The sequence below is a fragment of the Polyodon spathula genome, chromosome 3 (assembly GCF_017654505.1).
Source record: "Polyodon spathula isolate WHYD16114869_AA chromosome 3, ASM1765450v1, whole genome shotgun sequence".
Lineage (NCBI taxonomy): Eukaryota > Metazoa > Chordata > Actinopteri > Acipenseriformes > Polyodontidae > Polyodon > Polyodon spathula.
In genome coordinates, this window is record NC_054536.1 from 13,967,308 (window position 1) to 14,039,396 (window position 72,089).

The following is a 72,089-nucleotide window of genomic DNA, read 5'->3' on the forward strand; positions in this document are numbered from 1 at the left end:
ACCGGGTGGTAGACATTAGGGGGTTGTTGGAGAAGTTAGACTGGACGGTGGAGAGACTGCCTCAGAGGTCTGCAGGGATGATGAAAGAAGTTTGAATGTAGAAGGAGGCTGAAGTGGAGGCTGCTTCAGGACACAAAGAGGTGCAATAGACAGTGGAAGCACATACACCACTAACATTGATGCAGAAGCTGCTGAAAAAGTGGTTGAAGAGGTCTTGTGGTCATAAACTGTGGTACTGCTGTATTTAACTGCCTATCTGCAAGGGCAAGTCTTTTGATGGCTGATCTCAGGCACTACAGTAGAGGGAGAATGGGTAAGACAGGATCAGCAACAATGAAGACAGTAAAGGAGAAATAATGAATTGCGATCACAATGAGATTTTAACATCTAATTTAAACAATGCTTTGAGTAGCCGAGCCAATCTTGAATATTAATCAAAATAAAGCTTTTATTTTGCTCTGCAGGAAGCTGAGAAACATTGCGGGCCAGAATGGCAGGTTTGGCGGTGGAGTTAGATGTAGGGGAGGGATAGTTTGACTGTTTTTAAGATTCTTTATTTATTTATTTATTTATTTATTTTTTTGCTGTTCTGCTGATTGGGAAGGATCTATAAATGTGTGGGCCTAAGCTTATAGAAGTTTGATAAAAACAACCTAAAAGGTTCAGGAAAATGTCCTCATCGGATTATTTTTTTTACTGCCTAGGGTATGCCTATTACCTCAATGTCAAATATATTGGACACTGAGCAGCAATGGGTTACATTTTATATAGGATTTGTGGGATTAATGTGAACAGATGTCTGCCCTAGGCAACATAGAATCCTGTGTGCTCTTGTTAAACCTCTGAAACTGGTTGTTATGTTAGATAAGGACATTCTCATCCCATAAAAGGTTTCGTTAGATGTGATCTGAGGCCAGTTCTATCAAGGTCGTAATACATAAGAATTTTAGGATGACTCCATCAAAAATTTTGTGAAACTTGCAGCACATTGTCACAGTAATAATTAATTGATGAGTTACTTTGCTTCCACAGCTTTCAGCTGAACTAGTCTACTACTTGAACTAGTCATAGTAATCAGTAATTTTTTAAAATATTAATGCTGTAGATAATTTTTTTTCCTAGGCAATTTGAAATAAGGAAATAATAACCAAAAATATAGTGGTTGTTAGTAGCTTATTGATCCCAGAATCTCATCAGGCAGCTTCTTGAAGGATCCCAGGGTGTCTGATTCAACAACGTTACTGGGGAGTTGATTCCAGACCCTCACGATTCTCTGTGTAATATATAATATATTCTATTAAGGGCTATTAATCTGGTAAATAGAGGTGGGGTGTGGCAAAGTGCCCCGCCCCTGTGTGTATTTTGTGTTGAATGTTGTGTGTTAATGTTGGTGTGTACTCATTGGTACACGGGATATAAACGGATCTCTATAATATGAGTGTTTAAAATGTATAATTGTATTTAGGCATGAGGATTGCACAGCACTTCACGTGCAAGTAAAACATAATAATATGTGAGCACAGGGAATTGCACTTTATTGATTCACGTGCAGTTGTACCTCGAATCCAATTGAATGATTGATTAGCACTCACTCGAGGTTGTGTGTTCGATGAGTGGAGAACGGGATTCAAGACTAAGGTAATAATAATAATAATAATAATAATAATAATAATAAAAAATAATATCAGCTCACCGTCAGCTCCCCGTGTTTTAGTGTTAGTCTGTTTTGTTTATCTCTTTAATTTGGCGAATGTGCCTTGCCCTGTGTCTTGTTTGTCTTACAACCTTTTGTTTTCTGTCCATCTGTTCATTATTAAATGCTGAGCAAGACCATTCGCTCAGCTTCACCAAACTCCACCTCTCTTTGTTTATTTCTTGGCTCCTGTTTCTGATCTGATGTCCCCCACTCCAGTCTTCTTTGTGAGATGGGGTCATCAACTTCCCCAACAAATACATTTCACACCAATCTCAGTTTCATTAAAGTGCATGCTCTTAATTATATACCGTAGGTCATATACTTTAGTGTTTACTCTTGTCTTTAATTAACTCCTATTTTTGAAAGATGTAAATCACCTGTATAAAACTACAACCAAATAACAAAGTACTTACATTTCAAGTTCTCTTGGGCATTGTGTTTTGTTTCTTATTTTGTGACATAAAAAAAAAAGGTTAAAGAATAGAAGAAACATACTGCATGCAATCATGTGGATGGTTTGCAATGCAATTAAAGTGTGTTCAGTTTAGATAAACTACTAATAAACTCACACAAGTCAACTGCCTATCATCCACAGGGCCCAATTTTGATAAAGGATAAAAACAATGGAGCACAACGTGCAAACTCCCATGTGGTAAACAGAGCAAAGGTTTTTATACATACATGTACATGTGTTTGTTTATTTTTAGAATGGGGTACCCCTCCGCCCATGTGCAGTTTATTATTTTGTGTTTGTTTTGTTGTATTATTATTATTATGATTTATGTATAAATATATGAAGGCAAGAAGCCATAGGTTTTGTTTGGCAGCATGGATGGGAAGCCCTATCAACATTAAAATACCTTGTGTGAATGCGGGCCTGTCAGCTAGTCATTATTGAATTTGCTGGCAGTCACGCTGTGAGGCGAGAGTGTATTAAATGGAATGTCCAGACAGTAATTTATGTGTACAGAAATAAAATAATTTATTTTTATTTTCTATACACAACAAAAGGATTAAATAACAAACAAAAAACAAAATGGTGTGAGGGAAGGAGTGCAGGGGTGGAATCCAAAACAAACTGTGATGACTCGTCTTTAATTTGTCTTCGTGGTGACCATACATAAACAAAAAAAAGACAAAAGAAATGTTAGTGTTTCAAAAATCCCGCTGCACAAAACCAGACTCTCCCTCCACCCGTTACTCCTCCTACTTTACTTTCGGACCAACCCCGAACACAGTAGTACGTTCCCTTTAGTATGTAATGTCCCGCCTCTGTAGTCAGTGGAACACCAATCCCCAACCGACACGTGTCCTTATCCTTCACTTGACTCCAGTGGCTGGAATTTACATACTCGTACTTCCGCCCCTCACCAAGGTGCCGCCCCTCAAAAGATGACTTTTGCCATGGTCACGAGATCTTGGTAAGGGAAGTCCCGAGTTGGTTTGATGCCATCTACTGTCGGGAGGCTGAATCACAGACCGAAACACCTTTGACTCATCACATATCCCACCCCTCAGAGTGGAGCCGAAGGAACACTCGGAAACCTCTAACCCTTCCCTTTTACCTCCCTCCCGGGAAAAAAAATCAGCATTTTGATGTAACTTACCCGCACGATACCTTATTTGAAAGGCGAAGGGTTGGAGCGCCAGGTACCACCGCGTAATCCTAGCGTTTGAATCCTTCATCGTGTCTAACCACTTTAAAGAAGCGTGATCTGTGATGAGTACAAAGGGTCGTCCCAGAAGATAGTATTTTAAAGATTCCACTGCCCATTTCACTGCCAGGCATTCTTTCTCCACTACCGAATACCTCTGTTCTCTGGGCAGTAACTTCCGACTGATGTATAGTATCGGGTGTTCTATACCATCTCTCTCCTGGGACAGAACCGCCCCCAGACCAGTCTGCGATGCATCTGTCTGCAGGACGAACTCTCGGCTGAAATCCGGGCTTATTAATGCTGGGGCCTGACTCAAATTAGTTTTAATAGATTCAAAGGCTGTCTGACACTCTGCACTCCACTTAATTTTATTTGGAGCGTTCTTTTTAGTGAGATCAGTGAGAGGGGCGGCTATAGTGGAAAAGTGTGGAATAAAGCGGCGGTAATAACCAGCCAACCCTAACAGTGATCTCACCTGGGTTTTCGTGGTAGGTACCGGTGAATCCAACAAAGCCTGGACTTTTGAAACCAACGGTTTCACTCTACCCTTACCCATTATGAAACCTAAATATTTAGTTTCTTCTTTTCCAATAGCGCACTTTGCCATGTTCGCTGTGAGCCCCGCCCTCCTCAGAGACTGTAAGACGGCTTCTAATCTAGTCAAATGTTCTCTCCAGGAAGAACTATAAATGACTACATCATCGATATACGCAGCTGCATACTCTCGATGAGGTTGTAAAACCCTGTCCATTAGTCTCTGAAAAGTAGCAGGCGCTCCATGAAGTCCGAACGGCATAGTACAAAATTGAAAAAGACCCTCTGGGGTTGAAAATGCCGTTTTCTCACGAGAGGCTTTCGTTAATGGAATTTGCCAATATCCTTTCGTCAGATCCAGAGTTGAAATAAACCGAGCTTGCCCCAGTTTGTCTAAGAGTTCATCTACTCGAGGCATGGGATATGCATCAAACTTGGAGATAGCATTCACCCTCCTAAAATCGATACATAATCGTAGTGACCCATCTGGCTTGTCTATTGGTACTATTGGGCTACACCACTCACTTCGGGAAGGTTCAATTACCCCAAGTTTCAACATACACTCCACCTCCCTTCGAACAGAATCTCTCCGACTCTCTGGAATGCGATACGGTCTCTGTCTAACTCTTAGACCTGGCGGAGTGATAATAGCATGTTCGATCAAATGCGTTCTTCCAGGCACGTTAGAAAACACATCACTGAACATTTTAATTAGATTGCTTACCTCTTCACGCTGATCAGGAGTTAATTGTTCCCCCATCGGGACCTCAATTGCTGACTCTGACTCAATTGAGGGTCCAAAATCCTCTCCCTCCTGTACAGGAGATATAAAATGGACTTCCCGTTCTTTCCACGGTTTCAGGAGATTAACATGATAAATTTGACTTTCTTTCCGACGCCCAGGCTGTCGGATCTCATAATTGACTTTACCAATTGCTCGAATAACCTGAAAGGGACCCTGCCATTTAGCAAACAACTTAGATTCCGATGAGGGCAACAATAACAACACTTTATCTCCAGGTCGAAAGTTCCGAATTCTTGCATTTTTATTGTAGCTTTGTTGCTGCTTCTGCTGTGCCGCTTTGAGATTGTCATGTGCCAATCGACCGACTAATTCTAAGCGATCGCGTAACTGCAACACGTATTTTACTACATTTTTAGACTCCTTTGACTGTTCTTCCCAGCCTTCTCTTATGAGATCCAAGATACCCCGCGGCTGCCGACCGTACAAGAGCTCAAACGGGGAAAACCCCGTTGAGGATTGTGGTACCTCGCGAACTGCAAAGAGCAAGTAGGGAAGCAGTTTAGCCCAATTGCGTTTTTCTTGATCTACAAAGCGGCGCAACATATTTTTCAAAGTCTGATTAAATCGTTCAACAAGCCCATCCGTTTGTGGATGAAAAACTGAGGTTCTAATTGAACGAATTTTCAATAATTTATATAGTTGCTGAATACAGTCTGACATAAAATTAGTGCCCTGATCAGTGAGAATTTCTTTCGGGATTCCCACCCTAGAGAATATTTTTACCAATTCATTCGCTACAGCTATTGCATTCATAGAGCGTAAGGGAACAGCTTCTGGATATCTCGTTGCGTAGTCCACTACTACTAAAATATACCGATATCCTGACTCTGTTCCCTCCAGAGGGCCTACTAAATCTACACCAATCCTTTCAAACGGTACCCCAATAATTGGAAGTGGAACCAGAGGTGCGGGGCGAACTGACTTAGGGGCAGCTAATTGACATTCAGGACACTCCGATACATACTTCCGCACCAGACCATAAACCCCAGGCCAAAAAAACCGGGCCAGAATTCGTTCCTGAGTCTTTTCAGTTCCCAAATGACCTGAAAATGGAATGTCATGCGCCAATCTCATGATTTCTGACTGAAAAGGCCTAGGAACCAATAACTGTTTTACGAGCTGTCCCGTCCCGGGAGCCCGGGTTATTCTATATAATAAGTGCCCAGATACAGAAAAATGCGGAAATACCACCGGTTGTCCTTCCTGCATATCCTTCCCCTCGATATATCTAACCCGTTTCCAAGCATACTGTAACGTGGGATCATTTTGTTGTTCATATCCCAAGTCAATATCTCGGTCCCAATGGTTAGGTACACAGAGAGGAGTGTCTTTTATTACATGACCTTCCACCTCAGTAACCTCGCAGCCCCGGTTACACTGAATACCTACTCCCTTTCCTTGCCGTTTCAGCGATTGGTTTACTTTTGTGTCAGACCCCTCCCCTTGTCGTCTCAGAGTTCCCTCATATTTTTCCACCCGACGCTCTCTTTTTGTTTTTCTTGGGCGGATTTTAGGGTTAAACAGGTCGGATTGCAACGGAAAAATCTCGCCAATTGTTTTCTCCTGTTGCTTTAATTGTCCCCTGGTAGAAACTAAGACCATTTCCCGACCTAAAATACGATCAAAAAACGGCCAGTCTCTTCCCAGGAGAACAGGGTATGGTAAACATTGCGCTACAGCCACTTTAACGCAAGCTGAATAATCACCTACAATAAGTCTAACTTTAGTGGTGGGATAAACCCGAGTTTCTCCATGAATACAGGAGATAGCCACTTTACCCTGTGGCTCCCAGGCTACCCCATCCAAGAGAGCTTGCCGAATCAATGTTTGTGCACACCCAGAGTCCGCAAATGCGTAAGTACTCTTTCCCCCGACCTGTACTCTTAACTGATAAGGGCCCTCCCGACATTCCCCAGTGTTCCTACCTGTTACTGCTGACCAGGATCTTGTCGCCAGGTCCACCTTTATTACTGGACAATTCCTGGCAATGTGTCCAGGCTCATTACATTGGTAGCACACTTGGTTAGGAGGCATCAACGGAGTTAATCTGTCCTGCGAGTCCGCGACCGGCAGGTTAGGGGGATTCTCTCTCGCCCAGGATGGGGCTAACCTCGACCTCCATGGTCTGAAGGTCCGGTTACCCCCTCTGGGCTTCATTGGTTGGTTGGTCCGAGTTAGTTTAGGGGCAGGAGTGGGGTCTGACCCGGCACCTTCGTTTGCGTCTTCGTAGGCCTCCGCCAGGAGGAGGGCATCCTCGAGAGTGGTAGGTCTATTCCTCTTAATCCACTCTCGATTCCCTGGCGGTAGTATAGACGCAAACTGTTCTATAACTATTTTCTGCACCAGTTCTTGGGGTGTATGTTCTTCTGGCCGCAGCCACCGGGTGCACTGATCTAAAAGATATTGTCCCGCAACCCGGGGCCGCATCCCCTTGGACAGCTGGTATTCCCGAAAACGGCGCCGGTATGTTTCCTCCGTGATCCCGAGGCGTGAGAGAATGGCTTCTTTAACTTTAACATAGTCCCCTGCATTCGTGGCCGTCAGGGCTCGATATGCTGCCTGAGCTTCCCCTGTCAGGCAGGGTGCCAATTTCATGGCCCAGTGTTCCCTAGGCCACTCTGCAGCCTCTGCCACTCTCTCAAACGTAATCAAGAAAGCCTCGGGATCATCTTCCGAGGTCATCTTCTGAAGATTAGGCTGAGCTGCAAACATCCGGGCAACCGCTCTCTCTGATGTTGATATTGATAGTTTTCTACCAGCTGTCCCAAGAACTGGGCGAGCTGTTCCAGGTGCCGTGTCTCTCTCTCCTCTCGCTTCTCCTCCTGCTCCCTAAACATTGTCAAAACTGTAGCTGGATCCATTTTCACTTCTGACACCACGTGTGAGGCGAGAGTGTATTAAATGGAATGTCCAGACAGTAATTTATGTGTACAGAAATAAAATAATTTATTTTTATTTTCTATACACAACAAAAGGATTAAATAACAAACGAAAAACAAAATGGTGTGAGGGAAGGAGTGCAGGGGTGGAATCCAAAACAAACTGTGATGACTCGTCTTTAATTTGTCTTCGTGGTGACCATACATAAACAAAAAAAAGACAAAAGAAATGTTAGTGTTTCAAAAATCCCGCTGCACAAAACCAGACTCTCCCTCCACCCGTTACTCCTCCTACTTTACTTTCGGACCAACCCCGAACACAGTAGTACGTTCCCTTTAGTATGTAATGTCCCGCCTCTGTAGTCAGTGGAACACCAATCCCCAACCGACACGTGTCCTTATCCTTCACTTGACTCCAGTGGCTGGAATTTACATACTCGTACTTCCGCCCCTCACCAAGGTGCCGCCCCTCAAAAAGATGACTTTTGCCATGGTCACGAGATCTTGGTAAGGGAAGTCCCGAGTTGGTTTGATGCCATCTACTGTCGGGAGGCTGAATCACAGACCGAAAACCCTTTGACTCATCACACACGCATAATAAAACTGCCTGTGCAGACTATGGCCGAGGAGTAATGAGAGAATTAATAACCATTTAACCCCTCGGCCATGATATAAAAGACCTGCAAGATGTGGGAATACAGAGTACAGCAACTGCCCAGCCTGACCTAGGATCGTGTTATTGTTTGTGTTCATGATTATTTTGTTTCAACTTTTATTGTGTTCGGTGAGCAGTGTTTTTTTTTTTTTTTTTTTTTTTGTTAAAAATAATTATTTTATTTTTGTTATTTAAAAAATAAAACAGCGCAAGCGCCATTGCACCATACCAGCAGTGTCTCTTTGTTTTTGGTTCCTGCATTCTGGCCTGACGTCATCATATTGGCTACTCTGTCACAGTGCTTACAATAAAAATAATTAGTTTGTAAATAAATATTTCCCACTTGTATGTACAGTACAGGGCTACAAGCCTGTAGAAGCAGGAAACAAAAGGTATTTTTGGCAGTTTTCTGTGTTGCTGGGTTTGGTCTCCGGGCTGCATATTGTGTTTTCTTCTGTTATCAGATCAACCTGCTTTTAAACAAGCAAGGCATTTCATAAATTGCTTTAAGTATTGATGGCAGGAAATGGTCACTATAGTTTTGTAAGCTTACTTCAGTAACTGCCACTTTTGTTCTGCATATGCATTTGTTTATTAAATAAACATATCATATCAGTATGTCTGGCTTTAGCATACAGTATAATGATAATGAATAATGAAAATGAGTATGGAACAGTGCAGTTAACATTTAAATCAACACATTTAAAAACACAATACCAGTACCAGGTTACTAATTTAAAGAAAAAAATACACAATTTTCTATGCAAAATAAAAATTCATACATTGTTCAAGCTCCCAAAATAATAGATTGCTTTATTCAACCATTCACTCTCTGTCATTCAATGTTATTGCATATATTTTGTGGGTGTTTAACCTAAGTACTCTTTTTGCTGATCAATGTGTTTTTGTATATTAAAGGAGTTAATATTGGCCAGGGACAATGTCTTTAAAAAAAAAAAAAAAAAAAAAAAAAAAAAATTAGTAATGTGGTTTTGTAAAGCTAATTCAAAATACTGTATAAATAAATTGGAGGTACAATATGAACCTGACACTTCAGTCTATACAAGCTACTGTCAGAAGTACTTTTCCTTTTTTTTACTTCTGATTTAATTTTCTTAGTGGGTTATTATAGATCTGTGTTAGGTAAACATTTGATTAATCTATAACAAACAAAAATTGGGTACTTTATTGAAATTTCAGTCTACCAACAAACAGAACAAATGCATCTAAATAAGTGCTTTATTAAACCATTCACAAAAATCTGCTGTGATAATTTACAGAAGGTGACTTTCGAGACTGCCAGTAGAAAGGTATGTAAGGCACCTAACATTTATAATTCCGTCAGATGTATTTAAATCTAAAACAGGTCAGATAGTATAATTAGCAACATGACATTTTCAACTGGGGGGATTTAAAGAAAAATAAATTTATGTAAAATGCAAGGATTACATTTAAAGGATAAATGATATAACCCCATTTTGCATTCATGTTTCTACAGCAGTCATTCTCAATGACAAATGAAGCTTCTGGCAAACAATAATGTTCTGTCAAAGCCACAGGATCAGAATACATAATCTCAACTTCAAATTGTATTTATTCAATTTCCCTTGGCATGGCAGAAACCAAAGCTGCCTTCTAAAGAATGCAAACTTTTTTTTCTCTCTCTCTCTCTGTGTATATATGTATATATACATACCTCATTTAAGGAGGATGATTTGCATCTAGTCTTTCTTTGTGCTGCATTTTGCTACTCAGTGCCCATGAAACCCTTGACTTTGTGCCTATTTCAAATGAAATGTATTAATGCAATAGTATGTGTTATACTCTTTTGTATTGTTTGTATAATCTTTAGTTTGGAAAATTGTGTAAGTGTGTAATCAAAAGTAAAGCATAATGTTGTTTTCTAATTCTTAATTGTGAAACTTATGTATTTTCTTTATATAAAATCATACAGTAGAAGCTGGTATAGTTTGATACAAGTGGCCAGTTTTTAGGCAGTTTCTTATCAAGATGGGCTTGATTCCCAGAATTGAATGCTAAGTTTCTGCAGCACCCTTTTTAGCCTAAGAAAATGTTGTTAAATGTTGAAATAAGGTTTAATATGCTTGCTTTTTACTATAAACTATTTGTGCGTGTAAGACCATATGCTTAACGCTGCCTGTTATAATAATATACATGAAATTGTTTCTCATCAAGATAGGTTTGCATTTAAAATAGTTAGTAATTGTGTTCTATAGGGAGTAAACTGTCTAGTGCAACATAAAGAGATGTTTGAAATATAAAATAAGAAGATTAAAAAGTAATTTTAAGAAAAAGAAGATGGGTTTTAAGAAAGTAAAAACTTTATAACTTGCTGTGAGCCTGTCTTGAAGTCGTGCCAGAAAGTGGAGGGATAGTTGACATGAAGAGCGGAGTTCTCTTATCAAACAACGTCAAGGTTAGAGAGTGTTTTCTCACCATAGAAAAATTGGAAAAAACCTTGATTATCGCTGGAAATTGGAAAGCTAAGCGCACAAATAGAAAACTGGTTTTGAGCAGCTGAAAAAAATAGGAGGTCGTCCGCAGTTCAGCTGAATTCGTGCTGTTAGGAAACTCATAGGACAGAGACATTACAATCTTACACTTAAATAAAAAACAAATAGATTATCCATGGGGAGAAACTCATATATTAAAAACATAAGATGAAAGTTCCCTATAATATCTGTTAAGCACACGCCTGTAAAGAGAGAAGGAAAACTAATTTGAAGAACAGAATGTCGTGAGGGAATATATTAGACATTAATACATATAATCAATATAATCATAACTAATAGTGTTGTATATATTTCAAACAACACTTATATATTCAACAATAACATTAGTGTTGTATATACTTTAAACAACACTTATATACTCAACCTAACACTATAGTGTTGTATATATTTCAAACAGCACTCATACTCAAAATAATATTATTTTCTTTGTTTCACTTAGCTTTTTAGATAGAGGAGGGGTAGAGAAATGAGCTGGTGGGATCATGATCGGATGTGTAGACCAGGTGTCATATCTTGTAAAATTGCTGACACAAGGACATTTTTAGGCTGTTGTGTGCCAAAGAGATAAGAATTGAACTTGATAAAGATTCTCCATGTATTCCTATGGAGATGAATCCTATAAAAACTCACACTTTTCACAAAGGGGTACCACATTCAAGACCTTTGCCTGACAGGGTGAAGTGGTCCATCACTTGCAGATCTCCACCAGACTGATTCCTTTGTTCACGCTACTTTTCCTTATAATAGGAGGTAAGCATATTACTAACATTGTTATATCTTACATGTATTGGTTGTATTGCTATAAGGTTTTGAAACTATGTTTTGGATTTAAGAGAGTGTTATATTGAATGAAACTGAAATATAGGAGTGGGTGCTTGTAGACAGCATGTGTTGGAATTTGGAGGTCTGATCAACCTACCTTTTTCCAAATATTAAAAGCATTTTAATAAACCGAAGGAGCATTGCTCTGATTCGTAAAACTTAAAAGGAATGACTCTTGAGTGTCTTTCTTTCCGATTAAATAAAGGTTATATGGACTTACTTACAGCTCGTCCAGTGCTCGAACATAAACCACTAGGAGTTTATAACATCTCTGTCCTCCTAACGTCTCCCCTGAGTTAAGAGTGTGTGCAGAGTAAACAGAAAATAAATAAGACCGAATAAAAAGAGTACGTGAAAATCTGCAAAACGCAGCAGATGTGACACATTTCCAACGTCTATGGTATCAATACTATACAAATATGTGCTATTACTGCCATTGAATTATTTTTAATAAAAAAAGAACAACTCCTTCTCTTTTGTAACCCAATAGTTTGGAAAAGATAAAGCCACCTCCACATGTTTGTTATGCAAAGTACTATTATATTTAAAAATATTTGCAAAATACATTCATATGTTTTCCATATTTCCCAATTCAATTTAGAGAAGAAAACCCACAGTTTTTGTGCCTTCTTGTTAATTCTAGGAACAATCCAGTTCATATTTTTTTTTAATGGGGACAGGGTCAATGCTCGTTCTGTGTCACCAGCAAATGGGATTTCATACAATAGTTAAATTATATAAACAAAATACAAACAAATACATAACAAAAGTTTATCAGTGTACTCACTAATAGTCCTGAATTTTAATTACAGTACATTTTTTAAACCCTTGGGGAAATGCCTTGTTGACAAGAAGCCTATTAATTACTTCTCAGTCTTAAACATGCACACGACTGCATGGTAAGTGAAAATAAAGGATGATTGTGTATTTACAGCTACTGTAGGTTGCATAAATGTACACAAAAACTATTCTGTCCTAACTGTTGATGTGCATACACATTAACATTGTTTTTACTACTAGGCAACCTGCATGGCAATCGAGTTTAGCTAAATAATTGTTTGAAAGCATGAAATCATTTTCTAATTTAAAGCACTCCACTGCAGTAAAACACAGTTATTTGTCATATGGGGGTTAAGATTATTTTCTGTACTGTACAATGGGTCTTGGGATGGTTTTATTATATGGTACAAATAGCTTTCTTAGATTTATAGACCTATAGTACTGAAGGGCTGTGTATTTCACTTTGCCTTTACTGTAAATTACTCTTTTTAAATTTGACCAATTGAAATGTTGTATTGTTCAAAACATGTGTTGTCCAACATTCTACTGCCTTACAATACATTTCTGTATAAAACTTTAAGTGTGCAATTGATGTTTTTCCATACTCTGTCAATGTGGATACCAAAAGACAGCTGAGGATCTGGATTTACTTTCTAGTCTACACAACATGTTGTTAGTACAAAATCCAACAGTACTTGCAGAATAATAAGAAATACATTTTCTACTGTAAATGTTGGGTCCAGTTGTTTCATATAGTAAAAACTGTATCTGTGTAAAACATATGTATGTAACGTCAAGCAGACAGGCACCTCTTTATAGCCCCAGATTCTGATTATATTCAATAATTTGTGCTATACAATGTCCTAACCAAGTTACAACACACTTATATAAAACACAAGGTATAATACGTATCTCAACAGGCAGTATTAATAGATATATAAAACAAAAAATACAGTGCTTGATGACAAGCAAGGGCCAGTTTAACCACTAGGCAAACTAGGCAGTCACCTAGAGCATCAAAAAACTGAATGAACTATTCATGAAACTACATAAGCAAGCAAGCAGACTTCAGCAGTGGCACGTGATATACATCACTGTTATAAACGTATCACAGTCTCTGTATGGCTGTCAGATCAGTGGGCCAGTTTTTGGTAGTGTCTGTGGGGGGTGGGCCGCCCCGCCCAAGGGGGAGGGGGGGGGGGGGGGTTGGGGGTGAGATGGGGATTCCATGTAGCAGTGTAGCTCATGGAATAATGGATGTGTCACCGTGATATGTGTGTTGCAATGTATATACATCAATGTTGACCTATAAGATATATAGGTGTAAATAAGAGGTTAGTATATAGCATGCAATACAACAAAATGATCTGAATACTAAGATGTAGCATTATGTTCTAACTATCATTCATTAACATGACGTGTAAATTGTGTAATAATGCCAGTGATCATGTCATTGGCACTGATCCACGCAGGTATTTAAATTTGTACTGTAGTGTAAACAATAAAACTTTCATGAATGTTTACTTTTGATTATGTGTAACAATGCACAATATATACGTCACTCGTATACGTCATTCGTACATATTTGAAGTTTCATACGCAGAAAGACATTGTTAGATTGCTGAAATCTAAAATACTGAATACTGTGAATAACTTGTGGTTTTAGGGTATCTGGACAATACTAATTTATTTCATTATGGCTACTGGAGGGCTAACTGTATTCATAAAGCAGTTTGTTTTACACGTCGCTGAAGTAAAGTAATTATGTCATTTTTGTAAACACATTTCGATTGCTTAAGCTGAACTGTTTCTAGTGTATGCTGTTCCAACAACTCTATTTGAAACTGTTTTAATGTTATAAGCAATATATGTGCTCACATATATACATAGATAGATAGATAGACAGATAGATAGATAGACAGCAATACTTTTCTTGATATTTGTATCTGGGCACATCTTGCTGTGGACTTTGAAACAAGACATTTCTTCAATATAAACATAATATACATAAGAACAAAAGAAAGTCTACAAATGAGAGGAGGCCATTCGGCCCATCTTGCTCGTTTGGTTGTTAGTAGATTATTGATCCCAAAATCTCATCAAGCAGCATACCATAATAGTTCGGTGATATCATGTAGAACTCGGATTCCCTTGACAACAATTGACATCCACACGTGTCAGAAATATAAATCAATCATTTATTTAAGGAAACAAGGGGTGCACAACTAATCTAATATTACAGAAAGGAAAGGCTATTGTTTAGAGATATGCGTGAATAGTAATATGCAATTCATTGATTCCATAGTCAAACGATTACAACGACCATAACATCATTAGCATACATGGTTAATATACTAATATTGATTATGTCTTATCACACAAGTGTCTACTTTGCATTAGTATTTTCAATACCTGTTTCTCGTTGTAATCGGTCATGCAAATATGCACAAGAATTAATTCGACTTCCCATTCAGCACGGAATCCAACATTCCAGTACCTAATTTATCAAATTAGTTTTACTGTGTTAATTTAGTTTAGACGTGATGTACCAAACTAATAATATATTATCAACCTCAGTTGTCTATATATTCAAATTAACTCAAATGGGGCAATGATGGCGTTTTCTGCATTTATGAGGCAACTCCTTTTGAGCTGCACATTTCAAACTAACATAATACATTTCTTACACACTCTAAAACAGGAAGTGCTATTCTATTTCTAGAACAGTTTCCACTTAACGTGATAGCATTTGCTTCAGTTACTTTCTCAAAGTATTTAATAAATTTTGATTTCCCTATACAGACGTCAATCTGTGTCGATGAATACTGTAGCTGTCCAGATCCACAGTTCTAATGTAGACGGTACTTTGCCGTATGCATTGTATTGCATAGGCTCGCAATAACCAATAGTTTCTTTTCAAATGGAGATCAGCTTGTTGATCTCCAAGGCTTGCAACATTATCTTTGTTGTTGGCAGTTTTCTCACTAGGAATAGTTCTGTTGATCAGACATGACTCAGTTCAGCTAATGTGTTTCAATTGAAAAGTTATTAAGTTTGTAAAAGTGTTCTTGTGGCAATTCTTCTATATGGCTTTACTTCAGTTCATTTTGTACAGATACGTGGAAACAAAGACCCGCTTTCTAATCAATGCAGTATCCCGTTACTGATCCACTCTCTCGTAGGAAAGATGGCAGAGCCCTTCCTACGAAGATGATTTTAGCCATTATTCGGAACATTGGTTCTTCCTCGCCTTCTGTGAATTCGAGCACATATGCACCCATGACTCTGCAACTTTGTTCAGAGCAGTGTAGCATCCATTTTGTCCCTCCGAACTTCAAGCTAACTCTAGCGGGTGGACACTACCTGTGCACACCTCCTTTGCGGTCAGCACACATGTCTGGAAGCAGCAGCTCGCACACACTTCAAAAAGTCAGCAGATTTCATGATTCTCTCTTCAACCCTGTGTTTGGTTAGTCTGGTTATTTTGGGCAGTGCCTGAGTCCATGTGAAGTGTCTTTCATTGGTTGCTCTCATACCAACGTGGCCCCTTGTCGGCTGGATTTATGACAAGGACTGGTTCCCATCTAGTGTGAAGAAGACACCTAAAATTGTTTGGCTTGTGGCGCCGAATGGGTCATTCAGTGATCGTGAAGATAAGCCATGTGTCCAGTATTTAGTTTACAATTCTTTTTAAAAGCATTCTTTATCAGTGGGGGAGTTGGAGACCTGAACCAAGAAGACACAGAGAATGGTTTAAGACTGCATATTCCCCTTGTATATTCCAATTATGTTACTTACATGCACAGAATGATATGATGACCCCCTTCTGACACTACAATGTCGTAATTCTCGTTTCAATTTGTGTGCTATGTTTTTTAAATATCCTGTTTTTCTAGAAAAAACTCTATTAGGTATACAATTTAAATTTTTCAGTTGATGTGGCATCATGGCAGATTATAGGCACATTATCATAAATGGAAGGCTGAAAAGGAAAAGGAACAAATGAAGCAAGAAGATTCCTTTCCGAAGTATCTTTGTCCACAAAATCAAGATGTCAGTAGTAGATCAAAGAATCAACCTCAGACTGAAGCTGAGACGACAGTTTTGCCTACAGTCTCACAAGATGAAGTAGAGTTTGAGGAGCATAACCTGAATATAGAAGACGAACCAAACGAAATCTGCCAGGATCAAAATTTGAGAGGATGTGAAAGTGAAAATGCCACCAGTTTGAACTATGGTGGAGCTGCTACTTGGGCCAATTTGCCGCCCAAATGTGAAGATCGTGTGCGACAAATCTTGGTGGAACATGGACCAGAACAAGTTCAGCAGTTCGATTTCCCTACAGATGGTAATCAAAGAAAATTCTTGACAAAAGGAGACTTGCCACTGGAGAAGAAATCCATTGTCAGGTTCAACAGTATTCCATTTCAAAGGACTGTTTTCCTGTAGCAAGCTGTTTACATGTAACACGATTGGTGTGTCATCTCTTTCTGATAAAGGTTCAAAAGATTGGAAAAACATGTCTGTAATTCTAGCAGCGCACAACAGAAGAAGTGGACATTTGGAGAATTTTCAAAAGTAGAAGGAACTCGAACTCCAATTGAAAAACAAGAAAACAATCGATGAAGAAAATTTGTGCCTCGTTAAACAAGAAGAAAAGTATTGGCAACAAATCTTAAAATGACTGATTACTTTAGTGAGAGTTCTTGGTATGCAAAATCTGGCCTTTTGGGGAACACACAAAAAACTATACACTTATGGTAATGGGAACTTTCTGAAATTTGTAGAATATCTAGCTTTGTTTGACCCACTTATGGATGAGTCCTTGACACAGCAATAAAATCTGTTGAAGAAAGATTCACACAGATGCATCAAGTTAGTTCTGTGTTTGGCTTCCTCTATAATGTTCACAGTTTGCAGAATAGAACATCAAAGCAAATTATGGAAGATTGCTTGAAGCTTGTGCAAGCTTTACAGCATGGGGACTCAGTGTATTGCAAGCCATTGCAAGAGAGTTCCAAAGTGTTCATCACCACAAGATGTATTGAACTTTGTATGCAAAAATAAGTTGACAAATAGTGTCCCCAGCACATTTACTGCTCTGCGCATCCTCTTGACCCTCCCTGTTTCTGCGGCCAGTGGTGAGCAAAGCTTTTCCAAGCTAAAGTTGATCAAAACATGCATTCATTCCTCAATGATGCAAGAAAGACTTGCTGGGCTATCCACCTTGTTAATAGAACATGAAATTGCATAAAACATTGACCTGAATAAATTTGCTAAACTGAAGTAAAATTCTAAATTCGAATGTGCTTTTCTTCTAGTACATGTCCTGTGAAAAGTGTAGAACAAATTGAACAATGAGAATGTACAATCAGTATCATATTCTCCTTTTTCATGTAAAATAAATCTGTATTTATAAATCCAGAATTTATATTCATACTAAGGCAGAATATTCATTTTTAAAAGTTAATTATTGGGGGGGGGGGGGTCAAGGCTGAAGTTTCATCTAGGGCTCCAAATACCCTTGCACCGGCCCTGCTGATAAGGCAGTATAGTTAAAACAGAAAGGAAAATAATAAAGGAAGGCACATCATTACCCATATCATTATGGGGACAAAGGCCAGTTTCCCAAGGGTTAGTTAGATTCAACATACAGGGTGAACTATTGTTACAAAAACAATAGAAATTCATAGCAAAAAAACTGTTAAGATAACATTAAGTTTGTAACAAAAACCCACACAACTTGGGAAATAGGGGGTAAGTTTGCACAATTTACATGTTCTACCTAGGTATTGCAGCATAGACAGGGAAAGTGTGGAGTCACCACAAGTATAAAAGTTGGTCTTCTTGTACTTTTGTGGATTGTACAAACAATTCAATAAAATAAATAGCAAAATATGTGTCAGCACAGTACACTGAATATACATTTTATACAGATTTGAAACAGCGAGTTGGCAGGGTTTTGAGATCACTATATCAAGACCCTTTGAATTCAATTAACTACACATGCAAGTAAAATAGAGGTATTTATAAAGCACCTGATGAGATAGATTGAAGTGTATTATTAAAAAAAGTATAACTTACAGATGGCTGGCCATCATGGTTCACTGTAACACGATGAGGAGAAGCAGTCCCTGCTGGTTTTGCCTCCCTAACCCACGGAAACACCAGAGCCAATGCAATGTTCTCTTCAGAATCCCCAGTGAATACTGACAACTCCACACAGTCTGGACTCAAACCTGCGCTGTAAGACTCACCTAACAAAACATGCGGTTCAGCTTTTACCAGATGAGCCACTCGAGGACCCCCATGGCCTAATTAAGAAAAAATAAATAAATTCTACACAAATTTAAATTCAGCCATCATTTTTAACTATAACAGTTACTGAGAAGCAGCAGTTTGATTTAGGTGTTTATATCATATACAAATAATACATATAACATATCAAATAGAATCTCCTATTGCTTTGTAAATATCATTATCATGCCATGAGAAAAAAAAAAAAAAAAAAAAAAAAAAAAGCTCTCTCCTATTACTCATTCAAAGCACAATCCATTTGGATTTAAAGTCCATTCTGCCATCATCTTCTTGAATGCACAGTTGGATATAGTGCCTCAAAAGTTGCTATTTATTCTGCAATCACCTTTGCAGTATTTTAGAGGTCTCCTCTACACTAAATTTCAATTGACATTCCTTTCCTGCACTATACTTTTAACGCTTTGCTTTAAGTAGATATGTCACACAGTTTACATTATAAATAATTTGGCACAGATTTTCAGGGTCAGCCAGCCAAAAAGGACCCAGTTTCTCTTAATATCTACCCCCTCTATTCTGCCAGATGCCAACATGGAGCCATTAGAGACAGGTGTCACAGACACTCAGAAGCACATCCCTGCTCATCTTTCAGGGGATAACATTATCCATCACTGCGCAAGCTAAGCCATAGTCTGGCACGGCTGGTTATTTGGAAATGATAAATTGACCTGCAAAGAAACATTAGGAATAACAAGAAAGTCTGAACTGAATTGTGCTATGATCAATTATTACATTTAGTGATCTAAAGCTTTACTGAAATTACTGTAAATTGATGGATCATATGGCCATTTGAAAAGATCTGGGACTGAGTAAACAATTATTTCTTGAATATTTGTTTTTGATCTGTTTTATTTTCAGAAATACAAGTTATAATTTTGGAAGAATCATCTAAAGTTGTAAATAATACTGTAAGTACAGAACAAAATCTTACTTGCCATCATTATTTCTTTCTGACAGCTCATAATTGTTTAGAGGGACTCAAGACAGCAATAACTGTGTTTCATTGTTTTCTGCTGGTATTTAATGTTTTCATAGTGACAGGTCTCAAAGGCTCTTCATATATTTGATCGTCTCATTATTGGGAACACAAATCTTTTGCATAACCATTATAATTTTAACATTCAAGACATTTTATTTCTATTTGCCATTCTTACTAGTGTCCAGTACCTACCAGGAATTGTGGGGTATTCTAACAGAGCTTTAATGGTTTCATTTTATTGAGAATTGCTTGCAGTTTTCATTTAAAGTTTTTGTCAAGAATAATATTGACCTCAAGATGCCAAAAGGGTTTCCTCTACACACGGAAATAGAAAATCTGAAACGATTGTGTTTCTTCGTTAGAATATCCTGTCCTTATACTTTATATACGGACATCCCATTTCCCACTACTTGTCCAGAGAGTAGGGTTACAACAACCCACATTCGTCTTAATTCAGAAAGGGAGTTTATTTTGAACAGTACATAGATAAGAAATAAATACTGTTTATAAATGTGGAAAGGCAAGAGGAAAACAGTTTAACTGCTGTATGTTGTATGTACAGTACATTGAATTCTACTAATTGTGCACAATCATATAACATGTTTAATTGGAGTGACTTTTGTGCATCAGCAGTTTGTACATCATGTTTTGTTTTAGTGAATAAGACTTATAACTAGAGACCTGTGAAATAATTTTTATTGTTTATAATTTTTCATTTAATTTCTCAAATTATGTTTCATTTCATTTTATTACATACACATTACTGTAATAAAACAACTCAAATAGACAAATATATCAATAATAGTATACATCATGTTTTAACTACATACCTACTTTTTTCTTAAACATGATCTGCTTTTTTTTAACATGACGTAAACAGACCTTGCAGACCAAAAATAATTTAGTTACCATAATTTCTCATTAGCGGCAGTAATAGTAATGTACAGTCCCCCTCTCTTTAATTAACTGCCTATTTACAGTAAATACTACCCATGCCCTCGACAAAAATATAATAAGGTAAAAGAAAACTATATATTTACACTGCCCTACTATTGTGGGGCTGTCACAATAATTACACATACAGCAATCTACCCATCAAAAAATGTTTTAAAAAATTTAAAAAGCTTGGGATTTGTCAGTATTTAAATACTAAGCAAAACAGATTAATTCATTTAAAATTATTAAAAACCAAAAAAGACCAACGTCTGCGCCAATTGAAATAAAACAAAGAATTAGCATACTAATACAAAATATAAGCAAATAAGCCATATTTTCCCAAAAAAAGGAATAAACACCTAATGGTTAACGACAGTATCTTTCGACTCACATTCCAGCTGAGAGTGGCAAAATCTGCACGTCATTATTTTGACACAGTTAGCTGCATACATCCCCTCATGCTCAAATTATTTGCAGCATTGTTTAATTGTTAAGTGTGGTTCATGCAAGTTAGAAACAAATGTCTCTTCTCACAATTTGAATTCCCAAATGACCCGCTCCAAGTTATACATCTGCCCAAGTGCTGGTCAGAGCTTCCGTTTCCCTTCAGACAGTGTCTATGGTAATGGCTGAGCCTTGACAACGTCGAAAAACACTGGGCTTTACTTATAACCTAAATTGCAGCATTTATTGCAATGTACAGGAGCTTGCATAAAGACCATAGATTGAATTTCACACATTCATTCACACTTTTGTGGACAGGGCCATTGCATGCAAGCCTGAGCTTGTTAAGCCTCAGACTAAATGCTTTTCACACTGCAGTTTAGTACCTTTAACATTTCACTCTTCAGTCTGTACACAATTTACAACACATTAGCATGTTGGTAAATGCACTGGAATTCAACGGATTCACCAACACCCTACAGTGACTATAGAGAATTTAAAGAATAGCCACCAGCTAACTACTTCTGTCAATTTTGACTGGGTTTGCAACATTAAGGCACAGTATCTAAGGACTGATAACACTCCATGCTAGCCATTTTATTTAATTTAGTGCGATAGATTGCATTTTTTTTTTTTGGACTGTTCTCTTACATTGGTAGGATTTTTGCAATTACAGAGAATGGTTCTGAATGCAATTCTAACAATGTCCTAAGATAGACGTGTGCAACATAGGCTAGCCATAGTGTCTTTATATTAGTAAGCTCCCTAGCGTGTATTGTCGGAAAAACAAACTGAGATGTGATCCAAAGTGAACAATCACTAGGTGGTGCTGGCTCTTGTTTGAAGAAGCCTACATTACATCTATGGCAGGCAACTCATAGGAAAGCACTTTATCACTAATAATAATATGTATTCTGATCCACTAAAAACAAAATATTATTATTATTATTATTATTATTATTAGACATTCTTTTTTACACCTGGTTACTTTGCAGATACGTATAAATAGCAGACATGTTGTATGCTTTATCTGTCCACATACAGGTCTATAAATGTATCAGGCTTATATTATTGTATATGTAGGCTACTATTCTCTCCCAGCAACTAATAACAGTGTTTTGGTAGAAAATGTACGCCATGGCATTTGATAACTTGCTGCAGAACAATACAAACTTGGAAGTTGCACTTGCTTGAATACAAAACTGGTCATGTGTCAATGCTTGTATATCACTGTATTTCATGTAGTATGCATTGTTCCTCACTATCTTATAAAGCACTTTGTGATGGTCGTCCACTATGAAAAGCGCTATATAAAATAAATATTGATTGATTGATTGTTTGATTGATTGGCTACATTTGTAAACCACACCGATCTAACCCCCCCCCCCCCCCCATCTCACTCTTCACACTGATTTACAGCACACTGGATTCCAGCACTGCATCACCAGTTATATCCTGCCACCCTAATGGACTAATGTATTCTCCAAACTTATTATTATTTTACTGCTTTTTTATTAATTTATTGTAATTCTAACTTTTTTTTTTTTTTCATCTGTAGGGCTTCAGTGTACACCATTAAAGTCAAAAATAAAAAAGGTGTTGGCTGAGGTGATTAAAACACCTTTTCTAGTTAGCTGCAAGGTCATTGGCTGAAGCAGTTTTTCTTGAGATTGGATTCTCATTGGTTTAAATTTGAGTACCTGTTCCAATTGTAGATATGGCTGCACATTTTTGGCACAGTGCGAGATTAACAGTTGGCAATTCATCTTTTAATTCGTAAAATCAATGTGGTCAATGGTGGAGCAGATGAGTCACCCAAGAATTAACTGATGAATTGATGGACGAATTGACTAATTAATTGATGAATGTCTGCAAGAACCGATGAATTAATTGCTGAATTGTTTTGGCACAAATTGATTTTAAGATAGGTTTCTTCCAGTGAAAAGTCCAACAAAAATATTATTCCATAGTAACTAACATATTGTAGTCACTGCTAAGCTACTTCTGAGGTGACACATTTGCAACCTTGAGCTTATGATCAGATGACTATTAGAATGCCATGCATTTTAAGTGTGTTTCAAGTATGATAGTAACATTATCTTCTAAATATTCAGACATATTTTTTTCTGCAAGGCAGACAAGCAATCTGAATTGATTTATAGCATATAAACTATTCTTGTAGAGATACTTGCTGTTCATTATTTAGACATAGATATATGGCTGACAAATCATAGAGGGTATCATTTTATGTTTCACTTTGATAAAAGTGTCTTTGTGATGAAGCTCTAACTTTAGGTACAATTTCATATATTCTTTGGAGCAAAGTCAAAAAGCCACAGATTGCAAAGCAAAAAATGCAGTAAACCACTTGTGTGTGGTCATGTGCTTCAAACCTCAAAAATACTTGCAACCACTATGTTTAAGTCACCCGCTGGGGCTAAAACAGTAATTCTACCATAGAAAAAACAACAGAGTAAACAAATCCTACATTTGCAGATGACTGTTTCCAGTGTTGAATGACATGACATATGTATTTGTATCTAAATAGTAAAAATGTTATGTAAAAGAGTTAGTGAATTGAAACCTGTAACAGGAGAGATCTGTGCAAACTGTCTGGCGCATGCATGGTTCTGCAGGAAGAGGGCAGCAGCCTCGTAAGATCCGCCTGTCAGTCATGGCGATGACCTGGAGCGGTGGGGAAGAGGGTGTGTTGGCTTTCCCTCTCTGAGTGGCTGCACGTTAATACAGGAGCCCAGTGCATGCAAAAAAGCTATGGATTATTATTGCCCTTTTGTGATATTTGAAATACTTGATGGGTTATACAGCTCTAATATTTAGAAGTACTTGGGATATTCATAAAGGTATATACATGCATTGAGCTTGTGGTGATAATCACTGTTATGCTTGACCATAGTCTGAGCTTTTTTATTCCCTTTGAACTAAGTGGGTGACTGCCGTTTTTATAATCTATTATACCTTCTTGGTTGCACTATTCTATTCAGTGTATTAATATGAATATGAATATGCATATTGATTTATTAGTTTTTTTGGAGGTAGTAATAGTTGTAATATTAGTTTTAGTATTATTTGGAAGATCTCAGTTTAGTTCACTGGCACCATCTTAGCTATCATGAATTATCAGGGAAGCAGAACCCCTTTATCAAATTATATCTTGACTATGCATAGTTGAATACCTATATGTAGCTAAGAAACAAATAATTCCTTTACCTGAATATCAAATCATTACAACTAATAGCTAACTTTAAGTTAAAATGAGGCACACAATGCATACATATACACACACACACAATCAGCAAACACACAGTACACACTACAAGCTCTCTTGAGCTTCAGATCTCAGTCTGATCTTTTTTCTGTTTATTGCCATTCCATAATGCTTCCAGATCCCTCTCCAGCTGTTTGATCTGACAACTTCTTGTCTTGCTCACATTGCATTGATAAAAAAGATCTTGACGTGTGACTTGCCCACTTCTCACCACTCTGTCTGAAGGGAAATCACACATTCTGTTCCACCAGGAACCCCACAAGTATCCATATAGCAATCACGTTATATTAAAGCTTGAATATTAACATCTACTTTAAAACTTCAAAAAAAACTTTGGGGTGGTTCTAAGTGAAGAAATAACAACAGTCAAGTAGCAAAGGAGCAAATTAAAAACATGTCTTGAGTGCATAGTTAAATTAATTTATTTGGGTTTTCAGGCATAAAGGTTAGTTCTCATATGCTGGTGTGATACAATTGTGTAGTATATGTGACACTGTAATATTGTTGTTTCAATGCTAATTATTAATTCTGACGTTCTATGCGATATCAGCAGATGGCTCCATGGTCACCATCTCAGAATATGACAGATTTATCTGGTGGTGATGTCCAAATACCTAATTAATTATGTTCAGGGATCTGGAGCATTTACTGAACTCTTGCAAATGCACATACATTATAATGTAAATGGTCTTACGCAAGAGCCCCACTCTACTCAATTTAACAAATACAAGTGTTATCCCATATAATGACTGTAAAATGAACTTTGAAGGAACACATTTGGAAGTGGTTAGGGATTTAACTTAGATTTATGGATGTCAAATCAGCTGGTGTACAGGGATTCTATATGCAAGTTACACGCATTAAATTATTCAAGCTCATGATGTGCAAGGGTATATTCTATTACAGGTGAATGAGATATCTTTTTTAGTAGTGCCTCGTAAGTCGCAATCAGGTGATAAGAACCTTTCCATTTGTGTGTTAGTGCCTTGCCCTGCGGTCAACAATGGGCCACATATTCATAAAGCAATGAGACTAGGACACTGATTTTGGGGGAAATCTGTACACCAGACTTAATGACTTTAGCTTTGATAATTGTGTAACCTTGAAAAACTTGGCACAGAGTCATCAAATATTCACAGCACCACCAATCTATATTTACAACTGTATATGCGTTGAAAGGACAGTGAGTGCAAATTTGACAGCTGCTAACATAATATTATCAAGTGAAGACATTTAACTGAATGCATTTGATGCTTATTGGTTGGTTTGTTTTTTAAAGGCATAATGATAGCACTGAAAACCTTAAATCCAAGAACTTGAGGGTAAATAAATGGGACAGCAAATATGATGGCCAGGATATAAACTGCAAGCCACATGGAGTGCTGGACACCCAAAAACTTTTATAACCACAGTATGCGGTATGAACTTCCAAAACATTCTGTTATTATTTATGTTATTTATTGATTTACGTATGCTGTATCAGCTATATTTAAACAAGAATGATCATTAGTAATGTTCTATATAGGTATGGGTATCAATGATTAAAATATTATATATATTCGAGATATATATATATATATCTATATATATATTTATAAAATATATATATATATATATATATATATATATAATATTATTTTAAACTCTTTCAGAATTTGCCATACCCAAAAAATAGATATAACCATTGAGTAGCAGATCTAAGATAATGCATCATTACTGAATTATCTGATTCTGTATCTAAGATATTTTCCACTAGTATGACCCAAAGTACTCATATAATTTTATCCATAAGACATTCTCTAAAATGACTTTCACAATAAATACCACAAGTTACCAAAATTACAATATAATCTCTTTCATAGGTTCCTAATAGCAAATCAAATTGTACTGGATGCAATTAGATTGACAAAATAAGCCCCTCAATCTTTAATAAAACAGTATTTAAACTAACATTTATATGGTTAAGTTATCTTATCTAATCACATAGCCATATATATTTTTACTTTGTATCATGGTTCACCTCTCTTCTTGGGTAACCCTAATAAGAATTAGCCCTATGCAATGCTTGCGTGAAGTTTCCATTGTCCGTTCTGTTAGCATCTTCTTAGGTAAAGCAGTAATGACTTCTTAAGGCAGCAAGCCTGGGTTCCTCTGACAAAGAATATTGTACAGTACGGCTTGGAAACAATCTCTGAAGAACACGGCCAGTGACAAAACTAAACAAAATGGCAGTCATTTTGAAGAACACATTTTAGTTGCTAAAATTCTTGTTTTATGGGATTTTGGAACAAAGGAGACCAAAGAGAGTTTCTGATTGGCTGGTCATATCACATTTGACACTTCCTTCGAAGTGAAGGTGTTAAGCACTGCCTCCTCATGTTGTTTAGATTCTGAGTAAATTACCTTGATTAATTGTTGGAAAACAAGTCAAAGTGTCTCAGAATTTACAGTCTTAAAGTAATTACTCAGAATACTCATCTGTCTATTTTTAAAATAAGCCAATATGAACTACAAATTACCATGTATTGTATGATTATCACCAGTGCAGTGGTTTCCAACCTGTGGTACACATAACAGTACTGGTACCTGACAGGCTTCCCACTGGTATGCAGCGGCAGATGTCTTTATGACGATGTGATTCTCCAACCACAATACTAACAAAATCAAGCTATTGTAATGTGTCGGTCTGTTTGTACCACTGAACCAAGGCATATTCGACGTGCACAATATGGAAAACACAGTTTAACGAAAATTTTATTTTAAAGCTCTGAAGGAATATATCTCTCAAAGGGCACTATAAAAAATGAGGGTATTAAGAAGGGGCTGCTGCTGTTTCAATATCGATGAGAGAGAGAGACCATGAGACAGCATGATCTTTTACATTGGATTAGCTGTAACATTTCTGATCCAACTATGTAAAACACATATATGAAAACCTGAGCCTTGCTTTGTAACTATCTAAATCAATTGGTCTGTATCTTTTTAAAATGATCTGGGTACTTTGTCTTGTACTATTATATATACACATAAAAATGTGTGTGTAAAAGACATTTGTCAGGCTTGCTTTCATTGTGAATGAAATAATTGTGAAAAGAAGCAACTTGCAGTAATGGTATAGAGAAGCAAAAATAAAAACAAAAAAAAAAATGATATCCTTCAAGGTCACATTGGTTCCTCATTCAGAAATCCAATCAAAACAACTCAGGTGTAGCTGTTCTGGGAGAATTAGGCCTATTCCCCAGAACTCCTCATTTGCAATGGATGCAAAGACTATTAACCTGAATCAGAATATATTATGTGAAATTGGTTAAGGAAAATTGTCCTTTAGTGTGCTCCTATACTGGCAGGTAGAGGTGAAGTAAGCCTGGTTTCACAAGACTAGTTCTCTAATTAAGTGATAGTGCCGTCGATGAAGGCTCTACCATTTGGTAGTTCACCGTCACTAGTCATGCGTCCCGAACCAAAGGCGAGGACGCTAACGAAAGTCAAGGTCAAATACTACACAGTACAGCCCTCATTGAGAGGGCACCATTGCTATTAGAAAACACATTTTTTCTCATTATTTTCTTTAAAAAACAACACTTTAAAACCTAGCTTGACCTTTAACTTGTAATCATTTGCCAGGTACCCTTCCATAGAGAGAAGTCTAAGGAAAATAGTCCTGCAAATTGTCATAAAGGATCGCATTCATAAGTAGAGAAAAGTAACTTTATTAAAGAAGTAACTTTCTACTTGTCGGAGTTGATTATAGTTTATCTGGACAATCCCAGATATTTGAATGGAGCAGTATTACTGAATCATTCGTTCAGAGGTTTTTGTTGGTGAAAGATGCAGAGCTCCAGTCGAGCTGACAGGCTGTGATTAGCTGACTTGGCAATTGTGGGTACATCACTGGTTGCTTTTGTCGGTACACAGTATTGTTTGGCTGTTTTTGGTGGTTAATGAAATAAATTAAGACCAATTGTGTCTTTGTTGTCCAATAGATGTGAACTGAATTTTCATTAAGGCAACTCTAATAAAAATGTCAGCAATTGCACAGATTTATTTAACTTTATCTAGTTAAAGCTACAATTTAAATTGATTACTTTGATGATGACTAATAATAATAAAATAATAATAATAATAATAATAATAATAATAATGTGAAGTGATGTGCAAACATTTGTATACTTTATTTGTATAATCATGTAGATGGAAAATACAATATTTTGAAACAGTAAGAACTGTCTCAAACAGAAATAATTTTTAAATTAGGTGCAATGGATAAACTTCATCAATCTCCATTTTAGTGTGATACAAAAAAGCAGCATTGTCAATATTTTATTTTAAAAATAGACCAGTTTATAAAATACAAACATAATGTGTGATCTCAGTACCTTTGGAAAAGTGATGTCGCTGATTTAAAAAAAAAAAAAAAAAAAAACAAACAAAAAAAAAAAAAAAAAAAAACATTATTAGGGTATATACTGATTAAAGGAAAGGACAGAAAGAGGATGTGACTGTGTTCCTTTGTACTTGATTGAAAGCTGTTTTTGTATCACAGGATGAAACAAAATGTAGGAAGATTATTTATTTTGACTGAACATGTGATGTTGTCACATTTTATTTGAAATTGTTGGCTTCTGCCATAACCATTTCAGAGGAGCAGGAAGCTAAATATTAAAAACATGCCCAACACAAAGGTAACAGATGTATAGTCAAGAATGTTAGGAAGGAGACAGCAGAGAGGAGAGTAAGCACAGCAAATAGGAAAGGCCCGGCAGCTGGGCAAGAGGCTGCAGTTCTTGTTTCTTTTTGTTTCTTATTTTTTCAAAAGTTGATCTTATTGTTTTTCCTTTTGGGAAAAAATACACTAATGACAAATTGAAGTAAATATCTTTGATAAATGGTACAGTTGAATACAAACTCCTTTCTACGTGTTTATTTTATAAAAAATGCAATTTATTATTATTATTATTATTATTATTATTATTATTATTAGTAGTAGTAGTAGTAGTATTAGTATTTATCAGATGATTTTATCCAAAGTGACTTACAGAGACTTGGGGGTAAACTATGTATCACAATTGCTGCTACAGACTCACATACAATAGGACCTCAGTTTTACATGGCATCCGAAGGATGGAGCACAAGGAGGTTAAGTGACTTGCTCAGGGTCATACTCAGTGAGTCAGTGGCTGGGATTGAACTGGGAACATCCAGGTAACAAGTCCCTTTTCTTTAACTACTAATTACTTTAACAAAACATTAGCATTCAATTTAGATTAAACAGTAGATCAAATACACAATATCAGTTATACAGCAACTGAAAAAGTGAATTACAATCTGAACGTGGAAGGCAAGATTTTCTTCAGCATTGTTGCAGAGATTGTCAGCTTACCTATTGAAGAACTGCTTCATTGACACTTCAGTACAGAAAACTGGCATTCCAGGTTTCCAAGGATGCACATCAGTGTGATCTGGCAGCAAATTTAAACAGCGACATTTAAACATGTGACATTCCTGGATTTAGCTAATGCATACGGTTGAGTACCACATGAGCCTCTTTGGGCAGCATTTGATATTTTTAGTGTACCAGGACAATAACAAACTTAGTGAAAGCCTACTTCAGATATTTGCAATTTTGTTTTTCAACTTCATGGCAATGTCTAGAAATTGGAATAATGGCAGGATGCACCATTTCTCCATTGGCTTCTACTATGATAATGGAAGTAATTATTGGGGTATCAAAATGGGTAGTGGGAGAAGAATGTTTGCCTTCTGGAATGCTACTGCCACCAATTACAGCATACATGGATGACATGACAATCATGACTACAGCAGTAGCTTGCACTAATCAGTTATTGGGCAAACTAGTCAATGACATCGAATGGGCATGGATGCAATTCAAGTCTATTAAGTCAAGGAACATCATTATAATTACAGTTAAAGTAGTGATAAGAGGTTCTACATTAATGGTGAGGCAATGCCAACAGTGTCTAAGAAGCCTATGAAAAGCCTTGGGAGATGGTCTGATGGGGGATAAGTGAGACAATGAGCAGTGCAAGGTTGAAGAGCATAGACAGCAGTGCTTTACCGGGCAAACTTAAACTCTAGTGCTTTCAGTTTGGTTTACTGCCAAGAGTTCTGTGGCCACTCACTGTGTATGAGGTTTCCTTGACAACAGTAGAGAAGCTGGAAGTGTTAGCCAGTTAATAAGTCAGGAAATGGTTAGGAGTTCCACGCTCCATTGGAAATTACATTGGTAGAATGTATGAGGAAGACAGCACCTGTGTTGAAAACTGGAAGAAAGTGGGCAGCAAAGGATGCTGTGGAAGATGCAAAGGCTGTGCTTCGTATCAGTGATATCATGGGGCATGGAAAAGGAGGCCTTGGTCTAAGTTCAGCTACATGGCACAAAGCAGCCCCAGCTCAATGGAGGAAGCTGGTAGTCAACGAGGTGCAAAAGCAGGAGATGATAAGGTGTGTAAAGGCTGTTTCTAAGGCCAAGCAGGGAAAATGGATGAGATGAGAAATCGGCTGGTGAGATCTAGGGACAATGGAACAGAGCAGGATCAGTTTCCTCATCAGGTCAACATATAATTTTCTCCCATCACCACAGAACCGTAATCTGTGGGTAAGAGAAGATCCATGTTGTCCTTTGTGTTCATTGCCAGCTACATTAAGACATATTTTGAAAGGCTGTAAGGTGGGTCTTAGCCAAAGACGATTTACTTGGCATCATCGTCATGTGCTACAATGCTACAATTGCCTTAGCATTGGAAGACAAGCGCAGCATGACCAACATGTTGCCACCAATTCCATCAATATCTGACACACAAAGAACAACATTCCTCCGACCAGGGAAGCAACCATCAAGAAAAGGTATTAAAACCAAAACTCATCTAGGACAACTGGAAGCAGCTAGAGACTGGAAAATGCTGGCAGATTTTGGACAACGGCTTATTTTCCGTCCTGATTGCCACTACTAATCTTTGACCTGATATTGTCTTGTGGTCTGGATCAACATGCCTTGTTCACCTGGTAGAGTTAACAGTGCCATGGGAGGATGCTGTGGATGAAGCGTATGAAAGGAAGAAGTTTCGGTACGCTCAACTAGCTGCTGAAGCGAAACAGCTAAGATGAAGAGTCCAGGTTTACCCAGCGGAGGTGGGTTGTCGAAGATTTGTGGCACATTCCACAAAACGGTTTCTCAGAGACATCAGATTCAGTGGTTAAGAGTTGCAACACATAGTGAAGAACTTACCTGAAGCAGCAGAGAGGAGCAATAACTCTGCTCTGATTGAGATGAAAAATATTCTGGTTGGAGATATCAAGCACAGTAGAACAAAAATACATTGAAGTAAAGGAAGGTTAGTAAGCCTGGCTTAGTTGAGTGGGGGACAAAGGGGGTGATGTTTGGACGGTACCAAGAAATGAAGGTGCCCACTTGAAGAACCCAGAGAAGTACCCTACTCAGCTCAGTCCAGATGGTTGTCATGCTGATGCGCTAGGGAGGCCACACTGTGGTTGATCCCTGGAGCCAGCATTGCAGCAGTTGTTTGTGCTGGTGCACTAGAGGCAAAATAGGCTGATCCTTGGAGACAGCATTACACTTCAGCCATCAACACCAGGCAGAAGGATATTTACATCATCAGATGGAAGGAAATGCAGATGGGTCACAGTAGTTTGCAATAAAATAAACTGTCTTAGTTGATGCTTATCTTGGCTAGAGCTGGGTCCGATATTAGTATGAAGCTTTAACACCTACTCTCATGTAATGGAAATCGTGAATACTTAATTGGCAGAGTAACACAGTATATGTGGGTTTATAAGTAAATAATTATCCACAATAAACATGACACCTTGTCTCTCGGTGTGAATTTTTCATATTTAAAATAATTATGCAACTTGTTTCATTCCTTATACATTACTGTCAGAGCTTATTATGCATACTTTATAACTGGCATGAGAATATATTGTTATGTATACATAAACAATTGGCATGAGAAGTCCTGGAGATAGAATACTTTTTATATATATTTCTTTACTTCAAAAGTATAATTAAACATATTTTAGTCTGCATCTAATGGAAATGTTTCCTTTTTTGATGTGTGTGTGTTTACAATTATTTGGCAGTGTGACGGAGAGCGAATGAATCCGAATCAACAATCTCCCTCTCGACCAGTGAGGGCACTGTACAACAGGAGCTGCGGGCTTCCTACTGAATGGTTGGGCAGTTCATCCCAGGGACAGTCGGGAGCCGGCCATTCAGGAAGAGGGCGGCGTTACGGTACCTGGAGTCATCGCCCTAGTACGGTGAGCGAAGTTTCAGTCATGAATTGGAGGAGACGTGATTGAACTAGCTATCGGAGGGGGCGGGGCTTAGGGTACTTTAGGGGGACGTGACGCCGTAATCGTCTCCTTTGTTGTGGTTAATGGGAGGAGACAAGGATGGAACCTTGAATGAAGTGTGGGTTCATTGAGATGTGTTGTGTTTATTTTGCCAGAAGGCTGATACCAAACTGGAGCTGCAGCGAGAAGCCCGGACCTGAACGCGCACGAGCACCTGCACCAGAGCACCCAGTTTGGAAACGTGTTTCCTGTGGTTATTATTTCGGGACTGCAACCCCTTTGTTTTGTACCTGGTAATATCCATTGCTGGGTAGAACCAGCTTTATTATTTTGAGTCCAGTTTTTGCTGGCAATACCCATTGCTGGGTAGAGCCAGCTTTATTATTTGAAACCCGGTTTAAAGGGCATTAAAAGAAACCTGACCAGTAAACTTTGTGTTTGTCCTTTGTTGGAGCACCTCAAATCACCTATACACCGGAGCACTACAAACCACTTTGCCACAGGCAGGTGTTGCTTTATTATTATTGATTTCAACACTCTGCAGAATAAACAAATACCCAGGACCAACAGCGTTCAGAAGATCTTGAAGTGCAATAAAAGGAAATATCTAATTTTTAAGGTCCTCATTTAAAAAATGGTCACTCTTATTATCTGATCATGTGTGTCTCTCTTCACCAAACAATTATTGATGTTTCAAATTGCATTTCACTATAATCCAATAAACTCCTGATTTTATGCAGATATTTGTAGCTTTTTAGCTTCTGTATGATTAATATGTGATTGTGCCTCCACTTGCTTAGATAATGATTGATGCTGCAGTTTCAATAGTTTTATACTGCATTTTGGATTGAGAGATGAGAGTTGTTACTGATATAAACTGTGATAAACAAGACTGTGATATTTTCCAAACCTTCAGATGTGGTATTTATCAATTCCATAGTTGCAGCCTTTTGAGAAAAACATTGATTCTTTCCTGATCTTTTCAGTTTTTCTAAATGTCATGAGGTAAAATGTCAGGTAAAAAAAAAAAAAAATGATTAAAGAACCAGTATCACATAAATCACATTTATCTAGTTTAAGTTATAAAAATACTTGGGAGCTTTATTGGACCTTGCTGTGTTAGTTCATTTCATCACAGATACCTTGAAATAACATTCAGCACTTCGTAGGGATCAGATTGCAGCACAATGCACTCCGATAAAGCATGTGGATGCACCTATTCTCACTTCTGAGTTCCCCTGAGCTATGTTACAGATAGGAGCTGTACCAGCATGGTATTGCTGCAGTACCGGAGGCCAGTGGTGAAATCGAGAGTATAGGCAGGTAAACAGTGTTTACACTGTTTTAATTTGGACAATATAGCACCTACCTACTTCTCATATAAGAAGTCTGGTTGGCTGACAATAACAATGTATGTTCATGTTTATCTGTTCAATCTATCTGTTCATCTCCACCAAACTCCACCACTGAGTTTACTCACTTTATTTACCTCTACACCACTGCCGGGGGCTATGGACTCATCCTTTTCAACAGCATTGCTTTGAATGATCACGTGCAGTGCACCACAGATTAATAGTACATATTTAGATTCTTAACAATAAAAGCAAAGCTGGTTATTAAACCAAAGAGTATTTTATATGCTTAAACTGAGGCATTTGTATTTCACTATTGCTGTGTGTTTATGTTTTTTTAATGTAAATAAATGTTTGCATGGGAAAATACAGGACATGGATTATTAAATAAGTGTATACATTATTTATGTAATACAGTTTTACATAAGCCCACAAATATGAGTTTTGTTATTAAATGCATTACCATTCTCAGACATGAATAGGCAAGCAGCAAATTGATTTAATCATCACCTTGTGATGTATCAAATGCAGGATCCTTTCAGATACATTACGAGGAGACTATTTTCTGACCAGGGAATACCAGAGTCAGATGCTGCCAACAATAGTTCACTATACATGTGTACAAAAAAGAGAATGAATAAGCAACAGTAATTTTGTATCAGTCTAGAGAATAATAACATTTTAACACTAATTTTAATGAGAGTTAATATTAATGTAATACATATGTTAAAACTAATGTTGTGTTTTAATTGAGAAAGCTACAAGCATGGGGGCCTATCTGATACTTTACTTTTAATGGCAAGCACCATTTTGATTTTGAGAAATAGAAGCAATGTACCATTTGGAGATGGAGGTATTAGACAGTAGGGAATTAATGCCCCAAATGTTCCTACGAAAGACATTTTTTACTGAATCAGCTCTTTATGAATGAAATAATTCTCGTGGCCATTTTTTTTGTGTGCTCCTCATGATATTGATCATGTTTACCTTTCATTCTTGTTTAACATAATTGATCAATTAGCTTGACTTGAGAGATTACAGGCGGCAAGGTAATGTCGGCTCATTCTAACAATGGTTCTCTTCATATATTAATGTCGGCTCATTCTAACAATGGTTCTCTTCATATATTGTTAATGTCGACTCATTCTAACAATGGTTCTCTTCATATATTGTTAATGTCGGCTCATTCTAACAATGGTTCTCTTCATATATTGTTATGTCAAACTTATGGACATGATTTGTGACAAATCATTATACGTTGCATAGATTACCCATGAGTCTTCTCAGTTGTCTGCGCTGGGTCTCAAACTATTGATCATGTATAGACCCAAGGGGAAATCTGATAAAACCTTAGATATTTCAAATATTATGTACATGAAACTGATACCACAGTTTAGTTCCTTACTAATTAATAATGTATCAAATGATGACAGAGTACATAATATGCCGAATTATAGTTAGAATTATGGGAGGGGGCGGGGGGGGGGGGTTAAAAATAGTTAGAAACTAAATACAAATAAAAACTGACATCTAATTAATTTCCAATGCTTTTATTTTAAAATGTGTACAAACACAAAAGTACACTTGTTTGTTTGCTCATTCTGATGAATGGTTAATCTATGCAGCTGATGACTACAATGAACTCAGCATGTTAATATGTTAGATATTTTGGAAGTGTTCGGTATGGAATGGGTGACTGCACCTATAATTGTGTACAGTTGTGATATGGGTTAGTGTTTGGTAGTGAAGTCCTGATCTGAGACCAAGTACCACAGCCAGCTCGAATGTTTACATGTTACCATTTATATTTTCAATATAAATTACTTATGGTAGTTATTTATGATATTAAATACACCACAGCAAGTACATTGTCTAGATGTTTAAAAGCCATTCCTTTTCATTACCTTTTCATTCTTTTTTAATTTCCTAAATGTGTGTTTTTTTTTTGTTGTTTTTTTTTTTTCTCAGTACATTTCCTATACACCACCAAATATTTCTATGCGTTCTGGTCTAAAGTGGTCAGTTTGAGAAATAAACTCTGTTTTCCCTGCAAACCTGACCCTACAAAACTTATGCTACACATGCTGTTTTTCATTATGGTAACATCTTAAATTACTGTGCCTGCTTCTTTGGCTGAAGCGATATTATCAGCTCATCATCTAACTAGGGAAGCTGCTGCACAATTAAATCATGCTTCTTGAAAAAATAAGTATGGTTACACCTGAAAAATTATAATTAACTATGCCACATTTACATTGTGTATATAAGCTTGGGGCAGACTTTGTATCATGAATAAATAATATGGAATGAGGTATTATTGTATTAAGCTTTCATTTTTTATTAGGAAATGCATCCATCATGCAACACATCTGTATTCCCTTCTCTGGATGTAAACTTTTGGTTTCCAACTAGGTTCAATCTCACACTGCCTGTGGGAATCTGTAAAATGAATTCATTCAAAAACATTTTGAACATTAAAGGCTTATTGCCAAGTGAGGATTTGCAACAAAGCTCAGACTACTGAATTTGGGACACATAGGACAATGCAATAGTACAATCACAATATTATATTAACTATATTAATACAGTTTTCTTTAATACAGTCAATCCTAATTTCATATTAGTTCAAAAGGACTGAACCTAAAGAACATCAAGCCTATATTTTCTCGAGGGGCAACTGAAGGCAAATTGCCCCTTCCATAGTAAATGTATTAAAGGGCAATTTGCCCACTGTGGAAAATCAGGCCCATTGTCAATAAGAGTTGTCTATGAGGATTTCACCAAAATGCCAAGTAAAATCATTTATAGCTTTTAATCAAATAGAAAATACATGTTAATACAAGTTTCGTTTTGCTGTGTGCAAAACTTTATATAGTAGATTACATTAACTATTGAATTACCAGAGTATGTGCATAAATATCAAAAGTAAATATACATTTCAGTGTTCTGTATTCAATTTCAGAACACTTTGAAACTGAACTTTTAAAGGTAGAATTATTAAGGTTTACAAATGTAAAATTGTCCCTGGTTCTGTTCTTTAGGGTTCTAATTCTGTCCTGCTTAAGTTTTTGTCACATCCTTGAAACTTATTTTTAAAACTTCTTGGCTTGCCAAGATTCATAGCCATTGTGAGGAAGTGGAGAATTATTCTTGAATTCCCATTAAGTGCTCATGAACAATTCAACTTAGTTCAAGAACATCAATCAAACTGTTCATGAATACTTCATGTAGTGGACATGAAGATAAAATAGAATAGTCGAAATTATTCTTGAATAATTCATTAAAAAATACTCAAGAAATCCAAATCATCTAATCATGAAGTGGTGAAAGTTGTCCAAGAATACCTGTTTAAATCCATTCTTGCAAACTAATACAACATGCTTGTTCAAGGACAGAGGGTGCATTTTGTTACAAGTGGGTTTCATAAATGTGGTAAATTGTATTTTAAAAGTTTTGTTTAAAATTAATTATGACAGTGGAATTGACTGCCTCAATTCCTTCTATAGAAAATCCAAGTTTGACTATTCTATGCTATATGGACTCAGTACTAAATCTGTTTATTATTTGATACAATCATAAAGGCTTTACTTTTTAATATCAGCAGTCACTGAATGGATGTTTAAAATCGACACTGACCAACTTCAAAGGGGCTTTCTATAATGTTGGTGTTCATGTTGAAACTGACACAGACCTGCGCTTTCAAAAAAAATTCTCTGTATCATTTTGAAAAATATCAATAATTTATTACAACAATTACAAGTATTTCAGTAACAAAATTAGACCTATCACTATGACGAAAAAGTTAATGACCATGGTGCATGAGAGTAAAGATTCATTAAATTAATTGGAGACTTAAGTTGAGGAGAACCAATTACCCTCTGCAGTATGAATTAAAACGTTATGTTACTTTTTATACTAAAAATAAGAAAAAGCATGTTGCATAGAGGATTTATATTGGACCTTGACGCCCCTGATAAAATGAGTGAGTGGTTGCACAGTATGTTATCCTATTTGTTTTTCTATGGGTCTCTCGCTAGACCGTGGCCCTAAATATACAGTGAATTTGTATTGGACCACGACACCCGTTATATATCGAGTGGGTGGTGTTCTTCCCTAAATCTTACCCATTTTGCACTTCCATTAGCTACATAGGTCTCAATTGTGCAGTTTTTAAAGGAACACATGTTTTATTGTAACAGTGTTGTGTGAATCACTGCCGTTGCGGATTCTGTCCCTTGTTGGTGAGATGAGATGAGGTTAATAGCTGTATTACCACAAATGAACCTGGCTCTTTTGAATTACAGTTAAGACGCTCACTTGAGGTGTATGGGTTCGCCGGTTGGAGGCAAGTCTCCGTCCTGTTACAGTGGTGCCATGGCCTGGATTTCATAGACTGACTGCAGCAGATTGTGCAGCTTAAAAGGGAGAGAAGAGTGTAACGGGCAGTGTTGTGTGATACACTGCTGTTATGGATTCTGTCCCAGGTTGATTTGATGAGATGAGGGTTAATATGAGGCGCTGTTAGAAACAGAATTCAAACTAACACCTCATACACTACACATTGAAATTGCATGTGGTACACACTGAAATCTCATACACTCTATAATGAAATCTCATACACTACATAGTGAAATCACATGCACTACATACTGAAATCTTGAAACCTCACACACTACATACTGAAATCGCATACACCACATGGTGAAATTGCATACGCTACACAGTGAAATTGCATACGCTACACAGTGAAATTGCATACGCTACACAGTGAAATTAACATGTAATGTTCTATGTTGTGTGTGTAGGAGTGAGTCTGCAAGGTATACTGATAGACTCAAGTAAAGGAATTTGAGAGTTTCCTATTATAAAGGGCTTAAAGTAGTCCCTTGCTAAATGGAAAAAGGAAATGCTCACATTCCTATTTCAGGGGCTTACAGGTTCCTATGCTGAGTGGAGAAAAGGGAATAGATATTGTATAGGTAGGTCTATTCTATGGAAAGTACTGTTTCATGCATAATTTGAAACAGATGTGAAACATAGTATATATTATTTAGGAAATGAAGGAAATGAAATGTACTATATAAGAGTAAGTAAGAAAACAATCAGATGAGTTGCTCGGGTTTGGAACCAAAGGAATCCCTTCCTAACCTGTCTTTAAGGGCCCAGATAAGAGGTAATATGACAGCATTACTGTTCTGACTCTAAGCTAGATGACTACCATTATTTCATCTTGAGAAAATGTGTTGCAATAATAGTGAAGTTTCTGTATTTTGAATAACCTACGAATGTAAATGAATGCAATTGTGTATTGAGAATCTGTTAAGAATAATCCTTTATTAATCAATAAACCATGTAATTTGAATACTCTATCAAAGTAGAATTGTATTATTCAAAATAATAATAATAATGTTAGTACACCATACACTACCATCACCTATCCTAGGGTATTACTGCCAACTGTATGAATTATTTTTTGATTCAAGTCTTGAACTACAAAGGTTTACTTCCAAAAAAACAAAACAAACAAACAAACAAAAAACAAACCCATTGACCAAAAAAGATCTAATAATACCCTAGGCACAGTATCAGCAAATCACAAATATTTTTTGCATTTAGAATAAAACACTAACCAATATCCCAAACAATATAGTAAAGGTATTGGGTTAGTCATCAAATTGGAATTATAGAGGGCAATCTAGATGAGTTCCTTAGGCTGTAATGTGAAAAAATATAAAATCAAAGTCTTAAATGTGTATTCAAAGTTCTAAGATGTCAAATACAATATCTAACCATTTACAAAGATATTTACTTTTGCAATATGTTACTGTCCTTTTAAAATTACATTAATATGTCACTTTACCCTTGAGAGAGCTTTGTGTTCCTTCATATAGGACTTGTCAAACTAAACAGCCTGTTCTATTTTTGGTTTTAATTAGCCTGGCTATAGTCATTATACTCATCTCGCAGAAAGCCCTGATAATATTAATTGAAGAGGACTTCATTTAATTTATAATATGTGCACTGTACTGCCTGAAAATATTCTTTTTAGGGATGTTTCAAATTTTGGTATGATGTGAAATGAAAATGTAATATAATTCTACCTATATAAATGATACTAATAAATATTATGGTGTTGGTGTGTGCATATGGATTTCGTTATGTGGTTCTCTAGCAAGGCAAACACATGGAATTACCTCTTGGAGTATGAACTAGCTTGCCCATGTCACAGGGCCCACTAATAAGAATATCCGACTATGCCACTGGGTATTTGCACCCCAGAATTATATTTAACCCTTATAACAAGGTAGACACAGGTTCAAAATTTTCCTGAGGGGAGCCACACCACTGGCCGAACAAAGCAGCAATTGACTACAACAAGGTACAAGACAAATATTAACAAAAGATATAGAAAGGTTAAAATAGCTAAAAGACAGGAATAAAAAGCAAACAAATATTTGACAAAATTTCCTACTAAAGCCAGTAATTCAAGTCTTGACAAAACGTGGTACTCAGAAGCCTTCAAATTCTTCACTCTCAATGGGCCCTTAGCAATTAGTCAATTCAAGCTGTAGCACAGAGTCCAGAGTCCAAGCGTCCTTCAAATAAAAGAACAACCACCTTGTTCTAGGCTATTAAAACAAAATAAAAACAGACAGTCACTTTTCTTAAAAAAACACAGAGATGTGCTCACAATGATCAATTAGCTATACTTAAAAACTCAGCAGCAATTGTAGAACGGGGTTAAGTCAGTCACAAACTATCAGCCTACAAAAGCCCACAGCATGTGTTTACTTTGCAGATAGCATGGTTTCAAATTACAGTTAGCAGAAATCACATTGGTCGTGTAGCAATCTTAAATAGCATGTGGCAGATAACAGACGACTATTCTTCAGCTACAAACAAAGTTTCTGCGTCTCTTGGTGTATAACACCGATGCAGGAAAAGAAAACAAGGGGGTTACTTAACTTGATGGAAGGGCTAGTCGACTTGCCTTCCTATATTAGTTGCTCGCCTCCCCCGCTATGTCACGGCTTCGCCACACCGGGTCTGCTTCAGTCCACGACAATGCTGCAATCGATCGTCCTCGTCCTCCCTTCAAAACCCGATCTCACACACCGGTTCTGTCTTTCACGTTCACTTCCCGGTCCCGGAATGTTATTGCACTGCCTTGCTTCTCCACCTGTTCCACCTCCTGTTCCGCTGTGTATTTCCACCCTTTTCACTGCCTGTTACACCACCTAATTCACCCCGTTGTTGCGCTTGCTTGTCACTTGTCATCATGGTTCAAAGGTGCTTATAGTGGAAGGGGCGGGTTCACTCACCACCCTGTCCAATTGCCACTTAAAGCCAATGGACCAAACATTTAGTTAATTGGTCCAGGGATATATATGGGGACCAAGCACAGATTAATTAAAACAGTTCCAGGTGTAATGAAAAATAAACTCAATCAAAGTAAAAAAAGACAAACCAAAATCTTGTGCAACACACAAATAAATACAAACCCAACCAGTGCAATAAACAAAAGAAAATCTATTCAATACCACAAAAATAAAATAATAATAATCACACAAAAAAGAAAAGAAATAGTGCTCAATTAATAATTAGCTTGTCAACCCATGACACCCAGTTTAGTTTAATTGTGCTCAATGGGCCACATAAGCTATATGGACAGTGGTACTCACAGATACAATTTTTAGTTACATTAGACTACCATCTTTTTGACAGTTGCTCGATTAGATGATGTGCTGGAAAGAAAAATCATTATTTTGTATTCATTTTCTGATAAACCAATATAACTGAAGCTTTGGAGAAAGTGTATTATGTCACTGTGAAACATAGCTTTGCCACTGTGAACAAGGAATGTGGGTATCTACTGATAGAAGGGAGAGGTGCACAAGAAGTGACATTGCAATGCCGCACATACACTCAAGATTTATTTACAATATGTACAGGTCTTTACAAACAATTGCAGCCAGCTGCTGCTAGCTTATCAACAATGGTGTCTCCTAGGGTGGGATTAAGTTGGTGGAACTACGTCAGTATACCAACAATCGATTATTATCCCTGGCTCATCAGCCCCCAGGGTGTGAGCAGCTGCCTTATAGCCAGATGCTCTGCACAGCCACCGGTCAGTAATCTCTGATTTTCACTGCAATCAAAGCCCCCTTTTCTGTTTCACTTACTATTTTTGCATGTTCTTATTAATACCTTCAGCACTGTTGTTCCTTTTATGTTCACATCTCAGCCAGCCTGCCAGCAGCACAGCACCCTTTTATAGCCTGACACTCTATCGGGACACACCCACTGGCCTGTCAGGAATCTGCAGCTGGCCAATTCCCAGCTGCCATTACCTGTAAACAAACACAGCCTACAGTTCGGCTCAGACAGAGAGTCTTGATTTTTCCTGCAAACTCCTGCATGTGCCCGAAAAGCAAGTGACGGTATCTTGTCCCTGTTAGTCCTGTAAAATTCTGCTGCCTCCAAATCTCCTTTCCTTCTCTGCTCTGCTAAGATTTGGTCGCGGACAACCTCCTCTGATGTCCATGCCAGAATCTGGCTGCTGTTGATCCCCCTTCTTCTCTCGTTTTAGCACTGTCAAATCCCTGATCTGCCAATATTCAGACGTCTTTAATCTTCCTTCCTTCTCCAATTTCGGCTGCCATCAAAGCACCCTTTTCTGTTTCACTGACTGTTGGTCCATGTTCTTACCAATACAATCAGCACTGTTGTTCCTTTTATGATTAAATCTCCCTGGACCTGCCAGCAGCAGGGCTCCCTTTTATAGCAAGACTCTCCGCCAGGACACGTCCACTGGCCAGTCAGGGACAGTAAACAGTACTGCTGATTCAGCTTCTCAAATACCCCTTCTTTCAGCCTTTTTCAGGAACATGGTCCAAAACTCTATTAGCCAGTCATCTATTCAGGTACCTTGACTGAACTGTAGGGGAGTGTAGTTAAGACCTCCTTTTATGATCTGACAAGAATGTCTATAGTAATTAAAATAAAATAAGGGTTTTGAAAAATAAGGGTAGGTACACTCCAACTCTTTTTTTATTTTTTTGGAAATATATATTTAGTTCATGTTTAAAAATAATTAAGGTTTTTTTTTATTTTTATTTATTTTTTTAATATTTTTTTTTATTATGACATTAATTTTAAGCTAAGTTATTTAACAGTGACATCTCAGCATAGTTGTCTGTCCAATATAAGGTCTCCATTTATGTTAACTGCATAAAATGGATAGATATCTTGACTATACCAGATTAAAAGAAATCACTTACAAGCTACTGGAGACACATCAAACAGAGCATTACAACATCTATCATTGGTTTAAAAAGAGCCTTGACAAACACACACACACACAAAAAGAAAATGTGTACAGAAGGCCAAGTCTTTAGCCTTTGCTACCATGAAGTAATAATTCATGCAGAAGTCATGCAATAATAATTTAATTTAAAAAAAAGTATGGTATAGATACATTTTTAGCGTTACCTGTTTCAACCCAAAATAAACAAGAAATTTCTTATAAGCAGACTGTTGGTGCAACAGAGTTTATGAGACAGTGACATTGGGGCTATGCAGTCCTTCATATAATATTAAAGAGTAGCCCATCTAGAAAGTGCACTTTTTAAAACATTTGACATCACCAGGGCAGTTAAATGTAAAAGACAGCTCCTGATTGCGAATGGAAAAACACATTGCCAACTTGCAGCTCAGCCCAAAATACACAGATTAAAATTGATTTGACACCAAATTGATGCATATTGCCAGTGGTAGCACACCCCCAGGTACTGCACCTAGATCAACAGTGTTTTAATTTTGATCTATATAGAGAAGAAAAATAATATGTGGAACTGCAGACAAGTTAATTAGATCCAGTGCTATAAGCTTTGTTTTAATAGGATTAGTATCTAGAAAGAACATCGATTATAATTATGAGATAAATCTAAGACTATTTAAGGAATATGGCCTCGTCACACAGGTCTAAATAAGAGTCTAAAAGACTAGTGTTTCTCAGTAATACATGCAAAATTGACAGACTTCTTTCATCTAGTATGGGACCAGATACCATATTTTAAAACTGGAACTACAGGCGGTGGACAAAAAAATGGAAACACCTGGGTAAATGAGGGACACCAAGTATATTGAAAGCAAGGGCTTCCACACAGGTGTGGCTCATGCGTTAATTGAGCAAATAACATCCCAGCATTATACATGTGTAAAAATGCTGGACAGGTCTGGTTGCCTATAATTATGGCTAGCATTGCTGGAAGAGGGGACCTCAGTGACTTTGAAAGAGGGGTGATTTTTGGGGTGCGTTTGGCAGGAGCTTCAGTGAACAAGACAGCTCAACTTGTTGATGTTTCATGAGCAACAGTGTCCATGGTGATGTCGGCATGGAACTCCGAGAGAAGGACATCATCAGCAAAGGGCAACAGTGGGCGGAAGCGCATACTCCAGGATTGTGATATCTGTGCATTAATTCGAAGTGCAAGGCAAAACAGGCGAGCAACTGCAGATCAATTGACTGCAAATTTCAACCTGGGGCACGAGCAGCCAGTTTCATCAAAAATGGTCTGCCGAGAACTCCACAGAGTGGGATACCATAGTTGGGTTGCACCGCACAAATCTCTTAGCACAACAGGCAATGTACGTTTGCAAGTCTGGTGGTTCAAAGAGCACAGCCAATGGACTACCAAGCAGTGGAGAAATGTTATATGGTCAGATGAATCATCCTTCACCATGTTCTCGACAAATGGATGAGTGCATGTGTGGCGCCAACCTAAAGAACTCTACAGCCCTGAGTGCTTGGTTCCAACTGTAAAGGGTTATGGTGGTTCCGTAATGTTGTGGGGTGCATTTTCCTGACATGGTTTGGGTCCACTCATTTCCTTATAAGGCAAAGTCAATGCTAATCGCTACTTAATGTTACTGAGTGATCATCTTCACCCCATGTTGCAGCATTTCTTTTTTGCCGTTGGGGGTGGGGGTCTTCTAGGATGACAATGCCCCCATCCGCAGAGCATGTGTGTTCGCACAATGGTTTGATGGGCATGAGACTAATGATGGTCTTTTCAGTAACCAGATCTGAACCCAAAACATACAAGAGTATATTGCTGCAGATCAGAGGCTCTCACAGCACTGCTTTTAAAATGCCTTAAATTTTTATGTAATAAAATATTGCACTGTTCAAAAAACATAGTATTTTTGATAAGCGCCGACCTTGAATAAAGGACTCTGTCAATTAACTGCTGCAGCTGTTTTTAACAATTTAAAATAAACACAGCGGTGCTAATTTGAGGTAATACGGTACCTGTTACTGCTTTAAAATGGCTAAATACAATAATATTAGTATAAGCCACCTATATGACATCCAACTCATGCTTTGAAAGCAAGACATATACGAGCTCAAGGGTACGGTATGTGTCTTTTTATACAATAAATGTAGGGTTCTTTGTTTTGTTTGTTTGTTTGTTTGTTTGTTTTTTCTTAGAATTTCCCAGGAATTTATTGTTTATTTTTACAATTGAAAATATGAACATGATTAAGCATGGTAAAACTTGGAAGAATAAAAAAAATACCTGTTTATGTTTTGCTTGTTTTAGTTTCTAGGCAAGATCAATAAAGCTATTAAAACGTATCTATTCTGAACACACAATGCCCAAAATGCACATGTCAGTATTGCACCAGCTCTGAATACTAAATGCATGTTTGTCTTTGTACATATATAATTTTATATTTATATATTTATCTAAAGAATACATCTAATTTTCGGACTGTTAAAAAAAAAAGCAACCATTGTATTTCGCTTTTACGAGTTCAACCTTATACCTTCAGCCCTCTGTTTTTGTTTTTCAAGTGCTGACAGCAACTGCACTTTTAGTGAACAGTAAACTTGAATTGTGTTTGAGTGCCACCTATTGGTTTTATAAGTGACAGGTTGGATTAATGTAATGTTTGAAACCCTTTTTAGTTAATTGTGTAAAAATTGTTACAAACTCTAGGATTTAAATAGAATGTTGCAGCCACTCTCCTTATAGCAATTAAAAAACAACAACAACAAATACTAATAAACTATGATCAATATAATGGGCCCTAGTAACAGGGTAAGCCAGAATGCAATGTTCTCGTTCCATAATTCATAATGTTGTCATGCACTTTAACACAGGAAATGCTAGATTGATTATCTTACTTCATTATTTGCCAAAATGTTGCTGTTTCATGTACCTGGTTAAAATAGATTGATTGGTTGACAGATTGATTACTAAACTTTTGGCGTTTCATTTTAAATTATTTTGATATAATTGGTGTTTTTTTTTTTTTTTTTTTTTTTTTTAAAATACATGATAGTGTGCATTAGAAAATGTGATTGAAAAGCATACTTTGTCTGTATTAAAATTATTTTTTATATAATAGATATTTCTATTGTCAACCAAAATTTGGGATCCAATCAAAAAAGGTAAGTTTTTTCGGTTGAACCAGCAACTTGCAACTTTGAGAATGGTCACCAGGTGATACTATAACAAAAAAATTTTTTAGGATATACTATATATGAGGCTAATGCACATCCATGCTGTTTTAAGATGATTTACAATGATATTTAACTTTGCTATATGGTTACTATAAATTGAAACGATATTTAATTGTATATTATATGATATGATATCATTTATATATATATATATATATATATATATATATATATATATATATATATATATATATATATCATATGTTCTTATATCTATATCATCATAGTATTTACAAGAAATGGTGAAATCACATTACTCAGGGAAGTGAATTTACAATGACAAACAATCTCACACAAACAATGTTGGTTGTTAAAGTTTCCTATTATATTGTGTGACTACAGCATACCATTTTCTGTTTTCATTGTAGACATATCTATTGCTTATAAATGTGCAATGAGAATGTGCCCAGCCATTTACAACAAATATAACTTCATATTTCTACCCAATATGAAATGCCCAACTGAAACCATGCTTGCATGACACTACAAAGTGAGCCATGAATAGAGACCTTTTTTTTTTTTGTTTGTTTTTTTTAGTAGTGAGAGAAGCACCTTGAATATGCAGTAATCTGTTTTAACTCAAGAAAAGTGTTCATTGTCTTCCATGCTTGAATGTGGCCCAGTTTATAGAGGTGGAATAGAAATGACTCTCTTGTTTATATGAATTAGCTTGCATATGTTATCCCCACATTGTCTTTTGTTGTTAATAGTATATTAAAAAACTGGAAATAATTCATTTCAACATGCCCACATTTTATTGGAAATCATACACTACGTTAGTTCCTCTCAAATAAAAATCGAATTATTAAGGTTATTCTGACAAAGTAATTCTGTTATATCTATCTGTTTCATAGATGACAGCTGCACTGTAATATCTCTCTAGGACTATAACCTGCATCAAATCAAACTTTTATGAAACGACTGAGATCCCAATGCCCTTGAAGCTGGATATATGAGGTAACACCTTCACCAAAGTAATTTGAGTTTTGAAAACAAATCATTTTCATTCTTTATCATTCTCTGAACAGGTTGTTGAAATACCATTTGTATTGTTGTTGCTAATGCCATTTTTTATTAACTGCTAATTAAATATAAAAGGAAAACAGCATGTATAAGAAACAAAGTAAGGTAAAATTATATTTAAGAAAAGTAAATAAACATATCAACACTATTTACTGTAAATAATATGGATTAATAAACTGATTTTGAAAATCAAAAATTGTTAAAGATTTACCCTAGTATTAAATTAAAATTCTGCTGCGACTATCCATATAACATCTTTAAAAAAAAAAAAAAGGTTCCTTACTTACAGCCTTGCCACAGATTTATATCCCATCAAACATTCAAATCGCCCCTTTAAAATTATGCCATTTGCTGGAATACATTAAAATTAATCACCAAATTGAAATGACCTAGTTTGATTGAAGAAGGGCAAATGTTAATCAACTCAAATGGAAAATGTGTGAATATTATGTTTCTAGGTGTAAAATTATTCATTATTAAACAATCTGACAGTGAAAAAATACTAAAATCCTGTGGTAAAACTATAAGTAACTAGGTCAAACGTTTTGACTTTTGTCTTCATTCTACACACCAACAGTATACCTACCACTCTGTATTGTGTGTTGCAATACTAGGGTCAGAGGTGGGTGCAATAATGGCCTTTTTGAAAAAAGAAAAAAAATTCCCAAGTTTAATGCTATTTCTAATAGTAATTTGTAACATTGTTCTCTATATAATTCACATCACTTTAATGAGCATTGTGCTGCAGGGTTGGTAATTGGTGTCTGACTTGCAGTTTTAAAAAAAAAAAAAAGTGATACATTGCTATATGAATACAGTGGGAGGGTTTTTATTAAGAAGCATCATGCAGTTTTAAGTATATAAATATCTGAGCTGACATCTGATAGTTATTTATTTGCAACTTGGGACGGGGTAAAGATTTAAGTGTGTTTATAAGAGGAATGATAGTCTGTGCACAAATGGCTGGATGAATCAATATCAAGGACTACTGTGCCATGCCTTCAAGGATTGACAAACTTCCAAAAATGTAGAACCCATATCCAGCAGAATTTTACACAGACACATAGGTGAATACACTCTGGAAGCCTTTTGTTCTGGCAATACGGCAGTTCACTGTTTACGACAGATAGTGTAAAATACTTAACAAGGTCTGGAAGCAGCTTTGTTGTTTGCAGGGCAGAATCAATGGGCCATGCATATGAGTGTATTGTTGCCTATCAGGTAAAGCCCACAATTCTTCACTTGCGCCTTGATGGATAAGGTGTGTTTCATGATTATAATGGCACAATTTTCACTGTGCCACACTTAGAAATTGAGTGCTTCAAGACACATACACCAAAGCTAACACAACTCACTTAAGGCCTGCACAGTTTCCAGATCTCAGGCCAATCCAAGCAGTACAGTCAAATTCATCAGCGCCTGCAGATGTCAAAGTCTCTGACATCGCTGCACAGATAGACAAATGGAATGAAATTTCCCTGGATGACTTTAGGAACCTTGTGAAATCCATGCCTTGCTTCATTTCAGCTATACTATGTTTGGGGCCAATCAAATATACTGAAAAAAAATATAACAACATGAAAGATTTTACCGAGTTACAGTTCATATAAGGAAATCAGAATAAATTCAATAAGCCCTAATCTATGGATTTCACATGACTGGGAATACAGATATGCATCTGTTGGTCACAGATACCTTAAAATAAATAAATAAATAAATAAATAGATAAATAAAGGGAAGGGACGTGGATCAGAAAACCAATCAGTATCTGGTGTGACCACCATTTGCCTCATGCAGCATGACACTTCTCCTTTGCCTAGAGTGGAATGTTGTCCCACTCCTCTTCAATGGCTGTGCGAAGTTGCTTGATATTGGAGGGAACTGGAACACGCTGTCATACACGTCGATCCAGAGCATCCCAAACATGCTCAATGGGTGACATGTCTAGTGAGTATGCAGGCCATGGAAGAACTGGGACATTTTCAGCTTCCAGGAATTGTGTACAGATCTTTGCGACATGGGGCCATGCATGATCATGCTGAAACGTGAGGTAATGGCGGCGTGTGAATGGCACGACAATGTGCCTCAAGATCTCATCACGGTATCTCTATGCATTCATATTGCCATCGATCACATGCAATTGTGTTCATTGTCCATAGCTTATGCCTGCCCATACCACAACCCCACCACCACCATGGGGATCTGTTTACAACTTTGACATCGGCAAACCGCTCACCCTCAAGATGCCATACACGCTGTCTGCTATCTGCCCGGTACAGTTGAAACCTGGATTTATCCGTGAAGAGCACACTTCTCCAGCATACCAGTGGCCATCGAAGGTGAGCATTTGCTCACTGAAGTCAGTTATGACGCCGAATTGCAGTCAGGTCAAGACCCTTGTGAGGACGACGAGCACGCAGATGAGCTTCCCTGAGATGGCTTCTGACAGTTTGTGCAGAAATTCTTCGGTTGTGCAAACCCACAGTTTCATCACCTGTCCAGGTGGCTGGTCTCAAACGATCCCACAGGTGAAGAAGCCGGATATGGAGGTCCTGGGCTGGTGTCATTACACGTGGTCTGCGGTTGTGAGGTTGGTTGGATGTACTGCCAAATTCTCTAAAATGACGTTGGAGACGGCTTATGGTAGAGAAATGAACATTCAATTATCTGGCAACAGCTCTGGTGAACATTCCTGCAGTCAGCATGCCAATTGCACTCTCCCTCAAAACTTGAGACATCTGTGGCATTGTGTTGTGTGACAAAACTGCACATTTTAGAGTGGCCTTTTACTGTCCCCAGCACAAGGTGCACTTGTGTAATGATCATGCAGTTTAATCAGCTTCTTTATATGCCACACCTGTCAGGTGGATGGATTATCTTGGCAAAGAAGAAATGCTCACTAACAGGGATGTAAACACATTTGTGTGCAAAATTTGAGAGAAGTAAGCTTTTTGTGTGTATGGAAAATTTCCTGGATCTTTTATGTCAGCTCATGAAACATGGGACCAACACTTTATATGGTGCGTTTATATTTTTGTTCAGCGTACATAAGGGTGAGGCAGCAATATTGCATTTATGTATGCATTTATTTTATAATAATGTATACCACCTGCAGTAAGTTTTACAAATTGCAAATTAATATAACATTAGCAGTTGCAGAACTAAGTGCATGTTTTCAAGTAAAAAACCCTTCTATCTATCAGGACATTTTAATTGTTCTGTACTTTCAAAAAAAATGAATGCATCACTACATTTTTTTATTTTTAGACAGTCTTGACAGCCATGTGCCTGGAGCACAATGTATTGTGGAGGCTCACACTGCAAAGGAGGCTTTTATAGGAAGGAGCAGGGATCGTATGGTTAATATGTGACCTGAATGCCATTCAGTCAGTACGTGACTGCAAAGCATTTCAAATAATCTCATCAAACTTGTTAACGTTCAGTGTTTGTAGTTTATAGAACTGTGCCCAAAATAATTCATAGGTTCACATTAGTGTGGATAATTTAGAGTTAGATCAAATAAATATGTCTGATAAATATAAACTGATTTCATTGACAATTCATTTGACAATAAAGTAATCCAAATAGTCCAGTCAATAGTAAACTTGCAGTTGTAACCATGCTTTTAGTAAAGAGAGCAGAAAAAAAGACATTTCCCTGGACAGTTCCCTTAAAATGAAATATATATATAAATTGCTGTGCATCAGAATATTGAAAGATCTTCAGCATATGTGTACAATTCCAGTGAGATTCTGTTATGGTTGTTGGATAAAGCTTTTAAAACTACTTTTAAAAATGTACTGAGCTTTTTTGGAGTATAGTACATTTTGTGTAATTTGTGCTCTCTTCAGGGAGGAGGGAAAACAATTCAATACACTGAAAAGTTAAAGTAATGTTGATCCCACCTTACCTGCTCCAATACAACCACATTAAATTAGTGATAAAATTAGAAAAGGTTGATAGGAATTGTTAAATCATGTATTTTTGTCTTTTGCTGGGGTTGGCAGCTTGTCCGTACACAGACATGCATGTCCGTGGCAAGATTATCAGTGTACATGGCAGTGAATATGTATAACACACACACGCACACACATGTACATACACACGCACATATACACACACACGCACAATTCTATATAACTTCCGTTTTGTTTGTCCCTGTCCAAGATCTTTTTTTTTTTTTCAAATGTCTGTCACCACTTGACATAGTCCATTGGAAATGTGGGAAGCGTGCAACACTTTGAATGGTTGCATCATTGTCTTGAAATGTTTATTTAGGAAAAAAAGAAATATTATTAAACAGACTTAATCTACTGTAATGCTAAGCTATACATTGGCATTAAACAAGCCCTCATGATTTTAAATGGTCAAATAAACAATAAATAGCCAAACTATTACATATTTGGCAAAACACAATTTGGTGCATTAACAGTATCCTTCATTCAGTATTAACCCTTTGTGGGCCAGGTCCAACATTTACAATTTTCCCTTTCCAGTCTGATGTTGGACCCTGGCCCACATCATCAAAAAGATGTAAAGAGCAGGTCTCTAGTAGTTTTTTCTCCAGAAAACCAGCAGATAAAACCTTTCAATGGCCGAGTGAGACTGATAGGAGCCGAATGAAACCTATAAAAAGGGGGCGTATCTGATAGCCCCGTCCACTGCAGAGATAACACAGACATAACAAAGGAGTTAGCTGCTTCTGCATCCAGCAATAATGACTTGGACTGCATTGTTCAGGAGAGGATTAATCAGTATGCATGTCTATAAAGAGGTATGTGAAAAATACAGTGAACAAGGGGTGGGGCTTTGCTGTAGATACAGTACTGAGTGTCCTTTTGCGATTCAATGCCTTTTAAACTTGTTTTACTCTTTGAAAAAACATATTTTAAATAACACATGTAAAATAAACAGTGTTTGTGAAAATAAATTGGAACTGACGCACCTGACAAGCGCTGAATAAATGGACTGTAAAGGGTTAAACAATCTGAAGTCTGATACGTCTGACCACATTTTCTGGGACAGTTGTGATACTTTTATTTATATTAATTGCAAATGGTTTTAGCATTACCATGTTTTTTTAGAGCAATAGATTACTGTTTGCTACAGTTCTGTTTGTGTTGTCTTTTCCTGGGTGTGTGGTTGGTCGGTGGTGTTGGGCCCCTCCAGAAGAGAATCGAACTGGTTCACTACTTAATACATTGATTATTTCAGTCAGAGAATAATTTCTACAGGTCTAATCCTGTAGTGACGTAGTCGGAACTATACATATAAGGTATTTTTTATTCTATATATATATATATATATATATATATATATATATATATATATATATATATATAGTTTGGTCAATGATGCACGCCTGGTCACACTTGTGTATAGTGCATAGTAAAGTATGAGATCAGTCAGAGATGACAACCAATATGCAAGACATTATTATTATTTGAGTGTTATTTGATGATTTTAGGTATTTATTATGATGGAGAGTTGCTTGTGCACAAAAAAAGAATATTATTTTTCAATAATTTAGCAATGGGTACTTATTGAATCTGCAACCTCAAATGCAAACATTACTTTGGAAAGTAATATTCAATGTAACCAATTAAATGAATTTGTTTTTAAATAAGTATTTTTCTTACAATAACAATAGTAAAATTATATGTGCATTTCTAGTACTCTGGGGGGGGGGGGGGGGGGGCGGGGGGGGGGGGGGGCAATACTCATTGTGAATACTTGTTTGTACCCATGCTTGGCATACCCTTGTTGCACTATGACTCATTTATTTGTGTGTCATTTTTGTTACAGTATCTGCAAGTAGTTTAAGACTGGACTAAATAAGTTTGTACAAAACACATCCCTGAAAGAGTCACCCTCTTGAGTAAAAAGCTACATGTAAGTTGCAGGTTTCAACTAATCAATGTTGTAATGAGTCCCAGTCCCAGGTTTCACTAGGACCCTTGTTGAGTCATTTGTTTAGCACTTTCAAATACCTGTTTAATGTTGATACTTTAGATATGTATCCAGAATTTAATTCAGTGAACTGACTAATAAAGCACTGCCTGGCTGGGAACTTGTTTAATTTAATTTTGCTATAAAAGCTTTCAGCCAAAAACACATGTGACCTTGACATATACACTGTAACGAATGAATGCTGATGGCCACTTAGTGCTACTCAGACATTCTTTCTTGCTTTTTAGTAATGGCAGTGCAATTGACCTTGGGACAGTGAATATATAAGCTTCCATTTAGCTGATGATAGAATAATGACTGTTGATTTAATGGACTGCAGTCTGTTCTTCAAACACTACAGTAGACCAATTGTCCAATTACTTATCTCAATGTAAAGAAATGTATATTTATTTGTAGCTTGCTAGGCATGGAGGAAAAAATTAAAAAGTGAACGACTGAAAGAACCAAAAGTTAAATATCAAAGAAATAAAGAAGTCAACCATTATTTTTTTTTTATAAAACAAACACATACAACTAAAAGCCTTTGATAATCAATAAATCACAAGCAGTGTATACTGTATGGCACACTATTAAAATGTTTTATTTATTTTTGTATCCTTTTAGAACTAAAAGGTATTTTGTTGCCAAGCGGTTGATATAGGAAATCAATTTTTTATGTTGGCTAAATCCAATGAGCTCATGTTTAACCTGTGTTTTACCTTGTTTTATTATGTGTGTAATTTAACTCTTTCAGCACTAAGTAACTTTGGCAAAAAGAAAACTTAATTACTGTTCAGTGTCTCATATGAAAACTGGTTATACAAAACATACTGTATAGCATGCATTATGCATTACTGAAGTGCCTAAGTAAATAGAGTTAAAGGGTCAGGTCACAGGCAGGATATTTAACATTGTGTGGACCCTAAAGTTTTTAAGGGCAGCTCAAAAAAATATAGATTTAACTTTTTTTTTTTTTTTTTTTTTAATTTAATGCATACACATCATACTTAATAATTACTGGAAGTAATTTATTTCAAAACATTTTACATTTGAATATGCACCCAATCATTTTGCTTTGTCAGAACTTGCATACATTTCAAAATGGAGAAAATATTCTGTTCAAATTATACATGATCTGGAATACATTATTCCACACAGGTGTGAAGTATGATCTTTATATTATTTCTTCTTTTTGTTAAAATTCTTTAGATCTGCACTAAAACGTATGAAGCCTGTAAGGCTATGTTATTCTTCCCACCCAGTCACTTTGAAGATGTCATTAACTTCGTCGTAAGCTTTATTTGAAGAGACATTTTACCTACCTACCGTTAGTGGTATTGCAAACAGTTAAACATTACCACATTAAACAATGCAGTCTTTGCAATTAACAACCCTTGGTCACAAAAGCACACAATACAAAAACACACAAGCTAACAACAAATAAATTCTGGAAACTGTGTTAAATTTTGTAAAACTGTGGCATACAAATAATATACATCCAGTTATACAGACTTTACCCTTTCCAATGATGGACTGCAATAACAAAGCCCACAACGTTACACATTCATTGCCCACTGATCTGATACAGCTGTAAATGGAGGGACTTTGATTGGATGTCACTGATTGGATGTTCACTGACTATCTGTGAACAGGCTGTCTGGTGGTGACATCAGGCTAGGAAAACAAGACATAGAGTGGTGAGTGAATTGTGCTGTTGAGCCAGTTTATTATAAATAATCGATTTAAACACAAAACAAAACACATAATAAACAAAGCGGCAGGTTGTGTGCAACCAGTCAAGGTGCTCTTCATGGTATGCAGGAGATCCCAGGGTTAAATCCAGGCTATTTTATTGCCAACCGTGACCGGGAGTTCCCAGGGGGTGGCGCACAATTGGCTGAGCAGCGTCCGGGTAGGGAGGGCTTAGGTCCGCTGGGTAATCCATGTTTCACCACGCACCAACGACCCCTGTGGCTGATAGGGCATCTGTGGGTCTGCAGTGGAGCCATTTAGATCTGTGTCGACCTCCAGCACTATAGGTGTGATGGCTTCGCTGTGCATCTGCAGTGTGAAAAAAGACGGCTTGGCAGGGACTTTCGGAGGATGTGTGTATCAGCCTCCACCTACGCGGGGTGGGGGGTTGCAGTGGTGAACCGGGATTAATAATAATAATAACAGAATTGGAGATTCCAAATTGGGTAAAATAATTAGCAACGACTAAATATAATAAATAAATAAATAAATAAAAAAAACACTTATTGGCTAAAATAAATACACAGACAAAACAGTGGACAAACCTCAAAACAAGTATTGTGCTGAATTGTTTCAGCACAAGTAGCAATTACTGTTATTGTACAGCGATGCCGTGATTCAATTGTCAATTAATCATTCACTTGAATCCTAGCACATGAACTAATTTGTGCCATCACCATGCACACATACTACTACATATTCTAACCTGCACGTGAAGTGATTGTGCAAGCCCAGTGCCTAAATAGAAATATACAGTTTACATCACTTGTGTTACATATCCCACATTATATCCCATGCACCCATATATATATGCTCTATAATGCAAAAGGCTGGAAGTATGTATAAGAAAAACAATTCACATTTATGTATATAATGAAACACTGCAGTCACATATGCAAAAATATAATTCATGTAGATATTTCTAATTACTGCTTTAATAAATGGTGCAATGGTAATAAAGGGCAACTTTTTCTTCCTCAAGATCTCAATAAAGGCAATAGCTAGAATGATGGTTTTCTTAACTGCCACCAGTTCCATCAAAGCACTACACACAAAAGACAATATTTCTCCATCCAGGGGAGCAACCACCAAGAAAAGGTGTTAAAACCAAGCCTTGCCCAGGACAACTGGAAGCTGCTAGAGACTGGAAGATGCTGCAGATGTTGGTCAACAGCTTATTTTTCCAACTGAGATTGTCACCACTAACCTTCGACCAGACATTGTCTTGTGGTTTGGTTCAGCATGCCTTATTCATCTGGTAGAGTTAACAGTGCCATGGAAGAATGCTGTGGATGAGGTGTATGAGAGGAAGAAATTTCGGTATGCTCAACTAGCTGCTGAAGCGAACAGCAAGGACGGAGAGTCCGAGTTTACCCAGTGGAGGTGGGTTGTCGAAGATTGTGGCACACTCTACAACCCGGTTTCTCAAAGACGTAGGGTTCAGTGGCCAAGAGTTGCATCAATAAAGGCAATCACTAGGACTATGGTTTTCTTAAAAGCAAATTTAGTTGCTCCCACTCTTTCTTAAACAGAATTCTGCTTGCACTCACCTCAAACTCAGAATCGCAACCTGAAGGAATGGCGCAAACACTACTTGGCCCTTTACGTTTGTGTTTTATCACATTTCATCAAAATTGGGCCATTGCTGTCTGTCCCAGATTTCACTGTAGCAAAAAACTTGCAAACCGCCACCTACATAATTATGTATTGCACCAGTCACACAGTCAAGGACAAATGTTACCCAAGGTACTGTTAGCTGTCATTCAGAATTACAGCAGATTGGGATTCTTGTTATTTCTTTTGACATTTCTGCTAATTAGAACGTTTTAAAATCTTTGCTAAAATATATAAATACACCTAATTATGTTATGGATTAAAATAGCTGGGAAAGTAGTTATAAACCTCAAAGTAATACCAGAAATGCCTGCCTAAAATAAAAGTTCACACCAATACATACATTCACCAAATTCAATATTAACCCTCCTCTTATGTACATCTGTTATGTTTTGAGTCATACTGACCCGATGTAATTTCAAACTAATTTAACCCTTTGCAGTCCATTTATTCAGCACTTGTCAGGCTCATCAGGTCCAATTTATTTTCACATGCACTGTTTAATTTACATGTGCTGTTTAATTTTTTTTTTTTTTCAGAGTAAAACAGCTTTAAAAGGCATTGAATTGCAAAAGGACACTCAGTACTGTATCTCCAGCCAAGCCCCACCCCATGTTTGCTGTATTTTTCACATAGCTCTTTATAGACGTGCATACTGATAAATCCTCTCCTGATCATTCGTTTTATCACCAAACTCCTCAATAGTGCAATCCAAGTCATTATTTTATTACTATAACATCTCCCAAAAAGCTCTGCAAATGTCCATGATATTCTTTGAGTGCTGGATTGAGAAGCAGCTACCACCTTTGTTATGTCTGTGTTATCTCTGTAGTGCATGGGCCTATGAGATAAGCCCTTTTTTCTTTTTTTTTGGTTTCGTTCGGCTCCTATTGGTCTCACTTGGCCATTGAAAGGTTTTCTCGGAGAAGAAACGACTAGAGACCTGTGCTTTATGTCTCTTGATGATGTTAGACCTGGTCTGACATAGAACTACAAAGGGTTAAAAAAGCCTTAAATTGATTAACTGTTTTTATTTGCAAAGGTTTTACTCTTTTATGCTCTTTTAGTCCAGGATCTGTGATAAAACTTCTTTGACTGCCAACCTGGGAGCTCCTCATTTTGGAGTGTCTTTACCAGTGAGATGCTGGTGCAATACTGACAGTGAAAATTAGACTCTGCCTTGTAGATATATATTGTTTGTTTTTTTGTTTATAAATATTTCAAGATAGGTGCAGCAATTTCCAGAGATAATAATACACATATACTAATACTATGACTACTATTACTAATAATAATAATAATAATAATAATAATAATAATAATAATAATAATAATAATAATAATAATAATAACAAAATAACAAATTGAAGAAGTTTGTTTTATTCCTGAACACACATCTACATAGATAAATGCCACAGGTCACAGTGACCTGAAACATATTATTTGTATACATGACCTGTTCTAAAAAAATATATATATATATCTCGAAGGTTCTGTTTTGTGTGTATAAGTTCATGACCCCAACTTAGGAAAAGTCATAAAATATTGTACTGAAAATGAAAAGAAAAATAGCATTTAAGCTAATTGGAAAATAGACCCGAAACCTAATAGGAGGGTTAACATTAAAGTCAACAGCAAAGATGTATGAAATTGAGATCTATCCTTAATATATGTACAGTACAGTAATAACTGTTCTGTACTTTTACATGCGTCTTCTTAACAGTACTACTAAACATTCTCTACTTCAGCATCGATTTTGCACCACTGTATGTCTATCTAAAATAAGTTCTTATGGGTGCACATCAGGCACGGTGAGCTAATGGTTAAGTCAGGCAGGGATTTACTGGCATGTAAATTACGGGCTGTATGTATCATTTTTTCATAGCTTTTTGTAATTTGTAGATCTACCTGCGATATATTAAGGTTCAAAGTTTCACGCTTACCCTGGGTTATAATTAATAAAATAATGCGTGTCATACTGAATGTTCCAGCCAATACACACATGGTTATGCAGCGAGCTCACCAATTTCTTTTTCAACAGCGATGAAGAAACCCTGAGGCTCAGGATGAATGATAAGAAAACTGAATTTGTATGCAGTACAAGTAATGCATACAGTTTTTTAAATGATGTTATTCATTTTAAAACCAGTTGTGAAGATTTTTTGAGCATGCTGAAAGTAAGCCAAATAAAAACTTGATTCGTGATATTAACAGGGTTTCCTTTCAGTTTATTTGTACATTTTTTATTTGTAATTTTTTTTTTGTGTTAACAATATTTCGTGCATTTGAGTCTTGCAATGACTATTCATATTTTGTTCTTTTCCAGCTTTCTTATTTATCAATGTACACGTTATAAAACAAATTAGTCACTTTGATTTTGTAATAAAACTGGTACTTGTATTAATTTTACTGTTAATCATAAAAACAGTTTGATACTTTTGTGAGTGTGTTGTGGGCCAAAAGTATTAACTTATTTTTCGATATTTAATTGCATTTTTTCCAAAATGCAGTAATGCATGACGATGGGTAAATAATGAAATTTCAGTCTCTTTCCTGTTAACTCCAGTTTAGAAAACCCTCCATTTACAAGGATTCCTTTCACTCGAGGCAGTGGGAAAAAAAAATGAACAGAACCATGTACCTGACTTAGTATGTGCCTTAAGGGTCATCTATTCCATTTTATTGCCAATCGAAATTAAATCCATTAGACATATAAAGTGTATGTCATCGGCATCAATGCTTCCTTCCATTAAATGAGCCTTAATAACTTCTATCTATACCTATATTCTGAAATGTTACTTAATGTGATTTGACCTCGTCAAGCTGCTGGCTGACTGTTCAGTGATCAGCTATATGAAGAAAGAATGATGGGTTTGTCAGATGTATAGTCATGAACATGAATGCAATACCAAATACATAGAAAGACAAATGGAAGGTAATAGTATCAGCAGTAGAAAAATGATGCTGATGTGTTAATATTGGCGGCATAGGGGCTCCTAGTGCCTCATCTGGCAAAAGCATGGTCCCGTGGTGTGCAGGGTGAGTAATATAATCAAAGGAGGACAGGTTCCCTGGGGATACTCTAGGCGGGGGGGACGGCTTTAGCACTTCTACTGGTTGGGGAGGCAAAGCCATCAATAAGTGTTTTGTCTCATCGTGCTACAGAGGACCCTGCTGGCTAGGCACCCAGTGAACTCAAGCTGACACATGCAGGGAAGAATGTAATACACTTGCATGGATAAAAATAATAAATCTGTATTTCAAGCTGAACATCAAATATGAGAATTAAAGACTGTTTCTTGCTCTTAGTTGTCTCTTTTTTCAGTTAGGTGTAGTGAAGCAAACTTGTCTTTGTCTACTCTTCACAGTGTGCTTTAGAGATTAAATGTAGCAGATGTGGTGGATTGGGTTTGTAGTTTTATAGCAATGTCAGCAAGTATAGGCTTTAGATTGAGGCAGCTGGTGGCCAAAAAAGAATGGGGAGGCAGAAAAAAGGCAGAGGGTTTACGGTCCCCTTAAGCTCCCAGCAGCAGTAGAATCGTATTATTGTATTCAGACTGACAACATTTTTCATATTATTATAAAAGGCTACTTACAGGCATTGCAGGCCAATACAGGGTTACAATGCAATGATTAATATTTAAATACAATATGGTTTACAGTTAGTTAAAGTAATATTACTAAAGTACAATATGAAATAGGATGCAAAAAGTTAGGATTACAAGAGGTTATATCTACAATTACATAAGAATAGTGCAATAGTGCAAATATAGTGGATTAGCTGAAGATCCAGTAAAATGCCAACAATCATGTGTGCAGCTATCCCATAATTAGATAACTGAGTGTTAATTGGGGAATGGCCACACATATATAAAGAGAGAAAAATGCTTTGATTGGGGAAGGAAGTTTATTTGAGTGTTTATACTGTGTTTTTGAACTATATAGTGAAGGTGAATGCACGACCTGTATTGTTTAGTGTAAAACTTTTATTTTGGCCCTTGTTATTTGGTTGGTTGTTTGTTTGTTTGTTTGTTTTATGAATAAACATATGTAACAGTGCTTAAACTGCAGCTTCTGTCTCTGGGTCTAACTCCTGCTGGATAACACTTTGGGCCCTGACACTATCCTGCCACAGGCAGGGATTTAAAAAACAAAGTGATGTCTATGTTCTGTACTCTTTTTGTCTTTTATTGAAATACACACAAGAAAAAAATATTTAACTTAACCCTTTGTGGTCCATTTATTCAATGCCTGTCAGGCGTGTCAGGTCTAATTTATTTTCACACAAGCTGTTTAATTTAAAAGTAATTTTATTCAGAGTAAAACAGGTTTACAAGGCACTGCATATGAAAAGGACACTTAGTACTACAGCCCTGCCCCTTCCCTTGTTTGCTGTATTTATCACATATCTCTTTATAGGAGTGCATACTGATAAATCACCTCCTGATCACTCGTTTTATCACCAAACTCCTCAATAATGCTATCCAAGTCATTATTTTATTACTATAGCATCTCAAAAAGCTTGGCAACTGTCAACGAATTTCTTTGAGCGCTGGATGCAGAAGCAGCTATCTTGTTTGGTTATGTCCATGTTATGTCTGTGTTGAAGGTGTTATGTATATTGATCAGTTACACCTCAGTTTTTTTTTTTTTTTTTTTCCGGGAACAGGGTCCGATATCAGACTGGAAGGGAAAAATTGTAATGTCGGACCTGGTCCGACATAGGACCACAAAGGGATAAAGGACTTAGAGCTAACAAAAAAAAAAAATGCCATTAAATTGTACCTGCTATGTATTTAGATTTCCCTTCATAAAATAGTCACGTGATGTTAAATATGTTTGTGACTTTTAATGGTATTTTTAACAGCTTTTAGTGGACATAAAACATGGCGAACACATCACACATTCTACATTTCCAGTCATCAATAAAAGACAGAGACTAGCGGTTGTTTTTTGGAGTCTGTGTTCTTGTAAAAACACTTCAGAATATTTAGTTTTTTAGACGGTGACTTAAAATACCAGAAATATATAGTTTAGTATAGTGTTAAAATTCTGGTCACCACAGTAAACGGTGTCTACACTAGATTTAACAGATGTAATGAATCAACCTGCTTGAGGTCCTGGATGGATTTAAAAACATGGTTGCAAAATACACCTGGTCAAATGGTCATTATTATATAAACAACTTTATTTCCTTCAAAGAGAATAACAGACAAATTCAAATTACCTATACACTTAAAAAAAAGGCTAAGGACATAATTATCACAGTAATTAATAATTTTTAAAAGTGACACTGAAATGTACAATAAAAAATGGGAACAAGAGATCCAACACAATTAATTAGTACTGGGAAATGCATTAAAGGTGTCACAGAAAATCTCTTTAGAAATTCTTAATGTTGTGATACTATGCATGCTATGTATGGGCTGCCTCATAAGATAATACATAGTGAATGAAAAGCTTTTAAAATCTGTCTCAATGAATTGGCTTTATTAAAAGGCTAACTCACAATACAATAATTTATAACTGATTCCATCTCCGAAATTATTCACCAGGTAATGAGTTAATTTATCTTGTGTCACAGGCAGCTTTTATTGTACAATCAATTCGTGTTATTTCAGCTAGCCACAGAAACAGAAAATGTTTGGAATGAAGCTATATCTGAAAAAATTGTGACTTCAAAATCTCACAAGAGATTAGAAAGACACAGTGATTGATAGTATCAATGATATGCTTGTGATGGGCAATAATGGAAGATATTTAATTTTAAGAAAAGTCTTGAAAGTCAGATACAACTCCACATTTTGTGAATGCTATCTATGTGGGTTTCAGAAGTCATATATAAAAATGGGGAGCACAACAAAAGGCTTATATCTTGACAATAACACTTCAAGTCAAGAGTAATCCACCCATCCACAAAAAATGTAAAGATATATATATATATATATATATATATATATATATATATATATATATATATATATATATATATATATAATGACAGACAGCTTTAATAAAATTCACAAACTTCTTCCAGTAGGTTCAAAACGTGATTCAGATAGCCAAGTGTTTGAAAATCAGTCCCCGTCTTAGCCACAAAAAATGACATTAAAATCAAAATAACTTTAAAACAACAAATCCAATCACATTCGAACTGCTGTTTGAAATTATGTGAGCAGAGACTACCGTGCTGCTATAATGAGTGAAAATGCCAACTACGACTTCTTTAGTTCAACCCCTATGGGAAGAATTTCTATTTCACATATATAAAAAACAATATATAGTATGTTACAGTTATACATATACACATATATGTTCATATATAAATTATATACGGATGGTTATGAAATTGGACCGATTTACTAGTATTTTCAATATAAGGATTTTATGTGTTAGTATATGTAACATATATTGCTCGCCATATGTTTTTTCTATACTCCAATTATGTCTCTTTATACTGTAAATATGTTTTTTTCTATGTGTGTTTTTTTATATTTTATGTATATTTTGTATAATCTAAATGTTTTTGTTTTTTTATAATGAAAATATACCCCTTCATTTGGTGAATGTTTGTTTTATACAAATCACAACATATGTTCATATATTATCTACTGTGCACAGAATTTATATACTTACACAATGTAACCAGATAGATAGATAGATAGATAGATAGATAGATAGATAGATAGATAGATAGATAGATAGATAGGAGTTAATAAAGACTGGAGTAAACTCTTTGAAAATATTTCCTTGTGTATTGTAGTACGTAACTGATAGACAATCTAATAGTTATTCAAGGGTTGTTCCTTGGTAAAATGTTACAATGAGATGATATGGGTGCTCAGGTAGCTTTAATTGTGTCTTGTGTAACTAAGCTATCTTATATCTTATATGACCTGCATGTTTGATATACACTTTGCAGGTAAAAAGCAGCTTTAAGCAGAAAGTGATTTTATGCTATTTACAAAACCATTTATGGAGTATGATAAAAATATTATTTTATTATTTTCATATTTGGAATCAGTGTATTAACTCACATTTTTGTGTATAAGCTTATACAACATTTTGTGAACATTTCTAATGTATTCCTTATTTACTCTATCTGTATATATACACACACATTCATCTATCTTTTTATGGCATACAAATTAAGTTGCATGATATTCATTTTGATCATGCATATTCCTGTTTTTCTTATATTTAAAACACATTAAGAACATATGTACCTCAATATATGGATATGTGATGCATATATGTAACATATCAAATGGTATACATTGCACATATGTATAATATATTGAACATATGTGTTCTTTCAATATGGGAACAACATTGTCTTTAGATAGTGATTTGTCCTTACTGGAAACATGGAAACTACTGAAAATAACATCCATTACTTAGTGGAACTTTTCCTTGTTAAAGGTGATGTGACTAAGCTTTTAACTTTTTTTTATTCTTAAGTCAGCCATTTTTACTGAATGCTGACCTGCCCATCACATCTCAGTATCTATGCTAAAAGCCTAACTTGGATGCAGCTGAGTTACGCATGGGATTGCATTTCCTGACTTTTGTGGCTCAAGCTGTACCACTGAATTTAATTTAAGTGCATATTTCCAAGGAATTCTCTGACTTTTGTGACTCTGAGCTTAAACTATAACCATTTTTGAAATCAGTTTTCTTTTGTAATAAATGTCAATACTGTTTCCACAGGACCACATTCATACCAATAAATAAATAAATAAATAAATACGTAGGAAAACATGTCAACATTTTTTGTTGTTTTTTTGGCAGACTTAAAGGGGTTGTCAACACTTTAAGACACAAGCCCCCAGGACCCTAAATTGCTTACAAAAGGCCCTGGACTAGAAAATATTTTCCATTTTTGTCATCATAAAATTGTGTGTATACATGTTCATGTTTTGCAGGTACTGCTGGTATAATTTACAAAAAGTGAAATTAACCCAGTTTATGTTATCTTGGTAATGTGATTATAAAACATTTTTAAATTAAAGGGACCATATTAACTGTTACACATTAAGGATTTATTAAGTGCAATAACTAAAAAAAGAAAGGAAAAAAACTCATCAAAAAGGTGCCATTCAAGTAATTTAAATTCATTGCCTTCAGTCTTTATTGCTAGCTATAAAGGATATGAGTGTATGCCAAACTGGCAACTTTAATATGTTAAAAGGGTTTGAGTCATCTGAAAGGATTAGCAGCTTTTAGCATCAATATCACAATGTAGAGGTTTAATGCATTGCTGCAAGATTGCATTGTATAACATAGTCTTTGTACGGTCTCACTGCAGTATGATGGATATGACTCCAGCCACATATACAGTATCTGTTAATACTGTAGTTGAGTGCAATTTTAAAGGCAGACTTAGATGTTTCTTTTTCTAATCTCACAAACTGAGTGGTATCTGCAACAAAATCAGTGCATGGAAGTATTTCCAGTGTACTTGCTGAAAAAATGTATTACAAAGTCAACCAATTCAAAAAGTGTTTATATCATAATACATTGATTTTCCATAACATTCCTCACTTACTGGGTGTTAACAGGCATTTTTTTAAGATAAAATTTAGTTTAGCCTTTAGTTTCGTAACTATGTCTGAATTTACACTTTAGCTTTGCAATTGCAATCCTCATAAATGCTTGACATTCTAAATTGGATGGATGCTTCCCTTCAAATAAGGCATATCAGGGATATTAACATACTCTAGAACGGTGTTTCTCTACATTGTTGATAACAAAGAATATTACAGACATTTGTAGAGCTTTTTGAGATGTTAAAGTAATAAAATAATGACTTGGAGCGCATTATTGAGGAGTTTGGTGACAAAATGAGTGATCAGGAGAGAATTTATCAGTATTCACGTCTATAAAGAGGTATGTGAAAAATACAGTGAACAAGGGGTGGAGCTTGGGTGGAGATGCAGTACTGAGCTTACCTTTGCGATTCAGTGCATTTTAAACCTGTTTTACTCTGAAAAAAAATAAAAAAAATAAACAGCGTGTGTAAAATAAACAGCACATGTGAAAATAAATTGGACCTGACGCACCTGACAAGCGCCGAATAAATGGACCGCTAAGGGTTAACTATAACCACATCCTTTTTCTTCTTCTTTGTGTTTTCATTTTAACACAGCGTAAGCCCTTATCACAAAAGGCTCATGTATTCAATCAAAGGAATATCCTGATATAAAATACCGTACTTAAATCAATTTAAAATGCTACTTCCCTTTTTTCTTCTTATTGCAATGTGGTGCAAGCCATGGTGCATTCGTATCTTGAATCCAGTTCCCACTGCAATCGAGTCCAGGCAACGTTGACAGTTACTCCGCAAAGCTGCAGTCGACCTCCGGATGTCTAAGGTCAGTGTCAACTCATTCCGTGCTTTCCTGTCCTGCTGCGCTCCGAGTTTTGTCAGAAAGCAGTTTATATAGGGAAACAATCATGTTAATGCCTGGTGGAAAACAGCCACGGGAATTATCGGTAGCATCCAAATTAACCCTTAATGATCCAAGTGAATTTACACAAAATGAAAAAAAGAAAACGAAATCACAATAACAAAATAAAACATGTGATTTATCCCTCAAGCAAGCAAGGGGTAATAACTAAAATTTCTACAAAGACAAAACATGCACATTGATTTCTTTCTTTTTTTTCTTTCAATATTAACAACTTACCCCTGTAGACTGGCCGGGCACCTGCAGGCTTTCATATAAGCTGCCCAGAGCTGTATTGTCCTCCAATGCTGTAGCTCTGGGTTGGCTGTATGACAGGCCTGCGGAGTGAAAAGAAACAGTCGGCTGACTGCTCATGCTCAGAGGACAGTGTGTTCATCTTCGCCACTCCCGAGTCAGCGCAGGGGTGGTAGCGGTGAGCTGAGCCTAAATACTACAATTGGACATTTCAAACTGTGAAAAAAACAGGGTAAATTAATTTGTGACTATTTAAATAATAATAATAATAATAATAATAATAATAATAATAATAATAATAATAATAATAATAATAATAATAAATGAACTATAGAGCCTATTCAGACAATTATATTCTAAGAGATTATTTTAGAATATCTGAATAATTAGATGTTCCAAAGCATTAAAGTGAGTGTTTGACCTGAGCTTTGTTTTGTGTAATGTTTCCTGCACATTGATTAATTTCTTTAGACTTGTATGTTGCATTTTAGCATCAAAGAGATTTTGTTAACAGTCTCTGGTTATTTAATGTTGACTGCAACTCTTTCCTTCCACAATGGGATATACTTATTAGTATTCATTAGTCTGTGATTCACCCAGCAAACAGGCAAATTCCACAATGGTGATGGAAAATCAAATTGTAGTTAGTATTAATATGAATATCTCATATATCATTATTTTTTCAAATGTTTGAAACAAGTTGTAAGACAGCTTTAAAAAAAAAAAAAAAAAAAAAAAAAAAAACTTTTTCAATCAAACCTGAAGAAAGGATAATTAAAATAAAGATTCACAGAACGTGTGAAACCGCCTGATGGATTTTTGGAAGGTCATGTCATTTAGTATTTTGTTATAGATACAGCATTTAAATGTCAATTTTACACACAAATAACTGTTTCAAAGAAACCAGTGTTGCACAGATGCATTTGATATTCTGGTAAATGAGATCATGCTTCAGTGCACTTTAAAATCTATTGCATATAAAAAATGTCAGATGAAACAAGGCCCAGAGAAGTCTGTCTTAAGATGTCAGTTTTTGGAATGCTTTGTCAGAATCGACCATGACATTTCAATAGTGATGGAGGTGAGCAGAACTTTATTAACTTTAAGGATGTTTTTTTCTCATTAATTCATGACTTTAACTATAGAACATGTAATGTGTACTTTAAATGAGAATGCCTGCCAAGTCTCTGAATCCCTCATAATAAACTTATTTGATGGTGATGGTAATATCAGTTACCACCAATTAAAGATGTTTTTAACCATCTGTACACAAGTAATGAACTTCCTGAGGAGAACCACAGAAACACTTTTGATGAACAACAATGAGTAAACTAGAAAAGTCTCAACAATTAGATGAATATACCTGAAAAATTAGCAGAAAACAAATTTGCAATATATAGTCCACTAACAGTGTTGGACAATTGGAAGCTGGAAGTGCAGTATTCAAAAGGGTAGGATAGCGCTCCCTCAACCATATACAATACAATACAATTTGTACTTATATAGCGCTCTTCATGCAAAGCATCCCAGGGCGCTTTACAACAAAACCCCAAAACAAATGGCTAACAGCCCAGCCTAACAGTAAGCATGTGAAAACAGATATGTTTTTAAACCTGACTTAAAAGATTCAGTTATAGCTGCACCTCTGCTATCACTTGGAATAGAGTTCCAGAGACGAGGCATGCAAAAAGCTCTTCCTCCTCCTGATTATAAGTGACTACGAGGGATAACCAAGAGATCAGCACTTGCTGACCATAGAGTATAAGGTACAATCAGATCCTGCAGAGACAAAGGCCCAGGGCTTTATAAGTAAGAAGCAAGATCTTAAAATCAATCCTGAATTTAATAGGAAGCCAGTGCAGTAACTTGAGAGCAGGAGCGATGTGCTGTGAGCGACGTGTGATAGGCCAGAAAACAGAGCATTACAGAAGTCCAATCTAGACGACACAAAAGCATATACCAACATTTCAGCATCTTTGCCAGACAAGATTGGTCTCAATTTAGTATATTATGGAGCTGAAACTAAGACGTCAGTTAACGACTGATCTAATGTGGGCATCCAGACACAATGTAGAAATCCCACATTTTTCACACTCTTGGAGAGATTCAAAAGATGACCATCATAAGGAATATTAATACAGGGAGATTTAGCCAAACTGTGCCTGGAGCCAACCAACAGCACCTTTCTTTTGTGGATTAATTTTCAGATAATTAGCAGTCATCCATGCTTGGATCTCACTCAGTGAGACAGAACAGCAGTTCTGATATAGTGGGAAATGAACAGTATATTTGTGTGTCATCAGCGTAGCAGTGAAATCCAAGGTTGCATTTAGCAAAGACAGATGCAAAGGGGGAGCATATATACGCTAAACTCTGTACTTCACATCACCGGTTTCAGAACCACAGAAGTGCAAAAAAAATAAAATAAAACAAACATACACATCTGTCCAGGCAGACAAGTTCATCACATTAATCTCTTTGAATGTTCAAAAGAACAGTGGAGTAAAATGGCTGTAGCTCTGGCTGGAACTTCAGACATGTCAAACTCCATAAATAGAAGACACCTCTATTTTTGGAACAACTAGCAGAATTGTTTGAGCGGAGCCTCTTTTCACAGAAACCAAAATGTATTTGAGGAAGGAGTGGTAACCACATTTGTTTTATGACTACCCTTTTAAAAGTTTACCACAGTAAATTTGCACAAGTAATCTTGCAGTTTCCCAATTTATTTTTCTCATATCTATTCAATGTATTTACCATAGTTTACCATGTTTCTTTTAAAATATGATTTTGCATACTTCTCTGGGCTTTACAATGCCTAACTGTGCTTTAACTATACTTTATTACACTGTAATGCTTTTACTATGGCCAAAAATAAAGTTTTGAAGTCAAACTTTTTCGGACACTAATTTGTAATTAATTATCGGATAGCAGCTGCATTTGAAATCTGGAAAATTTCCTTACAGGCATTGAAACATCAATGTTTTACGTTGAGTCTTGATAACTATTTGGAGCAAAGAACAATCAAAGTCTGTTATTCTTTTCAGAACGGCCACATCATTTTACTTCCCTCCCAACTGCTGGTGAACTTGACCTGAAGGCATCTACTATCTACAGGATGCTGCAACAAGTGAAGGCTTTATGAAAATGTGTTGGCACAAGTTTTAAATACAAGGCAGAACATTGTCTCCTATGAAAAACACATTGATTTAGAAATTTTGAAAAATCAATACAAGTAGTTATTAACTCATTAATTAATAGAATAATCAAACCCTGACAATTTTCTTACATTTTTACCTGTGGGAGAACAAGAGAATGCAACCCTCCCAATGAAAGATTGTCAAATTTGCACAACCATGATGACACAAACCTGAAATAACCTGACAATGACCAAGTAGGTAAGCAAGTATGATTTACATTATGATTTTTTTTTTTTTTTTTACCTTGAGGTTAAAAATGCAACATGAAAAAAAAAAGACAGTGTACAACTGTTTTCTTAATAACACAATTGCAGAATTAAAAAAAAAAAATCATTCTGGTAGACTCTTATAGTTGGTGGTTGCATTAGTTTGGTCCTCAGGAGACCCTGAAGATATGATACCTGCATTGCAGCAAGGGGGGTACAACCTTCTACTCTTTGTATTTTTTTTTTATTGCATGTCAACTTTTAAGTGGAGCTCGGGCGGCAGGAGCTAGGGCTTTTCAGACTGTCAATCATCATGAATTCCTGTGTCAATCATTATCTAAATTCTATTTAAAGCTCAGTCACATTTATCTCCCTTGTCAAGTGTTTTGCTTTTCGAAATATTCTGCGCCCTGTTCTTCACTTAAATGAAAATCTTAAATTTCAGCATGAACCAACTCCCTGACAACACTGATTCAGACGAGGAAACCTCCCTGCAGGATTCTGCTCAAAACCTCTCATTCAATCTCACCTATGAAAACACAGTACGTGCTACTTCTTATGTCAACCTCTATCCAGCAAATAGACCTTCTGCCCCGGCACTACGGAGATGAAAATGCCCCCATCAGCAGGCTCAGCCTCCGTAGCATCTATTTTTTACACTCACCAAACTCTTAAAAACCCTGCATGACAACAATATCAACATCCTGTCCGGAAACGATCGCATGGCGCTGTTCAATATTTACTGTACCTTCATATCTGCTGCACCCATGTTCCCTCATTCTCGCAGGTGCGCTTCAGCAATCATTCCTGCAGCTCCACCGCCCTCCATCTTCAGTTATGGTAGCCTGTCCCAGCACAACAGTTCAGCAACGCGAAGACTCAATCGAAACAGATCCAATCCTTCATTTTCACTATAGCATTTTCAAGGACATGTAATCCCTCATTCACCCAATTGCTACTTCAATTAATGCAATAACGCATGGCTCAACGACATGGACAAACAAGTTGCTGCCAACTCTGCAGCAATCGCCATTCCTCCAGGGCCAGCATTTATTTGTCTCCGCCCCGACCGCTGTCTCTTCCAGTCCAGCACTTTCGTTCCCCACAGCAGACGTCCCCACCTACAACCTGGCAACAGCAGCCCTCAATGTTCCACAGCAACCTCTGGTCAGAAATTACACTCTGACTCCTCATCTCAGGTGTTAGATCAATGAAGGGAAGGACATAAATCTAGTTTAGTTTTCATTGCTAATTCTGAATGTCTAGATCACCGTACAGCAGGGAACTCATTGTCACACTCAAGTCCAGCAACCCCTGGCTGCTCAAAAATCTTACCCTGGAGAATTTGTGCTGGCTTTCTTTGTAACAGGTCATACTATGCACTGCCAACCGTTATCGCTGTTTGCAGCGCGATCACTGTCTATTTTATGTTTTAGATCTAGCAGATACAGAGGCACAATGTTTTCCGAATACCATAAGGCTTTTGCAGCTTCCATATTAGTGTCAGACAACATCATCACCAATGGGCCTGCCTCTGATTCTGATCTGTTCAATAGAATCTTCGGAGATGGGGTGGGGTGGGGGTGGATGTAAGGGAAAACACATGCGCAGTCTGTGCTCCTACTTCCTTATGCCCTAAGACTGCCTTTGCATTAGCCTTCCACAAAATGACTCCTTCCACTCCGCATCGCTTCAGGGACAGGATAGCACCTCCATTTGCAGATCCACATACAAGCCATGCATCAGCTCCACCGTCTTCTTTCAGCAACACAGATAAATATGGTCGTAACATCAGATTTGCCTGTTCCAAGCAAATTTGTAACAATTTCAATCCTTCTGTCTGCTCATCCAAGTTTTGCAGGAATCTCCATATGTGCAACTACTGTGGTGATGCTCACTCTCAATCAGTTTGTCCAGCCGCCCCCAAGAAATGACATTCAAAACTGCTCACGGTTTCCACCCCAATAACCCAGCTTTGATTGAAACCCTCGAACTTCACCCAGACCAGTTTTTACAAACGACCTCATCAACTATCTGCAGCACATATTTTCTACTGGTTTGTCAAGAATCCCAACTTGGTCTGCTCTCCAGCAACTGGTC